The sequence below is a fragment of the Gambusia affinis genome, linkage group LG09 (assembly GCF_019740435.1).
Source record: "Gambusia affinis linkage group LG09, SWU_Gaff_1.0, whole genome shotgun sequence".
Lineage (NCBI taxonomy): Eukaryota > Metazoa > Chordata > Actinopteri > Cyprinodontiformes > Poeciliidae > Gambusia > Gambusia affinis.
The window spans coordinates 187,370-243,144 of record NC_057876.1 but is presented as its reverse complement, the minus strand read 5'-3'; the positions used below and the strand labels follow the sequence as shown (position 1 = coordinate 243,144).

The following is a 55,775-nucleotide window of genomic DNA, read 5'->3' as shown; positions in this document are numbered from 1 at the left end:
ATGATATGATGTGGAAAGATGGACTTTTAATTAAATTGAAAAAAATGGGAATTAATGGATCAATGTTTTATTGGATAAAAGATTTTTTACAAGATAGATCAATACAAGTAAGAATAGGACAACAATTGAACAGAAAAGTTTTTTGTTGAGAATGGTACACCTCAGGGAAGTATAGTGAGTCCTTTGTTTTTTTCTATTATGATTAATTATATTTTTGACAATTTGGGGAGTGGAATGGGGTTTTCTTTATTTGCTGATGATGGAGCAATATGGAAGAGGGGGAAAAATTTAAAGTTCATTGTTAAAAAGATACAAGAAGCAATTAGTATTATAGAAGACTGGTCATTTAAATGGGGATTTAAAATTTCTATAGACAAAACAAAGACTTTATTTTTTACAAGGAAGAAAGTAACTGAAAATTTAAAACTGCAAATAATCATGAATAAGAAAGGGTAAGGGAATTTAAGTTTTTGGGTTTATGGTTGGATGAAAAACTTACTTGGAAAAATTATATTCAAAAAGTAATGAATAAGTGTAAGAGAGTTTTAAATGTAATGAGGTGTTTGGTGGGAAGTGAATGGGGTGCTGAGAGGAAGGCATTGAAATCAATATATACTGGGTTAATAAGGTCTGTATTTGATTATGGAAGTATTGTATTTGGATCAGCATCAGAAACAATATTAAAAAAATTAGAATGTATTCCGTATCAAGCCTTGAGGTTATGTACAGGAGCAGTTAGAACAACTCCAACTTCAGCTTTGCTAATAGAAATAGGAGAGATGCCACTTAATCTCAGAAGATTACAGTTAAAGACCAATTATTGGTGTAATTTAAAGGGCCATGATGGAAATCATCCATGTCAAGAAATTTTTAAATCTAGTTGGGAAAAAGAAAAGAAGAAATTAAATTCTTTTGGATGGGAGATAGAAAATATTATAAAAGATTTTGGTTTATCTGATATAAATATTAGTCAAACAGTTCCTCTTTCGCCAGTTTATCCATCTCTATTTCATAATAATGTTGTTGATTTGACTTTGTTGGAGAAAAGGAAAGGAGAAAACATTTCAGATCCATATTTGGTTCAATAATATTTAGATAATAAGTACTATGGATATGTCCAAGTTTTTACAGATGCATTTAAAAACTCAAGTAGCAATAATGGGGTATCTTTCATTGTTCCAGAATTCAGAGTTAAAAATGTAAAAGAATTACTGATGGAGTATCAATTTATACCGGAGAGATGATGGGAATTATTTTAGCTTCAGGATGGATTGAGGAAGTTCGTCCATTAAGAAGCATAGTATGCTCTGATTCAAGTTCTTCATTATGTTCATTGAAAAATAATCACACTATTAGTAGACCAGATCTTTTATTAGAAATTCAGTTATTAACTTATAGAATTCAAGCAATGGGTTTATTAGTTATATTTTCATGGATACTGTCACATATAGGAATAAGAGGGAATGAGTTGGCTGATAAATATGCAAAACAAGCTTCAAAATATAGTGATATTGATATATTAGTTCCATTAAGTAAAGAAGAAATCAAATCTATAATTAAACAAAAGGTTAAGGAAAGATGGCAGAGACAGTGGGAGGAAGATAGAACTGGTAGATGGCTGTACAGTATTCAAAGAAAAGTTGGTGAAATGAGGAGAACAGGACGAAATAGAAAAGAGGAAACAGTTATATCTAGGTTGCGTTTTGGACATACAAGGTTAAACAGTAATTTATTTAAAATAGGAAAACATCGAACTGGAAGTTGTGATTTTTGTTGTCAAGAAGAGACGGTAAAACATGTTTTGTTGTTCTGTACAAAATATTCTGTTGAGAGAAGGAAATTAGTTAGTCGGTTACAAGAAAATAAATTACAGTTAAATTTACAAGATATTTTGGGAAAAATTTTTACTTCTGAGGATATAAGTTATTTAATTAATTACCTTAAGAAAACAAAATTGATAGAAAAGATATAAGTTTTTTTGTTTTGTTTTGTTTTGTTTTGAGGGGGGTGTATATAGTTAGCGTCCCGATCCACACTCCATTCCAGTAGATGGCGGTAATGCACATCTAAAAGTTGCTTGCTAACCGCCATAAAAAAAAGAAGAAGAAGAAGAAGACGAACCGGAGTAAAGAAATGGAGGAATGGCAAAAAATATGGAATGAAGATAAGAAAGGAAGAAGATTATATGAAGTGCAAAAGTCAGTTCGAATTCGAAGCATTAATGAAAGAAACAGAAGAGAAGAAATAATAATTAGTAGATTAAGAATAGGTCATACCTACTTAAAGGACATGCTTTATTTAATAGGGAGGAAAAATAGTGATAAATGTGAGAGATGTGGAGAAAAAGAAAATGTAGAACACATACTGATGAACTGTAAATCATATGAACTTGAAAGGGAAGAATTAAAGAGAATAGTTAGAAGTATAGGCCATGAATGGAATCTTAAAGGTATATTAGGAAATGAAGGAAACATAACAGATATTCATAAATTAAGGAAAGCATTGTTTATCTATCTTAAGAATACAAAATTAAAAAATAGAATCTAATAGATGTGAAGTAACGCTGCTACACACTCATGTACAGTAGGTGGCGGTATGCACCTTAAAGTTGCTTGTGATCCGCCATAATAGAAAAGAAGAAGAAGAAGAAGAACCGGATATACAGTCTTTTGCGGACGGGAAAGAAGGGCCACCAACAGAAACAGAAGAAGCTGTACTGGTAGGTTTGTTAAGTTCTACGGGTTTGTTTTTCAGTTTTGCTGGCGTTCCCAGACGCTTTCAGAGACTGGAGCTGGAACTTGCCATCAGAATTTTCTGGGAGACCCAGCTTAAGAGCGAGTTTAGAACGTAAGGCTCTATCTGTTCAGCAATAACTCTTCTGTTTGATAATGTTTTTAAGCATTACTTTGTTGTTGTTGCAAAAACGGCATTTTAGAACTGAATTCTTAATGATTTGCTAAATACTTCTCGGCGTTTACGTTTGAGCTGATTCAGATTGAAAGGAGGTAGTGACTGTTGGGCCTTATTTCAGAAAACGAGGTTGGTCGAAAACTCAACGCAAGTTCAGGGGCAAAGTATGTGTATATGCTAGACATTCGTGTTCAGAAAGCCAGGAGCCGTTATCCTTAATCAAGTTGCTTTTGCAACATATCCTTAACTCTGCTCAGTTGCAGAGTTGTTTGTACTAACTCTAAGCGTTTCCTACTTTTTAGCTGAGGCCTGGCATAAGGCAGGTGTCAGAGAAGGTGTTTCTTTGTCTGGAGGGACCTGCAGATGGTTGAGAGCAAATATTCTGTAGAAATATCCGGCAGGAGTGAGGATTAATACCCTTTTACCTGCATTGGTTGTGGCCAGATTGTTGTGTGTCACGAAAATGTTTAAGAAAATAAGAATAAAAAAAGTCTAGTTGGCATAAGAAGTCTGACAGAATTTGTACATGCTTTACATGTACAATTGTACAGATGCTTTGCATTTTGTTGTATGAGTCTAGAAAATAAAATTCTTAAGTTCATTTTTAACTTCATTACATAATGGACAATATAGTAATTGGGTTTTTAGGGCTATTGGTACAAAAGAACATGTATTCTCAAATTTAGCCATGAGTGCAGTAGTCAGGTTAGAAACCAATTCATGTAAAAACAAACAAACAAAAAAAATCCACAAGAGCCTTATGAAGGTCTTGCTTCATGTCCAACAAAATAGTAATCTTCATACATCTACTACATTTCTAGCAATTGCTGTAAGGCAATAAAGTGACTATATTGATGATAAAGATTGGACTTAAAATACTGTTTGGCAATGTGTGGCCCCTATCAGATAGCATGAAGTGGTAAGCTAATTATTTTGTTCTTTATTATGCATGCACTTGTTTTCTCTTTCCCTTTTGGTTACTTGTTTTCCTTGGTTTTAAAACCAAAAAAAAAACAAAAACTTTTTTTTTCTTCTTCTGGCATATCGCTGGCTCTTTATCATATTTTAGCATTTTCTTCCCATATACATTTACACACACTGAGAAAAGTGTTTAGGTTGGAGTAGACGTACTGACATATGTAACTGTTCAACCAACATCGTCTCCTCGCAGAAAAATGAGAAATACAAACTTTTTTCTGTTTTTGTAGATCTGAGGTTCATTTATGTGAAAAGGCACTTAAGAGCACAGGGACAAGTGCTCATTTCAGTGTGCGCAAAGTGGTGACACTGAAGCCATGGGACCAAGGAAGAAGACTTCTAAACTTCAGTCCTCAGTAGGCAGTATTGTGGAGGAACACGCCCTGACATCCTTTGAACGCAAGGACTACATCAATGAGCTGTCCCATGAAGTTCTCTGTCATATTTTCAGGTACACAGCAGAGATTATTTTTCTTTTTAGAATTTCTTGACACTTTTGTTGACTGCCATTTGACTGACTGTCAAAAACTGATGTTTCTGTTTTTACTCGTCAATTTTTAAATGATAATTATGACATAGGCTATCCAGTTGCATTTAATTTCTACTGAGTTTCATTAATATTCAACAAGTTCAACAGAGAATCCAGGACTTTATTCATCTGTTTTAAATGTGAGCAGATCGCACATCAAGTAGATGAACCTTTTATCTTTAATGACAAAAAACACTGACTGGGGCCCAATAATAACAACATCTGAACATCTGCCCGCCATGCTTTCCTTGCCCTCCCACCCCATCTCCGCCAGGCTAAGTGTAGCCTATTTTTGTTTTTAGGAAAATAATAACTTGTGTGTATATATATATATATATATATATATATATATATATACACATACATATGGGCTGCACAGTGGTGCAGTTGGTAGAGCTGTTGCCTTGCAGCAAGAAGGTCCTGGGTTCGATTCCCGGCCCGGGGTCTTTCTGCATGGAGTTTGCATGTTCTCCCTGTGCATGGTGGGTTCTCTCCGGGTTCTCCGGCTTCCTCCCACAGTCCAAAAACATGACTGTCAGGTTAATTGGTTTCTCTAAATTCTCCCTAGGTGTGTGTGTGTGTGTGTGTGTGTGTGTGAATGGTTGTGTGTCCTGTGTGTCTCTGTGTTGCCTTGCGGCAGACTGGCGACCTGTCCAGGGTGACCCCACCTCTCACCCGGAACGTAGCTGGAGATAGGCACCAGCAACCCTCCCGACCTCATTAAGGGACAAGGGTGAACAGAAAATGGATGGATGGATGTATATGAATATATATATTTCTCTGTTGTTGATTTATTCTTAAAAGATAGGTCTATGCACATTGCCTCGCAGTGCTGCATCTGCTTGATCTCAGTTTACCTCAGTGCAGATTGCGCATATCTCCTTTCAGTCAAACTGGACAGGCTGACATGTATAGATATTTACATTAACCCCATGTGAGGAATTTATGTCTCTTTGGAGAACTCTATATCAAGATAAGAGCTTAAAACGAACCATGTTAGATCTAGTTGCGCAGCTCTATGTGAAACGCAGGAATAACTTGAAGTCGTGTTTTCAGAGGTGAGCGTTGAGCATGTGGTGAGTGATTTATAATTGTGAACAAAACAATTATGTGTTGCGTTTACATCTCAGCACGTTGCCCAGCGTGTGGCTCTGTATCTGTTGTGTTCCCGGTTGGCCGGTGTGTTGGTGATTAACGAACCACCGCTAACCTCATCATGCAGGTTTCTCCCGGTGAGGAGCTTTTGTTCTCACCTCACCTCATGTTGGTTTTATATTATTTTATTATTATTTTTAGTATTATTTATTTCGGTCACATGATACACCAAACTGTCTCAAATTCTTTGCCCACTTAGTCAGCCAGAGTTAATGCGCATGGTGTGGAGATCTGAAAAACTTGTCCTTTAAAGCTTGGACAACCAAAACAGTTTCTGTGACTCTTTTTAAAAACTCCACAAACACTAAATGGAAGAGCTACTAAAGCCATATTAGCAGCGTTAAATAAAATCTCCCTTTTGTTGCACATCTTTGCGTGCAGTACAGCGGATTTAACTCATTGTGCAGGGCTGGTCCAAGGCTGTATGAGGCCTAGAACAGAATTACACTTTTGCTGCTAAAACTTCAGCACCTCTAACAGTTTCTGTGTTAGATTTAGTAAAATCTGGAAGAAGGGAGAGTTGCTTAACTTGGTAGCCTAAAAGCAATAAGTTGTAATTGCAATTTACTAATTTGTGTTTGTGAACAAATGGAGCTCAAACTCAAAGATTAGGGTCATGCGAGAGTGAAAATTGGAGTTATGAAAATGTAAAATGTTTTGAAAATGTTTTTTTTTTTTTTTTAAAGGCTCCCCAGATGGGGAGAAGAGCGAACATTCAGTGACAGCTGAGTTCAGTGACAGTTGATTGAGTAGCGGAAAATAAATTTAATCAATCACTCAATTTTTATTTGTATAGCACATTTCAGCAGCAAGGCATTTCAAAGTGCTTTACATCAAATCAAACACAGAAACACAATGCAACATAGAATCAATAATCAAAACACAACAATGAGTAAAGTTCCATCAGTTAATTAGTAATTGATTACGTTTCAGATACACTCCTAAACAGGTTGGTTTTTAGTTGAGTTTCTATCCATAAAAGGTTTACCTGTTATACTCCTACTGTGTTATATGGAACAAAATACCTATTGCTATTTTTATTTCCACTCACGCTCACAATCACTGCAAATCAAATTAAATGTTCGAAACTGAGAAAGAGCTCAGTTGTTTCTGTGGATCATTCTACAAAGGAGAATCACAGTATCTGGACACCCACAAGTCTTACACTCATGGCATCAGATTGTTGCTGTGGTAAAAAACAATCAAACTATGAATATTGTTTTTTGAACTTTTACAAAGTAAACTTGCCAGCTACTTAAAATCTTAAATTTAAATGTTAAGCAATTGAAAATATTTTAATTTATGTATGCTGAAACCATTAAATTAAATTTAGCAGCATTGATAATCTCAATAAATTAATGTGACATTTATATTTATGATATGTTAAAATATCAGCATTTGTGTCACTGAAGCTCTGGGGCCTTATGGAGCTCTTGACGTAATTTGGATTAAACAGAAATGCAAATAATTGATATTCATTTTAATTGTATTCTTTGATTTGTTGTTTTTAGGAACAGTTAAATACTGTTTCACTGACGGTGCCGGATTCATTTTTGAGGTGGGGGAGAGGGGCTAGGGGTGTTTCGTCACCTCTGTTATACACTTTGAATGTCAGGTGCACGCACTTGTTCAATTGATATGATGGCGCCTGTCAATCAATTCAGTGGGTTTGTCGCAATTTGCCCCAAAGTAAATAGTAAACACCCCTTACCTGGAGGACAATGTTTTTGGTTCTACTATGCACTGCAGTCTGGCTAGATGTGATGATTGTTTGCTATTAAATGCACTGCATTTAATAGTGAAAATGGAAAATAATTGGTGGAAAATAATCTGAAAAAAATGTTAAAAGTTGTCAGTAGGGAACTTGCGGAAGCCAGCTTTACACAGAGCATTTAGATGGCAGAATGGACTTTATTCCATTTTCAAAACTGGAGTCTAAAAAAATGTTAAAGAGGGATAAATGCCTGCAGCCGAATACAGAGATCGACGGTATTAAAAGATCATGTTTGTATGAAGGTTTTGTCATCATTACATCATTGGTGTGAACGTATCAGTAGCGGGTGTTGTGATTTTAAAAAGTCACCGCGACGGACCAAAACCATGTGAGCACACGAACAGGAAGTCAACCAAACACAAGTAATTAGACTTTACTTATTTTATTCTTTTTAGCGCTAAAAAGAGAGACTCTTCCCCTCACAGGCTAATTTATTGTGACGTGAATACACTGGGATTAAACAGCATCTGATCAAAAACGGACGATCCATTCCTTATATCTAAGACACGCCTATTGCTCGTCTGATCAGCTACATCAGCTAACCAATGCCTGCCTAGAAGTCACCTGATATTATGGCGTCAGTTTAAGTTTCACTTTTACAGAAAGCCTTTTGTTTGAAAGTGAAACATGCAAGGTCAAGTTTCATTCCTCTAAAAAGCTCTCTGTGCATAAATGAAACATACTATGTGTGAAAAACAGCTGTGTGTGCATGAGTATATGTGCAACCCTGGATAAGCGTCCCAACACGGGTGAAACAGTTGTCCAACCAGGAGACCCATCAACTCTTCAGTTCGCCAAACCACACACACACACACACAAAGCTCATAAACTGGCGACCCGCCAGAACCGTGCACAAGGTGAAAAGCTCTGGCAGGATCCAAACAAACGCTCTTAGAACTACAGGAGGATTCAAACTTCCCTCATTAATTTTTAGCTTCCAAAAAAGTGCCAAGCCGCCAAATTTACAAACGTAAATTGACCAATAACATTTAGGCTTGGCGTGCGCACCTCCTCAGAAGGTGTGAATATAAAATGTGTGTGTGTGTGTGGGCATGTGTGTATGTATGTATGTGTGCATGTAGAATTGCAAATATATAAAGAACATTGTCTTTATTTTAGGTACCTTCCCATGAAGGATATCATGTGTATGGAGTGTTTGTCTAGAAAGCTTCGAGAAGCTGTAAGTCTGTACCTGAGAGTAATCAAAATAGTGGATCTTTGTGCTGGTCGCTGGTGGGAGTACATGCCTTCAGGTAAGAGCCCTTTTGACGAAACATTCATTTTCATTCATAACAAATAATTTAAGCCATTTTAAATTCTCCAGCTTTGTAGATTTTCTCAATTACCCATGTCAAGCTACAAGGTGGTAACAAAAATAACTCAAAGAATAACCTGAATTATTATTTTCAAGTGAAAATGGCAAAAATATTTTCAAGTTATTGAAAGTATTCAATAACTTGCTATGTAATAACTGCTGTCGCATAGGAGTTATTTGTTTTGTAATATAGCAAATAACTTTTGTCACAGGATTAAACTCAGCGCATCAAATTTAAAACCATTATTTTCTGAAGTTATTTAACTCATTTACATGGGTTATATTTCAGCTGAATGCATTTTGCTTTGAGTTATAACAATTTATTGTGCTCAGTGTGGATGATGCTCCCATCGGTTGTATATTTCTTTTTCACATTTTGTGTTAGATGGTAAAGGTGCCCAAGTGTGTGGGGATTGTTTTAGGTGAGCGGGAAAATGCACAAACTGTGATGTCTTTGCTGAAATTGCAATAGAAGATGTTTTTTCTTTAAAAAAAGAAAAAAAAAGTGTTCGTCTCGTGTATTGTCTAGAGCCAAAATCAAATATTGTGATTTGTTGCTCTGCCTTATTGCAAGAAATCTAAAGGTTCACTGGAACGTGTTGTAGTGCTTTAATGAGCCATCATACTCTTCATAAACAATTCACTAGTTGATTATGTTTAATGCTTAGGTTTTACAGATAGAAGCTTTTTGATTCTTTTGAAGAAGATGCCTGACTTGGAACAGCTATATGGTCTCCACCCTCGGTACCTGGAAAGGAGACGTGTCAGAGGTTATGAAGCTTTCAGTATTCCTGGAGTACTGGAGGCACTACAAGCATGTCCTAATCTACTGGTAAGTGTGGGCAATGTATCTTACCTCAGTTTACTTCATAAACATTCACCTTGGTGATTTATTTTTATGGGTTTGTTGCTTGACCTTGTGACTTTAAAATAAAAAAAGAGCGCTTGTCGCTGCTCTGGCAATTCTTGCAATTACAAAAGGCTATTGCAGCGATTTCACTGTTGGGCCTACAGACCTAATTAAAATGAACAGTGATCTCACTATACTATTTACTTTGAGAAGCAGCACAAGACCAGCATTCGCTTCACTCCAGCAGGGGAAATTCCTTCAAGCCTCTGGAGTAGTTCAGCGGCTTCAAACGCTAGTCAGCTCAGAGATGACACTCGCATGAGAATTTCTTTTAGTTAAAGGTAAAAGTGAGGTAATTCTTTTTTTTCAGCTTCCTCACTTACAGAAGGAGCTGGATGGGACAAAAAAGAACAAAAGTGTTCTGCTTTCACTGGGGAAACTGTCTAAGCAGCTGAAGCAGGAATTTGATTTAACTAAGGTATACAAAGTGCAACAGTGAGTGAGGGCTTTGATATGTGTGACAAATGTTATCACTCCATGTTAGACAGTGACCAACAAATATAATAAGCTGGCAGAGACTTTCATATACACAATATCGCCATAGTCTAGAATGCTGATAAAATGGCAGAAACAAGATGTTTTCTGGCATTTTTTCTGAGAAATAACTCTTAATTCAAAAAAATAAACCTATTTCATCTTAAGTTTTTGTAAAGAAAAGTTTTGTTGTGGGGCTTAAAAGTTCCATTTTCACCTATGTTGATGCAAAGATATTTATACAATGTTATGAAATCAATGGACATTCATGGAATTCCCTAAAAGATACTAGAAACTGCAAGGAAATTGAAATGTTGAAAGATGTAGGTGCTGCATTATTGTTATAAAGCAACCAGTAATCCATAATTCTCTAAATAATCCAGCCACTCTAACTGTTTTGAAAATTCTGCTCTCCAAACAGCTTCTGCTCATGTGCTCAAATTTTACTCTTTGTACATGTTATATATATGAAAACATAGGAATCTACAATCCAGAAAATGTAACACTCATTGATGTGGGACCTGGGGTTTTCTGGGAAATCAATGCCAGTGTCACCAAATTGGGAATAGGGTGCTACATATTGTGAGAGAGGAAAAAATTAGCGACATACAGCTTTGATCCGACATGTTTTTGTAACGTCATTTCCTAAATGATGCCATATGGCTTATATGAGTTTCTCTTGAGACGTTTCTGGGGTTCCTGATACAGTTATTCTGATACCTGTTCAAGTTTTTCCATAAAATTTAGTCTGTTCCAGTACACTAAATCAGCATTTCACTGAAAGAGCTCAAATTATAAACTTCTAAAATTATACATATTTTTACATAGTCACATCTCCTAAGTAAATTGTGATACACGGCATGATTATTCACTGATCCTTTCTGATTCCTAGGGTGTAAGTATCGTATCCTTATTTTCTGAGTTAGAAGGCATAGTTTGCAACCTAGTAAATAATTTTTAGGGTGTCAATTTTATCAATGTTTTTGACACAGTATTATGCCTTCGATATACTGTAATATTCTGAAAAATATTGAGTAGGACATGAACATTCCCCAATTTGTTTAGATAAAAATGATAGATTAATGATATACAAAGCCTTTGCGTTTCTTGAGGTATCAACAGGCGTCCAGGGTTATCGGTGGCTGCTTTAAAGCTATTTATTGATCTGGCTGGACTGGTGTCTTCCCCTCCTGCAGCTCTCCAACATATGTGCCAGTATATGTATAGTCTTTGTGAGGACACTGCCTCTAGAACATGCTGTCTTTTAAGGTAAAAGTTAATCTAATCAATGCTACTATCTTCAAAAAGCGGTTTGAAACTCTCCTTATGATTAATGGAAGTGAAGCACTGCTTAAATAATGTTGGTGCCTGATTCAAAAAAAAAACAAAAACAACAGCCATTTTATGACTCACCGATACTGCTGCTATTTCAATAACAGGACAGCATTGATTTATTTTAATAGAGTTGTTTCATAGACTTCATTTTGTAGGGTTTTGTAAGCATGATACCTGGGCATGGAGCAGACGGGTGAGATTTTTACAATGGCGTGCTGTTATTGTAGGTCAACATGTTAGTTATTGCTATCATGAGTATTTTAGCTAGGTTTAACCTTTTACCATTTTTTTAGCCTTTTCTTGGATTTTTTCCCACATTGTATATAATATGTTACAGTAGGTCAACATGCTAGTGCTAGCCTAGATGATATCAGCAGTATTTTTGTTAGCTTTAACTATTTAGTTCATTTTACCTTATAAATTGCTGTAACTCCACAGCAATTTATTGTTTAATTAGTTTTGAAAGCAGTGTTCTGCACCAATGTCAATCTGAGTGGGACTTTTGCATTGACTGAAAGTTTTCTCTCCTCTTTAATATGTTTTTTTTTTTTAATCTGTTTAGGTTTCTTCTGCTGATTCTGCCCATTTTGTACATTTCTGCAAGTCTTCTGCAGTTTACCGTACTTCAAATGCTCTGGCAATTTTCACCCAAAAATGTAGTTAGATTTTTTTTTTTTTTGAAAGGCATTTTTCTGTGGAAATCCAAATTTAGTATTTTTATTTAAATTCCAGAAATATATTTTATTATATGGCAAGGATTCTCAAATCCAGGATTTGAGGAGAACCTTGAGAACTTCATTGTATACTGAGCAGGAAATTTAGCCATTTAATTCAGGTGTGTGACCAAGGACACAGGCCCTCAAGGCCTGGATATGAGGATTCTTGTTATATAGTAACAGTAGTATTTGGTCCTACTCCCTAATTTGCCTGCTGTGGGACAATAAAGCATATTTCTGTTTTATTCCATTAATTCACTATTGCCTTATGTGTTTATTTAAACAGAATGACACAATAAAGTGTTTTGGTAATTGTCCTTCTTTCTGTTTTTAACCTGTCTAAAGAACTACGTGTTGCACCTAACTGTATGAAAAGTGCTATAAATAACCATTGATTATTATTTTGTTTTAGGGTCTTGAGACTTCCCATCTAGAGCTAGTGGAAGCCATTTGGAACTACATGCCTCAAGTTCACATTCTAGGAAAGTTTCGCAACCGAAATGGGGCTTTTCCAATTCCTGCTGAAAATAAACTTACCATCCCTGTAACTGCAAAACTCCAGACACTACACCTTGTGGGTGAGTGGGATACAATACCCAAAAGAGAAAATATGAATTTGATACATTAGTGGTGCAGTTGGTAGCACTGTTACCTTGCAGCATGCATGATTTGTCTCAGATTACTCCGCCCACAGTCCAGGACTTGACTGACAGGGTCTCGCTAATGTTGATGATGTTTTTTTTTTTTTGTCTGTCTCTGAAATTAATACGTGATTCTATTTTTTCACAAGACATTTTCAGCTCCCATTTTAAAATGCTACAGCTGCATTTAATTCAAATGATTTTGCAGGTGTGAATGTTCCAGAGATTCCATGTGTGTCTATGCTACGACACCTGTACCTGAAGTGGGTCCGTCTCACCAAGCCACAACCATTTAAGGACTTTTTGTGTGTGAACCTGAGATCTTTTGTGATGAGGAATTGTGCAGGACCAACCAATTCCCTGAAATATGTTCCACTGGTTACGGGCTTGGCATCAGCCCGGAACTTGGAGCAACTGGAGCTAGTGAGGGTTCCTTTCCTGGGAGGCCTTATCCAACATGTGGTGGAGGATAGCTGGAGGTCAGGTAAGACATTCTAATAGTCATATGATTGTCTATTGTACAGATAGGCATTCAATTCCCATTCAATTAATGACATTCTAAATTGATCCATGTTAAAGGTACAGTATTTGGCGCTGTTTCTGAGTGAACTCGCATTGAATGTCTTAAAAGTGCAGCATGTGACTAAAACAACAAAAAAAGAGATTTTACATATGCATTTACATTTGCTATGTCCTAGCATAAGGCAGATAATCTCTGAAAAAAATTGATCTCTCTCTCTTTAGTACAGAAACTTTTTATTTAACCACATTATTCCTGCATCTTCATCCTTTTTCTTTGCTTTTGTTCTTTCTGCTGTTGTGGGAAATATCTTTTCAGTTTCTTCTGTCCTGAAATTCTGGTCAGGGCGCTTTCCATCCCTGCAACAGGCATGTTCGCCAGGGCCAGTTTCCCCATTTTAGTCGGGTACTTTGTTTTTAACAAGTTCTTAAAAATTGGCTGAGAAATTAGATGTTCTCCTCTGCCTCCTCCCTGTGTTTTGCAGAATGACTCAGCTCAGTCAAAAACAACCAATCAGAACCAGCATTAGTCATCTGAAAAAATGTCACTTTGACACAACAAAAAGTAGTCTTTATGCAGCTTATACAACAGTGTAAATTTATTCTTCAGGTAAAATAACTCTATATACAGCCATTAATGTCTAAAGCACCGCCAACAAAAGTGAGTACATCCCTAAAAGACTACTCCTCTAAATGTCCTGCTTGTCATTTTTCCTCCAAAATGTCAAGTGACTAGTTGGTCTTACTAGGTCTTATGTGTGCATATGGAGCAGTTGTGTTAAATTTTGTAGTACAGCTCTCACACTCTCTCATACTTGTCACTGAAAGTTCCAACATGGCGCCTCATGGCAAAGAACTCTCTGAGGATCTTAAAAGAAGAATTGTTGCGCTACATGAAGACAGCCAAGGCTACAAGATGATTGATAACAAACTGGAACTGAGTTGCAGCTTTCTAAAAGAGGAGGGTCAAACTTCGTGTTGGTCGTCCAAAGAAGCTGAGTGCATGTGCTCAGCATCACATCCAAATGCTGTTTTTGAAAGACAGGCGCAGAAATGCTGTCAGCATTGCTGCAAAGATTGAAGAGGTGTGAGGTCAGCTTATCGGTACTCAGACCAAATGCCACACACTACATCAAATTAGTATGCATGGCTGTCACCCTAGAACACAAGTGTCAAACTCCAGTCCTGGAGGGCCGGTATCCTGCAACATTTAGATGTGCCTCTGCTGCACCACACCTGAATAGAATAATTAGGTCATTAGCAAGTCTCTGGAGAACTGATCTACAAAAGGAGGAGGTAATCAAGCCATTTCATTCCAGTGTTTTATATCTGTGGCACATCCAAAAACTGCAGGACACCAGCACTTGAGAACTGGAGTTTGACATCCCTACCCTAGAAGGAAGCCTCTTCTGAAGTCTGTACTCAAAAAAGCCCTCAAACAGTTTGCTGAAGATATGTCAACAAAGGACATGGATTATTGGAACCAGGTCCTATGGTCTGATGAGACCAAGATTAGTTGTTTTTTTTTGGTTCAGATGGTCTCCAGCATGTGTGGCAGCTGTCAGGTGAGAAGTACAAAGATAAGTGTGTGATGCCTACAATCAAGTATGGTGGTGAGAATGCCATGGTCTGGGGCTGCATGAGTGCAGCAGGTGTTAGGGAATTATACTTCATTAACTCCAATATGTACTGTGAATGACTGGAGCAGGGCCTGACCCCCTCCCTCTGGAAACTGGATCACAGGGCAGCGTTCTAGCATGATTACCACCCCAAACATACCTCTGAGATGACCACTGCTTTACAGAAGAGGCTGAAGGTGATGGACTAAGAAAGCACATCTCCAGACCTAAACCCAAAAGAACATCCTTGGGACGTCCTCAAGAGGAAGATGGAGGAGCGCCAAGTCTTGAATATCTGCCAGCTCCATGATGTCATCATGGAGGACTGAAAAGCATTCAGTAACATCCTGTAAAGCTCTGGTAAACTCCAAGCCCAGGAGAGTTAAGGTAGTTTTGGTATATAATGGTGGCCACACAATATATTGACACTTAAGGAACTTTCACTAAGGGGTGTCCTCACTTTTGATGCTGGTAGTTTAGACATTAATGGCTGTATATAGTGTTATTTTGAGGGAAGAATAAATTTACACTGTTATACAAACTGCATACAGGCTGCTTTTCAATGTGTCAAAGTGTCATTTTGTCGGTGTTGTCACATGAAAAGATATACTTGAATATCTGCAGAAATGTGAGGGGTGTACTCACTTTTGTGACACACTGCATATATATTTTACAATGCATTAAATATATATACAGTATATACAGTGCATAAAATGTTTATCCAGTGCACAAAATAACAATAATATTAAAAATAATAGTTATTATTATTTTGTGAAGAATCAACAAGACACAATTTTATTTTATTTTAACAAATAAAAAAGTGCAAAGTGGGGTGTCCAATATTATTTGGCCCCCTTGCATTAATACTTTGTAGCACCACCTTTTGCTGTAATTACAGCTGCAAGTCGCTTGGTGTATGCTTCTATTAGTTTTGCACATCAAGAGCCTGAAATTCTTGCCCATTTTTCCAACTCGAGCTCAGTGAGGTTGGATGGAGAACACTTGTGAACAGCAGTTTTCAGCTCTTTCCACAGATTCTTGATTGGATTCAGGTTTGGACTTTGACTTGGCCATTCTAACACCTGGATACGTTTATTTGTGAACCATTCCATTGTAGATTTTGCTTTATGTTTGGGATCATTGTCTTGTTGGAAGGTAAATCTCCGTCCCAGTCTCAGGTCTTTTGTAGACTCCAACAGGTTTTCTTCCTGAATGGTTCTGTATTTGACTCCATCCGTCTTCCCATCAATTTTAACCATCTTCCCTGTCCCTGCTGAAGAAAAGCAGGCCCAAAACATGATGCTGCCACCGCTGTGTTTGACAGTGGGGGATGGTGTGTTCAGGGTGATGAGCTATGTTGCTTTTATGGTAAACATATTGTTTTGCATTTTGGCCAAAAAGTTTGATTTTGGTTTCATCTGACCAGAGCTCCTTCTTCCACATGTTTGGTGTGTGTCTCCCAGGTGGCTTGTGGCAAACTTCAAATGATCTTTTTTATGGATATCTTTCAGAAATGTCTTTCTTCTTGCCACTTTTCCATGAAGACCAGATTTGTGCAGTGTACGACTGATTGTTTTCCTATGGACAGACTCTCCCACCTCAACTGTAGATGTCTGCAGTTCATCCAGAGTGATCATGGGCTTCTTGGCTGCATCTCTGATCAGTCTTCTCCTTGTGTGAGATGAATGTTTAGAGCAGGGGTGCTCAATACGTCGATCGGTTGATCGCGGGAAGGTTTTGAGTCGATCTCGGCAGTAGGTGACAAACTGAACGCCGCCAGGACACTGAGACTAGCACGTCCTCTTCTGACGCTCTTATCAAAATATTAACTAAGATCCTCAACATTTGTTGCTTCATTAAAGACTAATAATAAAAGAACAATCAACAAAATGTGTTAAAATTAATAATTAGTAATTATTATTTCAACAAGGTGTTGTGCAATTCGGTGCGTTTCGGTTCCATTAACCCCAAAAAAGGCAACTCAGACTGATTGACTTCTAGAGCAGGAGTTTAAATTAGCTACTCAACCATCACTGTGTTCATGAGAGGATTATTAATAATTGAGAAATAAATATCAAGCCTGGAAACTTGATATCGTAAGAGACTGAATGATGATGCCATTGCTAAGAAGAATAGCAGAGCAGATTTAGTTTCTTTGGAGAGAAAAACAGACACAGAACATAAAGTTAAAAGCAGTAAAAATAAAACTAGAAAATTCCTGAAGAAATTTAACTGGGGCCTGCCAAAGTGTGCCCGTCGGTTTGGACCCAGCGTTCTGATGCTAACAATTTGCATCAATGCTAAAGAAAGCTGCAATGTAATCAATACAATCAATAGAATCACAATAATGTTAAGTAAACTGGACATGCACCATTCAGTATGATAAAGTAAGTGTATTAGCTAAAATGAGCAAATATGCTAATGTTAGCGTGAATGCTCTCTGTAGCATGTGGGATATTATTAGAATGTTCTCTGTAATTTACTTAATTCCTTCAGAATACTAAACATGGCAGATAAGTAAGAAAAATAGGTAATAGCTTATTTAAGCTAAAAGGCTAATGCTAATGAACTGCCTTGCTGTGCAAGGCAGTTCCCTAACCTGGGATAAACAGATAATGCAGAATGATATCACTGCACCGCCTCCGGTGGTGCACTGTCCAGAGGGGCATTTTGAGGCTTTTATTTTGAAATTTGCAGTAAGCTTCATATTAAATGCCCACACTAATCCAATGTGTAAGAGTGCTTTGGATAAACCAGTCACATAAAGCCAAAAGAGCAATTACATGATGTAAAATTCCCAAGGCTTTTATTTTGAAATTTTGTTAAGCTTCATTTGAAAGGGTCAAAGTCATCCCATGTGTAACAGTCATTGGATTAAATCAGTCATATAACGCTCAAAAAGCAATGACCTGATGTAAAAATTTTCAAGGGCTTTTATTTTGAAATTTTCAGTAAGCTTCATTTCAAAGGGCCAAACTCATCCCATGTGTAACAGTGACAGGGTTAAATTAGTTATATACAGCCCATAGCAGCAAGTTTTTCTAAAGGCCAGCTCAGTCCTCCTCTGTTTTAACTGAACTAGTAGTTCGAACTACAGTGATGCGTATTTGTAGTCCTCAGCAAATCTCCCTGCTCTGGGTTCCGTTGCCATGGTAAATAATCCTCTCTGCCAGCTGTGAGTGAGACATCCAGGGGAGACAATTCTCTGTTTGAGCCAGCCAGTTTGACTAAAAAAGCATTGCAAAAACTGTTTCCGTTCGGGAACCGTAATACATATTCGAAAACCGTTTGAAGCATATGAGAGGGCTATTGTCGTCTCACATAGTCCCGCCATTCATATCTACCTCACTCACAGTATTAACAGCAATGAGATAAAAAAAGTGTGTGCCAAGGTCTGAAATTTTTCAGAAATACATGGAAGTGAATCAGTGAGATCTGTCTGCTACCCTGGCGCATGACTTTGCTCTGAAGCACCTGGAGAGAAAACTGTAAGCGCTAGATAATTTTTGAAAACATTTGACCGGAGCAGGCACGCGTATCAATGTCATGACCAAGTTTGATACCAATCATGCAATATTTGTGAGCGTGAGGCGAGTTAAAAAATGATTTGGGGTCAAAATGTCGCTCTGACTCTCACTCTAGCGGAGCGGCCTTCACACTCTGATTTTTCCAAAAATCAAAAACTTTGGGTCGCTTAGAAAGAAGTTGTGGACAAACCATAATACATATTGACGTGCTGTCTTCACTTTAAAAGAGATCACGGACGTATCTACAAAATGAAGTTTGAATGGCGTTTCTACATAAAGTTATGACGACACAGAAAATCCTCAAAAATAGGGTATTTTCAGGATTTACTGGTTGCCTCGTCCCCTTGACGACGAGAGATGCACCTGGTGAGCTCGTTAGTGATTTTGGGGTCGTTTTTTGCTTTTTACGTCGCCATGGTAACTCCAAAGCCCACCAAAAGTAATAGCTCCCTCCCGGAACGAGCCGCGTTTGATACCAATTTTGTGGGTGGGCTCGTAGCGTTACGAGCCGCATTAACTGTAACGGAAGAATAATAAATAATACGTATTAAAGAAACATTCTATTGGGTGTAGAACAATAGGTGCCTGCCATGCAATGCATGGAGGCAGTGACTGACTTGCTTCGCAAGTCAGTCACTGCTCTCCTTATGCATTGCTATGGGCAGGCCCCAATTAAATAGCAACAAAGTGAAGAAGAGTAGTCCTTATGTCCTCTAGCATTCAAAACGTATGGCGGCATAATGCAGAGATAGCATATGACTGTCTGACCATAGTTAAGAATAAATACAGAAATAAATAACCATGTAACTAAATTTACAAAAAGTACAGTTATTAAATCACTGTGTAACTGTTGTCAGTATTTAAATTATACTGTGAGACATGAATGTGTACATCTTATAATTAGCTTCTTTATTTAATAACCTATCTAATAACTACCTGATTTATTCATTGTGTTATGATTTTCAGTTTTATTTATTAGTAACTTATTTTTTAATGAATTTATGTGTATCTTTTAATATTTTTGTATTTTAAACTTTCTTCCATTCATTTGTTATTTTTTACACAATTTATTTCTTCATCAAGTATAAAATGGTCACGTTGTCTTTAAGTCCTTTTATGTTTTTACTTAGGAGGATTTAGAAACCTTCACACCATTGTGTTTGGAGCTTGCAAGAATGCCTTGGAAGTGGACTTGGGCTACCTCATTATCACTGCTGCCCGCAGGTACTCTGCCGTTTATGCTAATACTTTTAACTCATTCATTCAGCTAATCATTATAGAGTTTAATTCTCAGAGAGAATATCTGTTGAACTGTTATGTTGCTATGCTTTTGTTTAGATCAACAGCCTCACATACATTGTCATACTCTGGCGAACTTCGCATGTTCTGTGAGCTGTGCAGAATTTGTGTGCGCTTTTGAGGATTGAAATTTTATTCTCAAGAGTACTGATTTTCTACATTTCTCCTGACAAATTCCTACATTTCCTACAAATCTCTTGGGGACAGATATTTCATGTGCAGTACCATGCAGCAACACAAATGTAAACAATGGAGGGAGAAGAGAGATGCACATGTTGGCTGGAAATAAAAGTACTATAATGAGTTTATGTCAGCTAAGGATGATGGTATCAAGGTTTGTTGTATCCTCTCTGCTGGCAACTTTTCTCCAGCAGACTTTTAAAGTAGTTACACACTTGAAAATAGGAAAGACATAAAATCAAGAGCAATTTTCAGTGTGTTTCTCATTCAGCAGTTTAATGCAATTAGGCAGAGTGCTAAAAGCCCCCTGGTGAGATATATTGATTTCTGGGAAGATGGTGGTTCAGGCAGGCAGCTTCCTTTAAGCAGTAATGCACTAATTCCTATATACACTTTGGACCTTTGTTTTTGAGCACCAAAAACATTACTAATATTGCCTATAAATCGGTCAAAACAAAAATCCAGCAAGGTAATTGTGTCCCAGAATGAGGTTATCAGCAACCTAATTGTGGAAGCCATTAACAAGCTGACAAACGAGATGGATGACTTGAGTGTGCAGCTACGTAACATGATAATGGTGGCTAACATCTCTAAGCTAGCCAAAATGAATGCAGCTCATATAAATCACCATAAAAGTAAACTATCCGGCCTGGAAAAAGATGTGGCTGTGCTCATTAATGAAAGTGGGGCGCTGAAGGAAAGATTGTTGGAACCACAATGCTTTAAACGTAGTTGGAATTTGAAAATCAAGGGCTTAAAGAAAATTAATAAAGTAGATACCTGCAAAGAGGTTGTTGATATTTTATCCAAGATCGCACCGCACTGGGCCTCATCAATTAGCAATGCAGTGGATACCACACATTGTTTGTGGAAACAAAAAGGAAGACACCGACAAACACTGATTCAGTTCAGCATGAGGCACCACTGGAATGCCTTCTGGAAACTCACCAAGGATTCCAAGACATGCAAGGAGTTGGGCAACCACTTCAAACAAAATTTCTGCAAATTGGACCTGGAGAAAAGAGCTGCAGTCTGGCCCAGAATGGAGCAAGTCAGGAGCGAGGGCAAGAATGTCTACTAACAAGGGCACATCAGCTACATCAGCGGAGTTTGGGTATTCCCTGATTGACTGAAGAACCAATAATAGTGTCTAGTAATCACACACTACAGTTAGAGCAGTAAAAGGAGTTAGCTTATGGTTCAAAATGAATTATATTCCTTTATCTATTTCTAAAATGCCTTTTGATTAAAGAGGCTAAATAAATAAACAAATTTAAATAGGCAAACTCAAAGTTCACATATTTGCTAAACTTTTTTGATAAATTCGTCCTAATCATGTTCTTTGGTTAGAGGTCAATTGCTCTGTTCTGAATTCAGTTGGAGGGAGTTAGTGTTTCATTCTTATTAACAAGCACGTATGGTTCAGTTACCTTCTCTGTATTATTTATTATGGCGCTTCCCTTTTATAGCTGTTTTTCTTTCTAAGTTTAATTGTAATACTAGGGTTTTAAATCAAATTAATTGATTCAGTGTTTCATTTTTAATAGGAAAATGTCTATAATAAAATGTAATACATGGTCATAATATGCCCTTTTACTCAAAATGGCTGCCTCCCTGTATATTTTAGGACATGTATTCAAGATTTTTTTTTTTTCTTCCTTATATAGCCATATACCAAGCTTCAGATCTCTATGATATACGGTTTGGCCTGTCTCAGATAGGTGCCCTAGAGCAATGTTTCTCGACTCTTAGCCTCAAAGCACACTTTCCTGCATATTTGAGGTGTTACCTTGCTGCAGCCCAGCTGATTTTATTTGATGGATGATTAACATAACATATGTAGGGCAGTGTGCCTTGAGGACCAGGGTTGGGAAACACTGCTCTAGAGCAATTTGACCACGGCCATTTTTGGATGCTATTGAAATCCAAACATTTCTGTGAAATGACAATTTTCTGTGACATTTGGTAAGTTTTTGAATATGTTAAGGCCTCCAAAAAGCCACATAAAGTGTTGGAAAAAGAAAAAAAAACAACAAAAAAACATGGCAAATACAATAGGCCTTCACAGCACTATTGCTGCTTGGGCCTCATAATAGTCCTCAACATTTTAGATCGTTGATTTACTGAGTATATTATTTGAAGATTTTAATAAATTTATGTTTAATTCTATCCCATTTGTATTTTACAGGCTTCATGAACTGCGAATCCAGCCTTCACTTACTAAAGATGGAGTTTTCTCAGCTCTCAAAATGGCCGAACTTGAGTTCCCCCAGTTTGAGACGCTCCATTTGGGATATGTGGATGATTTTCTTCTGCAATGTTTGTATTTCTTATAAAGCTTAGAAAAGAATGTGGTTAAGTCAGCATGCCTTGTTTTGTGGTGGCTGCATTCAACCTGTTTTTGTTTCATTGTTTACTCTGGTTGGTTTGACTGATTAGTTATTTGAGGAGTCAGAAACACTCCTGGTGATATTGCTGTTAACACTTACATGGACCATATCTTCTCCCACTCTGATTCGTTTGTAGACGTCTAAACATACTTCTACATAACTTTTATCCAGTAAAAAGGCCATTAATGTGTATTGTTGGCACAAATACACACTAATGTTCACATTTTTCAAATTCAAATACACTTTATTGATTCAAAGTGAAATTAAATGTTACTATAAGCCACTGAGTGGAAACTAAAGTTCTTTGAATGCACTAATAAAAAATATAGAGGAGGTTTTTATATACACTTCTTAGTCATTTTAATTTCAGCTCTCAGGCACCAACAAAGAAGACATTTTCCTAGATTGGTGCAAAGTAGTAAATTAGTTGGCTAGTTTGTTGTTGTTTTTCCTCACTTTTTAACATGAGTAAATATCTTTAAGTTTTGAAGTCTCATTTTCATGACCAACCTGTTTTGATGGCAACTGTATAATTAGTGTATGTGCCATAAAATCAAAATGTACTCATGAAAATCTTTTATATATAATAAACTGGATGAAAACAGGTAAATGTTCTGCTGTTTTGCTAATGCAGGTAAGATGAGTCACTTGGAGCTGGTGAAATATGGCCTAGCTGATGTCATTGAGAATCCTGGCATCATCACGGATATCGGTATCAAGGTGGTAAATGAGGTGTTCACTAATATTAAATATCTGCTTATCTACAACTGTCCTCACCTTCATAACCCTCATCAGTGGATCACAGGTGAACCTCTTGTTTTTATTGCTGACATGTTTAAGTCTTCTATTTAGTCTCTATGTGGAATTGCAGATGTGTCTTCTGCTACTTTCATCTTCAGATCACTCCAGATGGAGCCGTCTTGTTGACCTTACTTTGGTTCGTTGTCATGCCATCAGGTTGGAATCTTTCTGCCACTTCGTAGAGTTACTTCCCTGTTTGGAGTTCATCTGCTTGGACCAAATGTTCAGAGAGCCACCTAAGGTATTTTAGACTTTCTCCCTCACATCATCCATTTCTTTAAGCATTGTGGTTTTCTAGTTATGTAAAAAAGAAAAGTAAGCAAATTACAAAAATTTTGAGGGTGAGGAATGCCCGTATTAGAGACGGCAAAATTTTCGTTCATGTTTGTTATCAATATATCCGATATTAAAGTCACCTGCCAGTTTTTTGTCTTATTGCTTCCATGCTGTCAATTTCATGTTACTATACACCGGTGGTTCTCAATACGGGGTGTACTGATGACAGTTTTTTTCAGACAAAGTACGAGTATTTCAGTTTAGGTACTTGCTGATATCGATACCAGGGTTTATCGGAGAAAACTTGCTAAGTCTGATGGTTGGGGAGCCATGGCAGTCCAGGGTTTTCCCTGGTGTATTATAAGCCTGGCAGCCTGCCATACTTCACTAGCCCCCATCCAGGCTAAGCATTGCTTGTTTTTGTTTATAGAAAAAATATAATAATAATAATAATAATAAAAAAACAATAAAAATATTTTAAAAATCGCTTAATATCCTTAAAAGCCAGAATACAAGCATCTCTGAGTATTTCACTAGCGGAGCAGATTTATTCCTAAAAGAGTGGTTTATAGTTGATGCATTTAAAGGCAGGAGAGCGGACCAATCACACCAGTGGTGCCTCTGCTCATTGCCTCCCGCGCTGCCACTGTTTGATCGCTGAAGATTACCTCAGCGTGAATTGCCTGCCTCCTTTCACTCAAACTGGTCATAGGAGTCTAAAACCCACCTCTGGTTGCGCAGCTCTGTGTGATTTGCAAGAATAACTTTCAGAGGTGCGCTTTGAGGGAGTGTTGACAATGATTTGTCTTTGTGAACAAAGAATAAAATGCAGTGTTTACATCTCAACACGCTGCCCAGTTTGTGCCTCTGTCTTCCCTGTAAAGTTTATGTATGTGTTCCCAGTTGGCCGGTGTGTTATTGATTCTGCCCAAGGCCTCATGCAGCCTTGGGCCGGCACTGCACTGCGCACAGATCTGTACTCTTTAACTATCAAATTATGGGCTAGAATATTTTTTCATACACTGGTTTGTGAATAAAAACATAGGTCTGTTGTTGACGTTAGAAAAACTGTTTCTATATATATTTTTGGAATTGCAATATTGGGAAAAATCCCTCCTCGCCCCTAAACACAAAAATGCTTCGGCTGCAGAGAAAACATTTGACTTTAATTTAATTAGGCTGCTAAATGCCCGGTTTGCTTCATATCTGTCGGTCCTCCCAACAGATATAAAGAATGTCTGTCTTTATATCCTGATGTAAAGACAGACAGCCAGAATACAAGCTGTCTTGTATTCTGAAAAGCACCATGACTTGCGGTGCAACTGTCACTGCGAGTCATGACACACCTATAGCCTCGGTACCACCTGCTGACTGTTTGCTATGCTGCTCCTTAACATCACTACCAGGCGGGTTAAAGCAGCTGCAGGCGGGATCTGGGCTGGAGGTTCGCGGCTGTAAATAGAAGTTATTGCAGAACCTCAAGTGTTAAAGGAAGATTCGGCCCAGAGCATTTAGAGTTCACAAAATAAACGTCAGTGAAAATACTGTAGTAATAATTAGAAGCGCAGCATAAACCCAAACATGCCACAATTAAATGAAATAAGATATCCCCAAAGCATTGGCGGACTGACACAGGGGCCACTGGGAGATTCAAGGTAGATTGCAGAGATGCTCATCGCAGCAGCTGTTCATGCAAGGCTGGCCATAGGTAATATGGGGCATGTATAAAATGATTGATAACAGAGGAACAGCATTGATTAGGTGCCCCTCCCCTCCTGCCAGCCGCTCTCCCTCCCATATAGGTAGCTTGGGGAGCGTCTTTTCAAGAACGTTTTTTTTATTATTATTTGAATTGTAGGAATGCACTTGACAACAGGGAGCTAAAGATGGAGCAGCAGAAAAAAACTCCAGGTCACAAAATAGAAAAAGGAAGCGGGGGAGGGATAAAAATGTTGGAGAGATGAAGAACAGCTTTTCAAAGTGGTTGAAAGACAGTAGGTAATTAATATTAGTGTATCAACAAGAGAGTTGTAAATATTCAGGTTAGCTAGCCTAAAATGTGTCGTCGTCTCTACCCCGTATTGAACCAATACGGGACGCGATTTATTCCGTATTGCTATAAATGTCTGATAGACACACCTATCACACACATCTCAACAATAAGTGTAATAATAATGACTAAAACAAAACACGAGAAATATTAAGGTTAGCTAAATTACCGTTGTGGGACCTAAATAGGACCCTCCCCCCAGGCCCCACGAACTGACGCTGTTGTCACGGTTGCCTAGAGACGGACACTATGCAGCCGAGCTGCTATCAACTCACATCTTTTTAAAATATCCACCCGATACTACACCGTCTTTGGAAGCAAAACCTCTGGCAAAAATACAGACGTGAGTGGGAAGACGCACATTCCAGGCTAAACACCTACGGTGAAGTTTAATAGGGGCATTAAAAAAATATGTCAGACATTGAGTGGCGCCCAGTGGGTTGTTTGATATCAGACAGAATGGATCAGGAGAGGAACTGCAGAACCTAAAGAACCAGATATCAGTCTCTTCATCCCTTAGTCATTTCCTGAGACCGAAAAATAGAATGAATGGCAATTTATAGAACAAATCATACAAATGGATTAATAAATATTGTGAAGAGAAAGTGTTTTTTTTTTCAACATTATTATAATCGTTTGTTAAGATTGTGTAGGGAAAACGTTGATATCTTTTACAAATACAGTGTCTTGTGGTTAATATTATTTCACAATTTTATTAACAAAAGGGTTCAGACCTGCAGCCCATATACGGTTCTAGACACAGGCTAACAGAAGTGGCTCTTTTATATATTAAATGATGAATTATTGCCCTGTTTTTTTGTTTCATTCTTTTTTTAATTGCCCAGTAGGCAGCAATTTATTCACATGTATATTAATGTATTATTATTGATACTTTAATTAAAGATAAGTTGTACAAGTTTATGTGATAGGCAGGGGAGGAGGGGCTGCTGATGACATGTTTGCAATACACCTCAGAAAGTAGTGATCTATAAAGCAGTCTGCAGCCAAGTTGTCGTAGATGTTAAATAGATATTGTTAGGGCTTAATTAGTAAATTGGCAGCAAATGTGCTTATTTCATAACTTCATAACCAGCGACCTTCTTTCTGGTCTGTTTTACACCTACAGTCTCAGATCAACACAGCCCTCCTGTTTCTGCTGTTTCTGTTGCTGAAATAGCAACAGAAACTTTATATCTGTTGGGGAAAATATAGCCTACATCTGCTTTGCATTTCCTCACAGGATGGCAATGATTAATTCTTAATTAGTATGGGTTGTTGTATGGTATTTTAAGATCTTGTTCAATGTGCCCTTTTTTAACTTTGAGCCTCTGCTCCTCCAAAAGTCTCTGCATGGCCCTGGTAAAAACCCTCCAAAGAAATCTCTCGATCTGAACGAGCTTGTGATGCCTTTAGGAGTAAAAGCAGGGTTGGGATGCAGCACAACTGAGCTGCCATTGGCTCGTCTTCTGAGAGAAGAGGGAGCAACAGAGAGAGCGGATAAATTGCTCACTCTCTTTGCAGACGTACGGGCCAACAACAGAGCAGTTTTAAAAAACAGGATCTTAAGAGGAGCCTGAGCTAAAGGCTCAAATGGAGCTTCAACCAGAGCGCCCAGGACCAGGCTCAAGTGCCACGGAGGAGCAAGTGGGCGTGACACAGGTCTGCCTCTGCGCACACCTCTTTGTTGAAGACCATTCTTTCACCAAAACCCTCATGGCAGGAGGAAATAGCTGCATCATAAGTTTTAATGGTGCTGAAAACTAAATTTATGTCCATCAGCTGCTGGAGAAATGACAGCACACAGCCTAAAGGAAATGAAATGGGCTCCATGCTCTCTCCGGCGCACCAGCGTTGAAAGGATGACCATTTCAAAGCATATAATGCTGTGGTAGAAGCAGCTCATGCGCCCTGAATGGTGCGCACCACATTCTGAGGGAGACCAAGCCTCTCTAGGCACTCCTGTTCAGCCGCCAGACCAAGAGACGTTGACCTATCTCGGGGTGGCTCCTGATCACGCCCTTGACCTGGAGGAGTGGATCCTCCCTCCATGGCAGCTGCCATGGTGGACCTGACACCAGCTGCTGCTGACTGGGAAACCACACCGCGTTCTTGTGCTCGGGTGCCACCAGAATTACCAACAGCTGTTCCTCCTGAACTTGATCCTGGAATCAATGGAACTGGTGGAAACGCATAAAGGAGCAGTTTTGGTCACGGGCTGTGAGTGAAGGCGTCCACCACTAATGGTGGGTCCTTCTGTGGGCTCAGTGAGAACCCCAGCTGGCACCACGCGTTCTCCCGCGTGACGAACAGGTCTACTGCCTCTCTGCCGAATCTGCTCCATATTTGAGCGACCAACTTGGGATGGAGACTCCAGTCCCCGCGGTGAGGACCACCCCTGGACATGATGTCCGCTCCTCTGTTCAAGATGCCGGGGATGTACACTGCTCTGATCGAGAGCGGCTTTAGGCGTGCCCAGCACAGCAGCTGTCTTGTGTTTGTTTAGCAGCTGTTTAAATGTTTAACAATGCACGCCTCTCTGGCAATTTATGTAGGCTGTTGTCCATGTGGATCATAACATGCTGACCCATTTGCAGAGGAGCAAAGTGTTGAGTCACCTTCAGCACTCACCCTGCCGCTAGCCTTGAAAGAGGCTAGCCTCCGCCTCCTCTCCTCCAGTAGGAGGCGAGCACAGGATTGGCAAGAGGGCTGAGGCGTCAGGGCGAAGTCGGCATGCTGGGGGCTCAGGCATCCCTCGCAGATCCAGTGCCAGTCAAAGGACATGATACACCCCGTCTGACAAGACGGGCACAAACAGTGCTCTTAAAACAGTGCTATCTTATGCTGAAGAAAAAGAGGGACCCATTTGTCTGGCCTGCCTGTTATTTATACAGACCGGGGAGGGACCCACCCAGTAGATGGGCATGGACTAAGCTTTTTTCAGTGCTGTGCTGCTAACGAGCAAAAACCCACTAGCAATAGCCTTTAAGGGCAAAGCCTATACAAAATAGAACTTTGGAAGACTTGGAGTTTGAATATGACTTGCTTGAGGAATGATCAAGTAAAGGGCCAAGGTAGCAGTTAAAGTATCAGCTGAATGAGCTGGCTTCTTCTTAGATCAGGAAGTGAGAAGAAAATTTGAGATCGATTGCCCGTTCACAATGGAGACCACATACATGTCACATATATTTGGAAGTGTGAACGGCCACAGCAAAAAAAAATCAGATTTGACATAAAATTGGAATTGGCTGTAGAGTGAACTCAGCCTTTAACTCAGGGGCCCCTCTTGCTGATAAAAACAGCTGCACTAACAGCTTCTGTGTTAGATTTAGTAAAATATGGGAGAGGGGGAGTAGTTTAATTGGCCAGCCTAAAAAGAAATCAGTGATGATTGTAGTTTACTGAAATATATTTGTGAACAAACAGAGCTCAAACGCAAAGATTAAACTCATAGCATCAGATTGAATTGAATATAATCTAATTATAAATATTGTTCTTTAAACTTTTACAATGCAAACTTGCCAGATCCTTAAAATCTTATATTTAAATGTTAAACAATTTAAAATATTTTAAGTATGCTGAAGCAATTAATTTATAAACAGCTTTGATAATCTCAATAAACAAATGTTACATATGTATATCTGTATTCTGTATTAAAATATTAGAATTTATAGGCCCCTGAAGTCCTGGGGGCCTGATGGAGCAGCTGACTTGATTTGGATTAAACAGAAATTAAGTCAGCTGATCATTTTAATTGTATTTTTCGATTTGTTGTTTTTAAGATTATTGTAGGTTTAAATAGCATTTCACTGGCAATGTTTTCCTGTAAAATATGATTATCCAGTAATATTTTTACTCTTCCTGTGTACTTTACATATTTTAATACAAAAACACGGACCTTGGCTCCCCTACCACCGGGCTTATCGAGTTTTCTGGAGGAAACCTTGGATTCAGCATCATGTTCCATTTCATCAGACTCATTTTAATCTCTGAGTCAAAGTGTAAAAGGAAGACAACTAGTAGAAAAGCTTGTGACTTTCTAATGTCTAATGATAAACGTCACCAAGGTCACATTCATATGGACAATATGAATGTGATGAGTGGTAGTCTGACATGACAGTGAAATTGTGATGCAACTTGGTGCTTGTGTGTGGAAGTTATCCCACCTTGATGTTTTATCGCAAACGGTTAGATTTTGAGGACTGGCCATGCCCTTTTAGCTGCATGATGCAACTAAAAGTTCATAACTTTAGATCTTCAATGCTGCAAGACTGAGTGATTGGGAAGTCTGCATGTCAAAAGCTTTAGAAGACGTTTGCTCAGATCCAGTGTTGCACTCACGAAACAGAAAGGAGTCCTTCAGTTTTGGCAACTTTATTTGCCCCACGCTGTGTGTATTTTCTTCCAGAATTGTTCTACTCAGAAGCAGCCGGGCACAAACGGACAGAAAACCGCTACAAGGTTTCTCCTTTTTCAGAGTATGTTGCAACTGACCAATTGACACACTTCTGCTACCCAACAAAAGAGTGACAAAGCACACAGCTCAGATTTTGTATTGCTTCTGTGGCTGAATAAAACTAACTGGGCAAATAAAGTGTGTTAAAAATGAAGAGAATGTTTTATTCATAAATAAAAAAAAATAGGAATAATTTAAATAAAATACTTCTAGGATGCAACACCAGCACACGCAGAAGAGACAATGTTTTTGTCTCAGTCATACGCTTCATCATTTTAAGGGTGTTTTCAGACCCTTTACTCCAGTATATTTAGTTCCACTGGGGACCAGAATTGCAACATTTGTTACATTTTTAACTGGTATAGTTTACTTTCACACTGCACTGTGTTAAATCATCCAAACTAATTTAAAAACCTGATCCCCCCCTCACCTGTGCAGCACTGCACCAAGAACTACAGAAGGAATTGACAAAACCTTTGAAGACCAGTGCAACTTTCTTCTTCTTCACAAAATGTAAACAAAAATGGAGCTAATCAGACTTTAGCTGTATATTAATGGAGTATTTCTCCATTGATGTATATCAATGGATGAATTGATATGTATATACATACCAATATGCATATACATATCAATATATGTGATCATATATTGATCACATATCACACTGTGATCACATATCACATATTGATATGTGATCATAATGATGGATGGATTGATGGACATCAATTCATCCATCATTGCTGTGCATCACTGGAGGTAGTGATGTGCTCCTGCTGGCACCATCACTACAAGTCATGTCCTCAAAACCATAATGTTCAGATACAGGAGTCTGTCTTGTAGTAGCCTTATTTCTTATCTGATTTCTGTAAAATAAGGCTTTAATTAAAGTTGAGAAAATTGCTGATGTTTTTATATGTAAAATATGTATTCTCCCTGAATATAAATTTGTAAACATATTGGTTTCTGTCAGTTCTGTCAAGATGCAAGAGAGGACTAAGCAAATTTCTCTTTTATATTGGTCAATAATTACATTTTGCATAATCGTCACTATTAAAATTAGTGCAATCCAGTCTGCTTGAATTCTCTCTATATTCAAACCACTCCAGAGTTCATTTCAACCAAACGGTGACCAAAGTTTTTAAGGCGGACCAGAGTTCACCTTTTTGGTCCGCATTAGAGTTCGATTGTTCATTGTGACCTCCCCAAATAAACCGGACCTTCTAAATAAACAAGCTAGAGTTTGTTTCAACTCAAGCGGGCTATACAGGGCTGGAGTGAACTGCACCCTAAGTGTCGATTTTGTGTCTGAAAGGGCTGCGCCAGAGTGGGCCTGAGTGCAGGAACTGGTATTGGTGTGTCATCTGCACTTGTGAGCAACCAGAATGCCAGCAATGACAATAATCAGCACCATCACCCCAATGAGGCCAATATGCCTCCAGCTCCTCCACCTGTCAACAATATCAATAACAACCAAAGGCAGCAGGAACATGATGGTAAGTCCTACAAAAACATAACTTAAGCATTCATCTCTTCTGTAATCTTTTTGACAGACTTGGTACTTTTTTCTTTTTCTTTTTTTTTTTTTTTTTGTGTGCACATATGCGATTCTAAAAAAATATCCTCTTTGTTTTATATTTTCTTCAATTTCTGAAATTAAGATTTTATTTATTTTATGAAGCTTGTAAGTAGAAACTATACAACTGACTGGAGATTTGCTTGGCTTTTTTTAAATGAATAAAGTAGTATAAGCAGGCACAGCCAATATAGATATACAATATAACCACTTGAAAACAGTTAACGTTTAGACATTCTTAACCTGCAACAGAAAGCACTTGTGCTGTTTTTCCACTGTATTTTCTGGGGATCAGAGTTATGGGGCTTTTAATAAGACTATGCCCATATTTAAAAGTAAAATAGTTTAAATCACTTTGAAGTACTGTTGATATTTTAACAAAGTGTCCCATCTGAACGTCAACACAGCACAGAACCTCCTCTTATGGAGATTCCTCCTAATTGTGTTTTATAAGATGTCTTATTTGCCACCTCACAGGTGTGGCAAATAAGACGTAAGAGGTTTGGGGTGATTGAATGCTACAGGCAGCCATGTGGAAATCACCTTATGTCTTTTTTTTTTTTTTTTTTTTACCAGTATCTATGATATTTACATTCAGCTTGGCATTGTCTCAGGGCAATAATTAATCTAAGTGCAGAGAGAGGTTCTATACACTATTGTTTAACATAATTTTTTTGGTTGGGTGTCTGTTTTTTTTTTTTCTATAATGTTTTATTGCACACTTAGTTCTGCATATAATATTCTGTGCATATAATCAGGCAAAAATTCAAGGCTGTAGTTTTTTTCTGTACATGTGCGCTCTGAATTAACAGGTTTACCATAATTTTGGTACAAGTAGCTTGTGCCCTAAGTAACTAACTATTCTGCCTACCTAGCTTACTTTTTTACTTGTTTTTCACAAATCTGTCTAAATCTGGGTTTGTGGACACTTGTCACTCAACAAGATAATCCATCCACATGACAGGTGTGGCAAATCACCATGCTGATTAAACCGCACCATTATTTCACAGATGTGTCTGTCTGGCTACAATAAAAAGCCACTACAAAATGTGCAGTTTTACTATACTGGTGGAGTCTGAAAACCAGTCAGTATCTGGTGTGACCACCATTTGCCTGATGCACTGCAACAAGACAGATGCTTGCATGCAGTTACTTGATCATATTGTCTATTGTGGCCTGTGGAATGTTGGTCCACTCCACTTCAGTGGTTGTCTGCATGTGCTGGACATTGTTAGAACCAGAAACATGTTGTCATATAAGCTGTTCCAGAGCATCCCAAATATGCTCATGGATACATGACGTCACCCACTGGACAGGCGATGTCCTGTCAATTGGACGCTCCCTCGTTACTTGTGACATTTTTGACATTGTGCTGTGTGATCAAACTGCACATTTTTTTGTTGTCAGCCTAAGACACATTTGATACTGCCTAATTAGCACACCTGTACATCTAGTACTAAGAAGAAATATATTTTGCAGATGATATTAATGAGGCACTTATCACTTATTTATGTTTTTGATATATTTCTTCAATATTATTTTTCATGTCAGTGTTAATGTCATGAGGTTGTTCAGTGACTCCATGACACTTTCAATCTGACTCATTAGGATTTTTTTTTTCAAAATATTTTTATTTGAATTTTCTGCTATATAGACATATAAGAAAATAACATAAAAAAAAAAAAATAATTTAAAAATTAACACAAGGCCATCCCTCCCCCCACCCCAAAAACAAAATTAATAAAAATAATAATAATAATTAATAATAATAATAATAAAGAAAAACGCACAAAACCCCAGGGTTCACTATTTATACAAAAAGAAAGGAACGATTAAGTTTACATGTCACATTGTTCGATAAAATATAGGAAGGGGGACCAAATATCATAAAAGTCTTCAAGTTTTTCTTTTGTTATACAAGTCAGTTTTTCCATTGCCAGGTTGTTGCTCAGTAGTTTGATCCATTCATTTATCTTTGGTCTTTCTGGGTTCCTCCATTTCAGAGCAATCAAATGTTTAGCCTGCAAAAGGCAAAAATTCACAAGCTTCTTTCTCTTTATAGGCATTTTAAATCCATCTGGAAAAATGTGCAGTAGGCAAAGTTTACTGTCCATTGAAACATCCTGTTCAATCAAACAAGAGGAACTCATTAGGATTTTTGAACCAGCTTTGTTCTTTGTAATTTCTGTCCAGTAAAACTATTGATCTATAAATCAATAGACTGGTCTATATAAAGATATAATACATGTTTCTGTCTCTTATTTGTATGGCATTAAAAGGATCTGGAACTTTTGTTTTTCCACTGAAAGCTCTGGTTTGCACCGTTATGCTATGTGGGTGAAATTTTATGGATGATACTCTGATGTCCCGTTCTCTTGAAGACAGCACAGAGCTGCACCACCAGACACTGTCAGAAACACTGAAGAGAAGAAGAGTTATGATTAATGTAGTTGCAGTTCTATCCATGTTTTAATGTTGCAGAGCAACATTTTTTTGCAAATAGATCAAAGTTTAAACTGGCATTGTTGTACATCTTTTATCTGGTTATTTGTGCAAGATTTAGCAACCAACATCAGAAAATTGTACAGAACAAGAATTTTTTCCCCACTATGATCAGCTGCTGAGAGGTCTACTAATTTTAACATTGCATTTTTTGTAGACTCCTGTAAAAATAATTTCTATTCACATGGCTTTTTTGTTCTCTAGGAAATTAATCTAGATGATAAATACAGAAACAACCATAAAAATCAAAACATCAACAATAGTGATAGTAATACAGTATTAACAATAAAACAATATTCTGTACAAGTAGCTTACAATTTCTTTGATGGGCGGCGGTGAGGAATCTGGATAATGGATAGGGGGCGGTGGCCCAAAAAGAAACCCTGAGAAACACTGCTCTAAATAAACCCCCGCTATTTCTGTCTCACCCACAAAGCAGTGGACTTAAGGAATAATATTTGTATGTATTTTTCTCCAAGAGCCGCTAGAAATAAATGGATTGCAGGAAGAAGATGAAGAAGAAGTGGACGAGGTTGCATATGAGGAAGAGAAAATGGAGATAGAGCCTCATATAGACATAAAAGAAGCAGAAGATGGAATAGGGATAGAAAATATGGCAGGCCCCATTTGTCAAGCTGGAACATCACAACCTCCTGATGAGGAACAAGCAGGTTTTGAACAATTCTTTTCTTTGGATATGTAAACTATGATATTGTGCTTAAATATTCTCCTATTTTTGTTGTTCAGAAAAGTTTAACTAATTTATTCTTTTTTTAATGATATTTTTTCCCTTCTACCTCTAGGTCCCAGTGGTGTGAACCATCGGTGTAGAACCGCTAGTGCTGTTGCTCCTAAGCTTCCATCGGCTGTCTCAGACTCTGATAGTGATGAAGAGGAAGGCCTCGTTTCCAGGCTAATACCACCTACCTGTTTGCAGGAGCCAGTATCCTGTGCAAAAGGTGCGAGCTCAATTTGGGACACACATCTAAGAGCTCTCTTACCCTGTAGATTTAAATAAACACTTGAGTCTTGCTCTTTTCTGTTGGGCCAACTTTTAGTGTAATCTTTGATTAGGTTCTCCAAAGTAAAGATTCAAAATTTTTTAATTTTTTTAAATTGAGGCATCGCTTTCTTTGATTGTTTTTGGGGCTGTGTAGCTGAAGGAGGCAAAGAGCACAGCACCTCCGCATCGTCAGCTATCAATATTAGAACCTTATCCAATTTTCCTTTACAGCAAATTTGGAATCAATTTACAACAATCACACTGGACCAACTAAGAAAATGCATGAGCACCACATCCGTATTTTCATAAGTTACCAAAACAGACTACATTTGCCCAAATAGTAGCTGCAATTATGAATATATTGGCATATTTATACATATCTGCTGTCAATATGTATCATATACATGCAAAACAAGAGAATTTAATTTTGAAACCGATGGAGCTAAATTGGGGCTGACAAAATCTGGTTCCATTGATTCATAATTTCTCTTGTAATATGGCAGACAGTGGTGGATTACCAGGCTATGTGAGCCCATTTCTTCAGACTGCTCAAGTATCAATTTGTCAATGTCATATATTCATCACATATTTCTTTCCACTTTATTTCTGTTAATCACAATGATTTTCTACTTAGTTATTGAAAACATGACATTTAAAGTAGAATATTATGAGAACAATAAAAAAAATGTCTAAAAACAGAAATATGAGCTTAATGAAAAGTGTATTTCATACCTGCTAAGATTTTCTTTTTGAAAGGTACTTTTAACAAAACTCATCATTGCATATGAATGTATGCAACACCACACAGCCTTTATCGCATGATCTTGCATTTCCTGAGTGGAGGGGCATGCGGTGTACTAGTATGAATGAAAGGTGGCATGCCAGATTGGCAACGAGTTCAGTGTGTCAGCTTAACCCATCTTTGCTGACCACTTAATTGAAATCTTTCCTACTCACAGTATCAGCATCCACAACGTATCTTTGGGGACGTTTGGATAACATGAGTTACAACAGTTAAGTTTCTCTTTGGATAATTTATTTTTAAATTTAATTAAAAGCACTACACTTGGAACATACCCTTCTTAGTTTTTTCAGATACACCAGCCACATATAAAATGACTGTTTTTCTGCCTCTTTTTCTCTCTTCTGTCATTGGACTTAGTTGATTGTTGTTGTTTTTATTTAATTTAACATATTTTAAATTGTCTGCTGTGTTGTTAAATTGAAAAGCCAATAAAGTTAAAAGAACAAATCTTTTGGTATTGAAAGCATGTTGGCATAGCAGCAGTGACAAATGTTAGGCTATTTTTTCCTCGTCTTTTTGGGATCTGTTGTTCGACCTGTGGCTTTAGATTTTAAGTCAGAACTCTGTAGTCTGTGAAGTTCACTCTCAGAATCACGTTTAACTTGGGTTTACTCATGTTATCGAACTTTGTTTGATTACATATCCTGGTCATTAAATGGACACTGCCTTATTCATTTGCTTCCCAGCACAGGCCAACCACATGAGGGAGTGGGACTACTTCATAGCTCATAGAACCGATAAAGAGGGAGAGTGTATATTTTTATGGACATACATTTTCTTTGGCAGTTTTTTCCACTTCTCAGCACATGAGGCGTTACTTTTGATTTCCCAGCATGTTCTCCAAGGTCTGGAATATCTTTTACTTTTTCAGTGATAATTTACTGTGGTCACTGGAACTTGAAAACATTTGGATTAACCAACTGGTAACCTGAGTCAGATAGGTCCCGCAGAACACATTCATCACAGCTGCTCTTCTCATTTCACAACTGGCTTTTGGAACTTATCCAGGTATGGTTTAGTGACTTTGACAAATCCCAGGGATGGTGTTTAATTTGGGCTAGGCCAGTGTTTCTCAATTCCAGTCCTCAGGCCCCCCTGCCCTGCATGTTTTAGGTGTTTCCTTCTGCCACACACCTGGATTGAATCTTTGGATGACTAACAGGCTCCTGCAGTACTTGGTGGCTGCAGAAGATGTCATGCAATCATTTGAACCAGCTGTTCTGGTGTAGAGGCACATCTAAAACGTGCAGAGCAGGGGGACCTGAGGACTGGAATTGAGAAGCACTGGGCTAAGGTAACCTTTAAATGCTTACCATAAATTTGCAAACCATACACTAAAACTGTTTTACTACTATTGAAAAATAAAATAATTATAAGAAGAAGAATATATATTGATCACCAACAAAAGAACTAAATATAGATGAGAGGGCCAACAAATTTGCTTCTGTATGAGGGAGCAAAGTGATGTGCCAACTAAAGAGAAAAGGTCTCAAGGTCTCCATAAATTTGCAGCTTCAGATTTTAAAGAACTTCTCTAACCCAGTGGTCATGAGACGGGGGGATGCTTCGTTTCCACTAAAGTAGAATAAGTCTACGAGCCAAAAGGGTAGTGAAGGCTAGAACCTGTTACAGAGAACGTGAAAAGCACCCATTTGGAGGGATGCCAAAAATAGCTGACAATGGATTGGGAACGATTGTTTGATTAAATGCTTGAGTAAGTGTTTTTAAAATGTTACCCCAAAACCCGCTTTATAATTTGGACAACCCTAAAACATGTGAGTATGGTTAGCTGGCGACTGTCTACACCTATTTGTAAGCGTCACTGACTGATGAGTAAATTTTTGCTAATTTTGCGTTTGTACAATGCACTTTATAGAATATATTGCACTGGATTAAGGTATATCAGGCACAAATTGAGGATTTATGAATTCAATTCTTGGCAGTCTCCCACTGTCCCTCCTCCACATCTGCACCGAGCTTCTCGTCCCACACTGTTTTAATAAAAGGTTTTTCAGAAATCTGTTGCACATTTTAAATTTCTATTTTCACATACATCTATCTTTCTACTCTTAACAAACTAAATTTGTGTACATGTATACTTCTTTTTATTCAGGTAAAGGAAAGACTCCTCTACGACGATGCAAAAGCGTTCCTGTCTCTGATCAGGGAAAGGTTCAGGTGACACAGCGCACCTGTGAGAAGAGCTGTCAGGTGACCAGTGAACAGATCAAGGCAGACATAAAGGCTGCTACAGAGAACTGCAGGAGATCTGGAAATAAAGAAAAGACCTCTGAGATTGTTGGGAGCACTGTGAGACAAAGAGCTGACAGTGGGCAAGTTCAAATCACTGGGGCAGCATCAAGCAGCAGAACAAGACCCATAACTGGATCTTTGAGCAGGGTCGAAGCTGATACAGCTCCCTCCGGACATGTGGATGGATTTGGGAGGATAACTAACCAGAACACCTGCAGACCAACCACTTACAGATCTACTTCATGCAGTAGGACTGAATGTGCCAAGTCTGACATGCAGACTGAGGACAGTTTCACAAGTGAGAAAGGGGAGAGTGCTGGACCTGTCGGTGTGGGATGCATGACATCAGGCTGTTCTTCTTCTGGGACATCAGCACAGCAGGAAAGACACGGAGGCAGACAGCCAACCAATGCTGGGATACCGTCTGTTATTTGCTCCCAGCATAATGAGGACGGTCAGGACTTTGTTCCAAGGCGGCCTTTAACAAGATCTTGCACCCACACATCTTTGGAGTCTTTGGAACCTACATCAGGTCATACTAAGTTTAAAATTTATGACTTCAGTGGAGCTCTTCTAGTTAGAGTTTTCCCCCACCAAACTGATTACATAGTATAACAGAGGATAGTACTGGAGTGTGGTTCTGTAGAAAAATCGGTTTGACTTGAGTCCTCGGCACGGCGGTCGCGGGTTCGATTCCCTGACCCGGCCGGCATTTGCCGCATGTCTTCCCTCCTCTCCTTCCCCCTTTCCTGTCAGCCTGCTGTCATATAAGGGACACTAGAGCCCACAAAAAGACCCCCTGGTGGGGGGAAAAATATATATATTTTGTGACTACATCCACAGTTACAAGTGCTTTTTTTTTTTTGCTAAAATATCCAAATAAGTCCTTCATTAATATCTATCAATAGTCTGATTTAGCATTTTAGTAGTTTTGTTTAAGCAAATAAAAAGGATTAAAGAAACTGGTTAAAAGAGGGAATTAGAAGAAATCCTTGGTGTATTAAATTGAAAAACATTCCAAAACATTCCCTCTAAGATCTATGACATGCAATGCAAACTGAATTGCAAAGAACACATTTTTTCCTGAATTTGGTGTCTTTATTCTCAGTTAGTGGTGAACCTTTGGCTAAAGTATATACTATGTTTCCCTTTTGTAGATCTTTCAAAAGCCAGGCCTCGAGTAGCAGTGAGGAGGAAACGGATGGCTGACAAATCAACCAGCACCTCTGACCCAGTCACTGAGGACGATCATATACAAGTGAATACATACAAAGGAAACTTGACTAATTTGCTGTTTTTAGTTGAATAATGTATCATTATGGGGTATAGGTGAGAACTCAAATGGTCTACCCATTTGAGTTAATAGACCTATTATTTAACTAATTCACATTGAACAATGCCTAATGTACACCTGATGGAAATTTAATAAGCAAAAAGTTTAGACATTGGTTATTAATTTGAATGTAGTATATTAATCATTTTTATGTTGTTTTGTTCTCAAAGCATTCCATTATGTAACAGACTTTTGAATATCCCACTCATTTGGGCTAGGATGTGTTATTGTAGGTTTCCTTTTGTTTTTGAGCAGCTTATTTTTTTATATTACTCTAATTAGAGTTTCTAGTTAGAGTATAATGTGTATTTGAGGAATAATTAGCATAGTCCTTGATGGATATGAATTGTATTTGTTTTTGACATACTTTTTACTTGGATAGGTTTTGTCTCTGAAGAGTAAGAATCTGGTGGGCATCACTCTGACCAACTGTGGAATCACGGACCTGGTCCTCAAAGACTGTCCCAAAATGATGTTCATTCATGGTAATTAAGAGAAAGTGTTAACACTGATGTTTATGTCTCAAATTGATCATCATTTGGCAATCTTAAATAAATATGTAATTAGTCTTAACTCTTAGTAACAAATTACTTACCTTTTTATCAATGTAAAATTCCATTTTCTCAACTGGTTCAGTGTTCCACAACCAGGACGAAAACCACACTGCTCTTAATCAATCCAAGGTTCAACTATCCGACGGACCCTCCTCTCCACAACCCCTGAAACAGACCTTTTACTGTGAGCCCTCTGAGTTGGAATACACTCTACCATTTTGAATAAGAGAACACTACTCTGCTGTTTTTTAGTTTGTTTATTTTTATTCTGATGCTGCTGTGATATTTTCAGAACAGGAAATATTCAGATTCAGACTCTTTATTTTCATTCAACATAACATCAGCTGTGTGCTGCAGACAAAATAATGATGCATACTAGACCACAAAGAGATACCAACTAAATAAACTATAAAAGACTATGAAAGAAAAATAAAGGAATAATACAGGATTAAATAGAATAAGAACCAGATCAAAAAAGGGGAGGTTGTATAAATATAAGTGCAAACTTTGCAATTTATGCAAGAAATGTATCAGGAATAATATGTACAAAACGATCAAAAACAGATAAAATAATATTATAGTCTTGGATTATTTGGAGTGATTCAAAAATCTGATGACAGTTGGGTAGAACTTGTTTGCATGTCAGGCCGCACTATCTTCTGCCTGAGGGTAGGAGAAAGAACAGTTCATAAGAGGGATACTTGGCGATACTTGTTGCCCTCAACAGGTAGCGTTGCTAGGTCCCCAATGGGTGGCAGCGTGACCCCAATAATTTTTTTCAGCTGACCTCACCACTCTCCCCGCTGCCTTCCTCCTGCTGTCATGCCACAGAGAGATACTGCTGCTAAGCACACTCAGTGGTGTCTCTGCAAAGCTCAAAAAAGCAGAGTTTGCATAATATCTCCCCTGTCCTTTTAGGAGAGAAGCAGAATTTTAAATTCTATTCTGGTTTTTAGAGGAAGTAAATGAAAGGAAGCTAAAGTAGAAGAGAAGAAATATTACCTCTTTTACTGTAGCATTTTGGATCAGCTGAAGGCTTTTAACTGCATTTTATAGACTTTCTGATTGTATATGTAGTGTCATCCAGATGAAGTGATTGACTAAGCTGTATCTCAGAGTCGGACAAAAAAGCACTGTTGTAAGTTTATACACTTTATTGAATGATTTGTCAAACTCCTCAGTGGCCTCTTAGAGATGTTCATGGCAACAACCAAGGCAACAACGCTCTGCAGCAGGCAGTCTGAGCAGCCCTTAGCCACCATTAGCTTCTCTGTTTTCTTGCTTTCTAAGCATTACAGTCAGTCTCACAAAGTCATTGAAGCACTTTTGGCTTCTATGACTTTCACCAATAGCCAGAGCAGAGCAGACCCATTCTACTGTGTACACATTGAAAATAAATCACACATATATAAAGCTGAGTAACCCTATAACTGTTTGACCCAAGAGGCCAGTAGTGAGACGGTTTTTGGTAGGGGTGTACCGATTTATCGGCCAGCCTTAACTTTGGCATGATTGGCCTATTTTTACATGTGAAGCCAATCTTAGCCACTCATGTTATCAATGTCGGCAAAGGTCTAAAAATCAACTACTGTGCTTTTCTTTTCTCCTGTGAGAGAGGTTTGAATGATAAACCGGTCAACCAGGTCATGTCTGCACATTTACAGTTAACAATACTCACCCTGTTGCCAATTCAGCAACTTTCTTGATATATTAAGCAACATTTCAGACCAAAAACTAGTATCAGCCTAAATCGGAATCGGTAAGTTAGTCTTTGTAAAAGATCGTATTCGGCGATTGGCCAGAAAACTGCAATTGGTGCACACCTAGTTTTACGTAGAATATCTATCCATCCATCTTACACACTTACCACTATAGTGGGGCCACAGAGGTGCTGGTGCTGGGGCCCATCTCTAGTAGTTAACGGGCGAGAGGCAGGGCACAACCTGAACAGATTGCCAGTCCTTTGCAGTTAAGCAAAATAATGCCAAACTAAAAGAATTACATGAAAATGTCATAATTTGTGCAAAAACATAAAGGTAAACAACCTATTCACACAGTTTATCAGCAATAAAAAGCGAGTTGATTTGGGGGTAAGTTTTACTTTAAAAACCATTTATTGCAGTCTAGGAAGGCCTTTGTGAATTGCAAATTACAGAGAGGTATTTTGTACCCCTCACCTAATTTGTAAATTATTTTACATCTCTGTGTGAAAAATGGGGATCTTTTTTTTAATTATGAAAATGCTTGAATGTCTGTTTATTAACCGCATAATGCAGTCTTTGTATCTTTGATAAACCTTTTCATGTTTAAATTTGTATAGAAATTAGTTCATTGATGTCTTTGTATCTACATATGAACTCTCTCTTGTGCTTTCCTCTTTTTTGCAGCCACTAGATGTCGTGTTTTGAAGCAGTTGAAAATAGAAAGGGCACCCATAGTCAATAGATTTGACTTTGCTCAATGTAAGAAGCTTGACATGGACCAGGTTCTGGATCAGATACTAAGAATGCCACCTGAGAGAAACCGTATTATCTACATGCGTCCTATGCAGCAGGTTGGTGATAAATTATCTCCAATTCTTTGAAGACTTAAATTACATATGCATATGATTAGTCTCCATTTCTAGGACAACTGCACATCTCTGTTAATTAATAATCTTTAATAGAGATCATTAATATACAGGCTAAATTGTAAAGGATCTAACACAGATTTTTGTGGGGTCCCCATTTGTCACACCAAATTACTGGCCGTAAATTACAAATCTACACACATTTGTCAATAGGAGACACTTACAAACGTTTATGCATTCATATACTGCATACAGTGGTAATATTTGCAGACCTATACGGCTCCCAAAGAGCTGCCTCTTTCCACTTCCAAAAGGCTCTTAACTTAGAGCCAAAAGGCTAAAATACAATGCTCATATGTAGCATCGTATTCTAGCTTAACTTGACAGATATGAGTGTTTTATATGTTAATAAATCCTTTAATGGTTTTATGAAAAGCCTTATAATTGCCTAATTTTATGTATTTTCATATTTTCTTTTGTGTAATATTCTAATCAAACTTTTAATTTTTATTTAACACAAGAATGAATGAACAAAACACTTCAAACACAGAACCATAATAACAATAATATATCATGTAACATTTAATTTACAGCCTAATGCTGCTTCATTTACACTTGTCAGTCATACTTATGGGTTTTTGTTATGCACTGTCCTTCTCACCATTGTCTGAGAGAATGAACAAATTTTCCACCCTACTGCTGTCTGTCACCCTTTCTTTTTCTCCAGTACTCCTCATGGGATTGGCCACAAGGCCGCCATTTTGCCATTCAAAACAGTGCTCCTGCTCACAGCTGGCGGAAAAAATAAATCGATTTTTTTTTTTAGGGAGCCACCACTCACTTGATTGGGCTGTGCTTATCTGACTCTCTATAAAACATTAACTCTTAGAATCTATGCTTTTGTGCAGGACCAGTCTGTAAACTGGTTCTTTAAAGGGCTAACTTAAACTATGCTAAAACTAACTACACTATGCTGGAACAACCAAGCTGATCGCAGCACTTGGGAAAATGAGTTTCACAGCTCTTAGAAAAAAGCTGGTCTTTATGTACTTCTATCATACAAAAAGATAGCAGCGATACAAAGACTTTGGGCCTGAGTGGGTAGGATCAGCACGTAGCGTATATTGAGTAGTTGACCCCTCACAATCCGCTGGGGAATTTTCACCATCCAGGCTACATCCTTTCTGTCCTGGGCTGTGCAGTTGCCTTACCACGCAGTCATATTGACAGAGGATGCTCTCAATCACGGCTCTGTAGACATTCATGAGCATCAGGGCAAGAAGAGTCTTTGTTGGGCCTTTCTCGTCAGAACAGAGTTAAGTGACCAGGTCAGGTTCGTGATGATGGTGATGCCCAGCAATTTGACATTGTCCACCCAGTCCACCACTTCCATTTAGGTGTACTGACCTCCTGAACCTTCTGTAGTCCAATATGACTTCCTTGGTTTTGTTCAGTGAACACCTCTGGAATATGTCCTGCATTATTGTTTCAGACCCTCTACAGTCTGAAAACTTTAAAGAACTCTGTTTGAGGAGTGGGTAGGTGCACAGTCATGGGTGAATAGTGTAAAAAGAAATGGACTAAGCGGCGTAAAGGGCAACTGTCTGCCTATATTCAGTACCAGGGTGACCTATTTTTATGTAAACTTCTGAATTCAAACCAATAAAGATTTTGTTTTCTAATTATTTTTTTTGAATGATTATCTGAACAAAAAGCAGTTAATGTGGTTGTTGTGCCTTTCTCTTTCCTCTTGACAGATTGACTCGATAGCACTGGAGCGTCAGCTATTCCAGGGACCATATCCCTATCATATTGCTGTTGTGCATGAATTCAGCAATCCACCAAATATACACAACAAAGTCCGCATTCGGAGCTGGATGGACACAATAGCTAATATCTGCCAGTAAGCATTTGAGAGCGAGAGAGAGATTTTTACACCGTAGTCCTCTTGTGAAATCATACACTGAAAACTTACTGAATACTCCTCCAAGCAAAAAACTTTCCTTTTATGTGATCAATGTTGAAGCTCTGTTTTCTTATGGTAATGAGCTGCTTTTAACTTCCGTGAAAACAGCTCTACTTGTACTACTGACAGAGCAAACTAAAGTAAGTAATAAGTTACTGTAGTCATAAGTTATTCTAGTAACCTATTACTAAAGTAACTTAGTAATAAGTTATTGAAGTAATGTATTACTTTAGTAACCTATTAATTTATTACTTTATTAATATTACTTTAGTAATAAGTTAGAAATAGTAACTTATTACTTATTTCCATGATGTGTGTTATCTTGCATTTTCTATTATTCATTTGCAAATATTAGGCTAAATTTGAATTCAACTGGACTGCTGACTGAACTATTAATTGTGTTTTTTATTTGTCTTTTTCTCAGAGAGTTAATAAAGTATGAATTTTTCCCAGAAACCACAAGAAAAGATGATGTGAATATGTATCCCAAATACCCATGGGGTCGGGACATCTACACACTGGAGGGTAATTTCATGAAGCCAACATTTAAGACTTGACAATTTCACATTTTCATCATTCAGATGAAATAATTGTGACACTCCGAAAGAGCACAATGTGAGATTGGGAATCTAACCTCAAATCTGAAACTGTTATATGACAAAAACAAACAAAAACCAAGTTTAAGACTTGAAATATTCAGTAAGCGACTTCCATTTCTTGGCTGTGAGGTGGTTTGGTCCCACCCTTTTTTCAGTCAAATTGTAATCAAGACATTTCTGAAGTCATTAGTGTAACTAACATTTTGTGTAACCTCATCAGGTTTTAGCTCTTTGCCCTTCTAAGTCAGACACCAATTGTATTAAATTTGAAGAAAATGGGGAAGTTCACACTGAAATTCTTGCATAATATTTTTCAGGAATTGTTGATGGAGCGCCCTACAGCATGATAACAGATTTTCCCTGGCTAAGGACACTGAGAGCAGCTGATCCCAACAGCTATGCCCGCTGTGACTTTGAGGATGATGAAAGCAGTAAGTATAGTCGGTAATAACTGAATGACCAATGTTCAGTTATGTCATGACCTGCTTAAAGTACCCAAACCACAGTTTTTAATCTGAAATTAAAGTTGTTTATTTATTTATTGTTTTACAATGAACCAACATTTACATGTTTACATCTTCATCTTGATTTGATCAAATACATAAATTGCTAAATTTCAGGCCTGCAGCACATGATGAAAACTTAGGATATACAGGGTTGGACAATGAAACTGAAACACCTCTCATTTTAGTGAGAGGTGTTTCAGATTGGACCAGCCTGGTGGCCAATCTTCATTAATTGCACATTGAACCAATAAGAGCAGAGTGTGAAGGTCCAATTAGCAGGGTAAGAGCACAGTTTTGCTCAAAATATTGCAATGCACACAACATCATGGGTGACATACCAGAGTTCAAAAGAGGACAAATTGTTGGTGCACGTCTTGCTGGCGCATCTGTGACCAAGACAGCAAGTCTTTGTGATTACCCACGGTATCCAGGGTAATGTCATCATACCACCAAGAAGGACGAACCACATCCAACAGGATTAACTGTGGACGCAAGAGGAAGCTGTCTGAAAGGGATGTTCGGGTGCTAACCCGGATTGTATCCAAAAAACATAAAACCACGGCTGCCCAAATCACGGCAGAATTAAATGTGCACCTCAACTCTCCTGTTTCCACCAAAACTGTCCGTCTGGAGCTCCACAGGGTCAATATACACGGCCGGGCTGCTATAGCCAAACCTTTGGTCACTCGTGCCAATGCCAAACATCGGTTTCAATGGTGCAAGGAACGCAAATCTTGGGCTGTGGACAATGTGAAACATGTATTGTTCTCTGATGAGTCCACCTTTACTGTTTTCCCCACATCCGGGAGAGTTATGGTGTGAAGAAGCCCCAAAGAAGCGTACCACCTAGACTGTTGCATGCTCAGAGTGAAGCATGGGGGTGGATCAGTGATGGTTTGTGCTGCCATATCATGGCATTCCCTTGGCCCCATACTTGTGCTACTGCCAAGGACTACCGAACCATTCTGGAGGACCATGTGCATCCAATGGTTCAAACATTGTATGCTGAAGGAGGTGCCGTGTATCAGGATGACAATGCACCAATACACACAGCAAGACTGGTGAAAAATTGGTTTGATGAACATGAAAGTGAAATTGAACATCTCCCATGGCCTGCACAGTCACCAGATCTAAAGACTAAACACTTTTGGGTGTTTCAGAGGAGCGAGTCAGAAAACATTTTTTAAAACCAGCATCACGTCGTGACCTGGCCACTATTCTGCAAGAAGAATGGTTTAAAATCCCTCTGACCACTGTGGAGAGCTTGTATACGTCATTCCCAAGACAAATTGACGCTGTATTGGCCGCAAAAGGAGGCCCTACACCACACCAATAAGTTATTGTGGTCTAAAACCAGGCGTTTCAGTTTCATTGTCCAACCCCTGTATATCCTAATTTAAACAACCAAACTAGTTTAGAGACATTCTGTAAAACTGCTGATTTTAAAAAGGTGTATGTTATCTTGTCTATACAATTTTAGCATATCATAAATAGTCTAACTATTTATGATATGCTAAAATACTACTTAGTATTTAAGAAACAAAGTAGTCAAAGGATCTCCAGCTTTTAAGAGAAATGTATACCATTAAAAGTAATTGCTTAGTACTTGTCAGTTTTACCACTATGTGCAGTTGCCTTAAACGAAATGTTTCACTATGAAACCCCTTGTAATTTTTTTTCCCTGTTCTGTTAGCCACCATCTATGCTCCGCGGCGTAAAGGGCAGCTGTCTGCTGACATCTGCATGGAAACCATTGGTGAGGAGATCTCGGAGTGCAGGCAGAGCAAGAAAGGAGTGTTCCAAAGAGTGGTAGTTCTCTTCCTTCATCACTGTGATATGCCCGGAGAGCCTGTGGATGATGACTATATCTAGATGTAGAAGAATTCTCAACTTCAGGGTTCTGACCTAAAGATGTTTCAAATGGAATTATAACTTTGGAAAACTGGTCTGGCCTTTGTCTCTCAGCATAAAATTGAATAAGATGGCTGAATGACTTTGTTACTGTTATGTAAAAAAAAAAAAAGATACGCCAGCCAGCAGATGTTATGGGGGAACAGTAGCTTGTGTTGAACAACTGAAGTACTGAACCTACAACGTTGTTTACATCCAGATAAAATTTAAGGTTAAAACTGTATGGTTTCAATTCTGATTATTTTTCATAGTTGCTCTGATCTTGCTTCCTACTTGAAAATTAGCCTTTCATTTATTATTTTTTGTTCATCTTTGGAGTTTATTTTTTTCTCCCTCTTTATGATTTGGATATTTTAAAATGCTGAGGCCTTGATTCAAAGTTGTATTGCATCATGGGGAAGTTGGAGACCTCGGTATAAATTTACTTTGTATATTTGTTTGTTTGTGTATGTTTGGACATTCAACTGAACCAAATGTAAGTACTAAGGTAGTTCTTGTTTACAGAAAATGGCAGGTTACATTGGTGAATCAACCCTATTCTCACTGGAATCCTTAATTTGGCTTTAGAACAATACAGATTTTTTTTTTTGATTTTTTTTTTTTTAAGGTTTCTAGACTTTTTCAGGTTTTCTATTGAATCTGACTTTTGACTCATTTTCCATTGGATGTTTTTACTCTCAAATTGTTAGTTATTTATTAATAGAATACACTTAATTTCAAGATATGAACCTGAGTTGATTCCCCCACCCCCAGGACTCAAGATTTTTTATTCTCATTGCTGTGCACATTATGACAGATTGAGATTTAATGGTCTTTTGAAATAAATCATGTTAAAAGCCATATAAACTGTTTTTCCTGGACATATATTTTTGCATGTTTTTTGTAAACATTGAATCAAAAATGTTTGCAGCATAAATATTAATCTGAATTGAAGAGCTAGCTAACTTTAATGTATGTATATATGTATGTGGGTATGGAAAGTATTCCATAAATTTTTCACTCTTTGTTTTGTTGCAGTAATTTGTTAAAATCAAAAAAGGTTAATGTTATTTCTCATTAATGTACTCAACATCCCATCTGAATAGAAATATACTCGTACACTATATTGCACATTGTAATGATTCACTAGAGGGACCCAGAAATTCAGCCACGACACAGGAGTGAGCAGGAAACTCTGATATTTATTAAAAGGCAGCTTAAACCGGGCACAGGATCGTCAGCTGAAGCACTGAGGAGGGGGGGGGCGAAAAGGAGAGATGATGACCGGAGAAATGGCAACAAAGGGATCTGTTAGTGTGTATGAGAAGGGAAACACTAACCTGGCTTGGCGATCAGTTAATGTGGGGATTGGCTGAGGAACAAGGAGGAGAGCAGATGCTGCGCTGACGCAGAGCTCGGGAGGAAATGCCTGGGGAGGGAAGCGCTGATGCAGGGCAGCGTACTAAGTTTGTGAGGCAGCAGAAGAACCAAATCCAGATCCAAATCCTTAGTCAGACGGGCCGAGGGCATACACGATCGGGGCAGAGAGCAGAATCCGTGGGAGTGGGCGAGAAAGGTGTAACTGAAACAGGCGTGGGTCGAGATCCAGAAGGGCGATCAGTAACAGTTCGACAAGGGCGAGGCCAAAGGGACAGGTCCGAGGAACAAGGCGTGGTTGTAATTATGAGGGCGACGTAGAGGTGCTGGAAAACTACTTGCTGAAAGCGTTCGATAATCTGGCAGTGTGGTTGTGACTGATAGGAGTTTAAGAAGGGAGACAATAGGAAGAAACACAGGTGCGAGGAATAACGGAAATGAGGGGCGTGACTTGGATTGGCTGAACAAGAAACACAGGGTACAATGTCAACATCACAGCACATAGTATTGGCTCACCTGTCTTGACTCGCATATGATCTTAAGTTCCATCCCATTCTTAATCAATAGGGTTCAATATGATGTTTGTCCACCTTTTGCAGCTAGAACAGCTTCAACTATTCTACGAAGGCTGTCCACAAGGTTTAGGAGTGTTTATGGGGATTTTTGACCATTTTTCCAGAAGCTCATTTGTGGTGTTGGATGAGAAAGCCTCAGTCTCTACTCTAATTCATCCCAAAGGTGTTCTATCAAGTTGAGATCAAGACCCAACCTGTTAGGCAAGTCAAGTTCATCCATACCAGACTCTGCCATCCACGTCTTTATGGACCTTGCTTTGTGGTCCATAGAGTTGGCCCCTTGGAAGAGGAAGGAAGCAGCTCCAAACCTCTGCATAGAAAGCCTTGGTCCTTTGACCTTTTCTCTTTGCAAAATACATCTTTGTCCTGGTGCACTGCCTTTATCTGTTCTGATCAAATGATAACAGAGATTATAGAGATTTAAACTACAGAAATGTACGTGTTTCTTTAAGCATCATCTTTGCAGCAAAGTTACACAATAGATTAGTTCCGAGTCTGACAGAAAACAGAAGCAAGTGGTTTTTGGCAGCTTCCTGCACCAGAAGTCGCTTTACACTTCATCCTCATTCCGCTAACACTCCACTTTGGTCTTCCTGCTTTGATTAAATGGACTGTAGCCAGACAGAGTCATACCCTGTCTTATTTTTAAACCCAGTAGACAGTGTTCCAGTTAATAACTTTAAACAGAGAAAAACTGTACACATCCCCCTGTCAGCCTGCATAATCTCTCTAACAAGCTACAACTTATACTACACCTTCAGATAATTTCTGGCCCTGACTATTCCTGTTTAAAATGCATAGGTCATGATATACACAGGATGGGAGGATGTAGGCAGGCAAGAGGAGAATCTTGTCATTAATGCAATTGTGGTGTTGGGAATTAAGCCTTATATAAATATATATACACACATATATATGTGTGTGTGTGTGTGTGTGTCAATTTGTAACCCAGTTTTTCTCCAAGAGGTGAGTAGACTGAGATTATCAACCATTTAACATAATTAGCTCAGCTTCAGACTACAGTTTGCCACCATTTCTCTAGCATTCTATGAACGAACAAAAAATATTATCAACACATTAATATATTTAACTTCTACACTTCAGTCAGCAGCAGTTCTAACCCACATCCCTCCTGACCTGCCTCTCCTAAGTGAAATTAAAGCTGCAAACATTTATAAAAAAATATATCTTTTTACATATTTGTTAAAACTGTCTTGTTGTGACAGTATGGTATAGAAATAATCTGTAAGAAATGTATTTAATCTGCTTTCTCTTAGCACTATCTGGAAACAACCAATCAAGAGGCAGGAGAGTTTTAGTGCTGTCAATCACAATCTCATGTGGCTGCTCTCCCCCTCCCCTTGCTCTGTGCTATGCTGCAGCTAGCAATAACGATAAGTTTTCTCCACCATTAGCTCATTTAATAGTGAGTGGATGAGGTTGGTTGACAGCACTAAACCCTCCTGGTTCTGATTGGTTGTTTTGGTCAGAATGTTGCATCACTTTAACCAGTAATAGTATTTCAGGTGGAGGAGATTGATTATTTTCACAGATTATCTGTCTCGTAACAAACTGGCATGACATGGTGCCAGTTTTAACAAATATGGAGAAAACATAATTTTTATTAAAGTTATATACTGCAGCTTGAATAAAATGCAACAACATAGCATTTTTTGAGAAGTCTGGATTGCTTCATCTGTATTTTGCATGTTGCCTTTGTTCCTTGTGGGGAGACATAAGCTAAAACTAATAGAAAAAAAATAAGCAACCTACTTGCAAACTGTATGTGGACTGTTTCAAGTAAAATTCACGAGCAGTAAATATTGTGTTGGTATTAGTACTGAACCGAAGAAATCAAGGCTGCTGCAAGCCTTTAAAATTGTGAAGCTTTTGATGAGTCAGATAGACTCAAGAAATTGTAACAGCAGCTGGGTGGGGTGCGGGGGGTATTTTCTGTCATGGGGCCCAAGATTCCTGGCGGTACCACAGCAATCACTTACTGATAATCGGTAAATAAACATTAAGCCTAAATCCATACTACTGCAAAAGACTGAATCTTCTGTTCTATGTGTGGGATATATTCCAGGTTTTCTATGGCAACTGACAATTGTGTGTAGCTTGGCCAACACAGAGGGCGAAAAAGAAGTGGTTTTGAGTTGTACTTCAATGGTTTATTTAGAGCATAGCACTAAATAAACAATACCTACATTTGCAAATTTAATTGACTTAACAGAATTATTCTACTGTGGCAGCGCGGCCATGGATGACATGTAAAAGAATAGTGTTTTTGCCCTCCAGGGTTTCCCCCAGAAAACTTCCTATCCCAGGTGGTCGGGGCGGTAGACAGGCAGACACTGAGTTTCTGTATTAAAAGATGTAAAGTTGACAGGAAATTTAAAAATAGTAATGGGTAATTATATGTTCACATAGCCAGTGAAATGCCCTTTACATTCACAACTAGTTTTACTCTAGTAAAACTAGTTGTGAATGTAAAGGTCATATTTTAACCCAGACCACAGATATAAAAATGTAACATTTAATTTATATAAGCTGAAACCATTAAATCAACCACTTAGCAGCATTGATGATCTCAATAAATAAAAGTTGTTTAACATTTAAATGTAATATTTTAAGGAGCTGACAAGTTTACTATGTAAAAGTTCAAAGAACAATATTCATAGTTAGATTGTTTTGTTACCATAGCTACAGTTTGATGGTTCTCAGTAAACTACAATTATCACTGATTATTTTTTAGGTTGACCAAGTAAACTACTCCCCCTCTCCCATATTTCACTAAATTTAACACAAAAACTGTTAGAGGTGCTGATGGTTTTAGCAGCAAGAGGGGCCCCTAAATCAAATTCGGCTGAAGGTTTTATACAGCCTTGGACTGTTAGTTAAATCCATGCAAAGATGGGAAATTTAATTTAATGCTGGTAATGTGACTTTACTTCCATTTCATGTCGTAGTTTTCAATAAGCCTCACAGAAACTGTTATGGTTGCTCAGGCTTTATGGGAAGAAATTTTCAGATCTCTGCACACACTAACTCTGGCTAACAAAGTGAAGAAAGCATTTGATGTGGTTTGATGCATAATGTAATATAAAATAATAATAAAATAAAACCAGGGTGATGCGTGAGTACGAGGCGAGCACAAAAACTCCTCATTGTGTTGAACCTGCATGATGAGTGGTCAGAGCTGGTTCGTTAGCCACTAACGCACCGGCCAAATGGGAGCAAATAGAACTTTACAGGAATGCTGGGTAGCGCGTTGAGATATAATTCTTTGTTCACAGATACAAATCATTCTCACCACTGCCTCAACGTGCATATTTGAAAGTGCGACCACAATTTATTCTTGCGGTTCACATAGTCCGCTCTCTCGGTTTTAAATGCGTCAACTGTGACCACCGTGGCTGCCGCTGGTAGTCGGAGGACCCAGTGGTGCCAGTCAGTGTATGACTGGCACCACTGGGTCTGCGCCAGAAAAGCTGTAGCTACAGTAGAGCAGCTTACTGCCATCACTGTGTGAATGGAATATATAGATAGTCAAATTACTTACTGTGCAAATGTTGCACTACAATACACTACAATAATACTATATTCAAATAAAGAAACAATTTTCACATACTATGATCTTTGATATTTGGAAAAAGCACTTTTAGCTCATCTTAGTGAAAGCACCACATTATTCCTCCGATCACAATTGTGACCAATCATAACACCCTTTTTCATACATTTTTCCACAATTTTAAAAAATTATTTACCCTTGATTAGTTCAAAGGGCTATCAATGACATCTGATCTTAATATTTTCATGTCTAGGAAAATTTGGCATTAAATGGGTAAAAAAATAAAAATTAAGCGATTTAAAAAAAAAATGTTTTTTTACTATTGTTATTTTTATTACTATTATTATTTTCCTAAAAACAAAAACAAGCAACACTTAGCCTAGTGGGGGGGAGGTTGTATAGATGTGTGCTCTTTAATAATAAAATCATCAAAAAAACATGCAGGGGGTCTGTATTTGTAAATCTGATTATGATTAAGTCGGTGCCTCACCAGCTATGAACCTGTTTCCAAGATAAAGGGAATCCCTGAGTAAAGATCATTTTTAGTCTTCATCAGTTTTTATCAATATTTTTGACACAAGTTTGTGCAACCATGAAGGTTGAATGGAACAGGAATGTTCCTCTGCTTGTCCCAATAAAAACGGTGTGTCAGTGACATCCAAAGCTTTTATGGTTCCTGAGATACAGAGAGTTGTTTGGGCCTCTCATAGTGTCTGCCTCTCATGCACGTGATTCACACACACAGAAGCATCATTCTATTTACCAGCCTTGTTAGGACAGTGGGTGTTTTACAAGCATTTGCTGCCTTTAAAGGTAATGGCCATAACCTATTTTAAGATATTTATTTAAACAGCTTTTCTGCTGTTTAAAACCTAGGAAAAAGTAATTAGTTTTTAGAACTTTGTATACAGGCTGTTGAAGCATTTTTATGTACTAAAATTAGCATTGTAAGATATCATGCTGGAGAAAAACAACATGATGAATTAATTAATCATGTTAATGATTAAATAAAATGATATTTTAACTAATTTGAGTTACTACATGTAGTATGTTTTGGTAGTCAACATGCTACCAGTATAGCCTGTGAGCTATTTTTTGATTACTATATTTTACATGGTTTGTTTTCACACACTGCATTAGGGTGACCAGACGTCCTCTTGGTGGGGGGGTTGGATGGGGTTGGTGGGGGTTATGAAGTACACTTTGTTCTGCTGTTTCTGCAGTTGACTTCAAATTCTTCTGCAATTTTGACCAAAGACATTCACTTTCTCTCCCTGGAGGTCCACGAGGTACTGCATGTAAATGACCGTTTATTTACCGTGACATGAGCTCAACGTGTGATGCTACAGCTACCAAAGGATAATAATGGAAAACTGGCTTAAAAACAGGTTACTGAAAAGAAAAGCTGCAGATACCGGTGGAAAGACAACAACTCCTGGAATATATGATCAGAGGAAGCTTCCCACTCTGTTATATCTGCTGAGTGTTGATGCATCGTTCACTAGCGATTGGATTTCTTTCAGCGGTTAGTGGTAGGAATTGCTCTAGTTAGTCTGAACTGTTCATTATTTTTTATGACTTTTATACTCTGCTTTCAGATCAACAGCTATTGTTATTTTTATTTAATTAAAAAATATATAAAATAAATAAATACAATTGACAAAAATTGGTGAATTATTTTTCTATTTAATGGTGGAGAAATGGATTTTTGTTTCTGCTAAAGCAACTTAAGTCTATTTTTCTTTAAACGGGCTTCTAAATCACGAATAGCCCTAAACATTATTAATGCACATAATGCTTTGTAGTAAAGAACAACTTCTTTTTTATTTCCATGTGTTTGACATCATTGGAAAGCTTAGACACTTTCAGAATCTGTAAATAACTCAAAATGCCAAAGCAGACCCGTTTAGTGGCTTTGTCATGGCCAGTCACATTTACCAAACAGCACCACTCTTCTCATTAGGATGACCAAAGAAAACAGTACATGGTTAAGACATTAATATTTTCATTTCAGTTTGCATCATATGTTAAGATGCGGAGGCAATTTCAGGTTATGTTTGGAGGTTTTGTTAAATGGGTTTAGTGGTCACCACCTGAAAATGTTTGAGAAACACTGTCCTTACAGCATTCAGGGTGAATGCTGTAAAAATCAAGCCGGTTAGCGGGTTGCTAACATGTAAACAAATGGCAGTTATGGGTTGCAGTGGAAGTCGCCCCCATAAATCACGCATTGCCTGATAGGGGCTAGAAATAAGGTGCATATGGCAGCCCTGCTACTGAAAAACAACCAGGGTGATTTAAAACACTAAATGTTACATTGTTACGGCTTCAACATAAGACCTTCTCCTGTCTATTGGACAAGGGTTTATTTGGTTACATTCCAGTTCTTTTTCAGTGGACTGTTATTTAAACTGCTTTGACAATGTTTTAATGGTTTATTAAATGTTATTGAAAGTGTTCGGTTGAGTCGCATTATTTTTGGCACAAATTTTGTTATATTTGTTTGCTCAGCATTAAAGATGGAGTAGAATAAAATTAGAAAGTATATTTAGTATATTTGAACATTTGTTTTTGGTTTGTTTCTGCACAGTGGTGTAGTTGGTAGAGTTGCAGCAAGAAGGTCCTGGGTTCGATTCCCGGCCCGGGGTCTTTCTGCATGGAGTTTGCATGTTCTCCCTGTGCATGGTGGGTTCTCTCCGGGTTCTCCGGCTTCCTCCCACAGTCCAAAAACATGACTGTCAGGTTAATTGGTCTCTCTAAATTCTCCCTAGTTGTGAGAGTGTGTGTGAATGGTTGTGTGTCTCTGTGTTGCCCTGCGACAGACTGGTGACCTGTCCAGGGTGACCCC

General features: G+C 38.1%; 1 protein-coding gene across 5 annotated transcripts; it reads left to right on the top strand.

The window, feature by feature from the left end:
* Window positions 1–2,626: 2,626 nt before the first annotated feature.
* On the top strand, window positions 2,627–48,430 carry fbxo38 (F-box protein 38). 5 transcript variants are annotated; one of them, XM_044126786.1, is made up of 22 exons: window positions 2,627–2,719; window positions 4,119–4,339; window positions 8,466–8,599; window positions 9,330–9,493; window positions 12,509–12,674; window positions 12,946–13,221; window positions 19,533–19,626; window positions 22,070–22,200; window positions 22,906–23,076; window positions 23,171–23,313; window positions 31,164–31,344; window positions 34,406–34,597; window positions 34,730–34,885; window positions 37,848–38,519; window positions 39,145–39,245; window positions 39,703–39,805; window positions 39,957–40,058; window positions 42,262–42,428; window positions 44,201–44,346; window positions 44,834–44,934; window positions 45,326–45,439; window positions 47,208–48,430. In XM_044126786.1, exons 2-22 carry the CDS (start codon window positions 4,206–4,208, stop codon window positions 47,384–47,386), a joined length of 3,627 nt encoding a protein of 1,208 aa, XP_043982721.1. In that variant the 5' UTR covers window positions 2,627–2,719; window positions 4,119–4,205; the 3' UTR covers window positions 47,387–48,430. The 5 variants fall into 5 exon arrangements, with proteins under 5 accessions (XP_043982721.1, XP_043982724.1, XP_043982725.1 ...); XM_044126788.1 differs by lacking the exon at window positions 2,627–2,719 and adding an exon at window positions 2,726–2,847; XM_044126789.1 differs by lacking the exon at window positions 39,957–40,058.
* Window positions 48,431–55,775: the final 7,345 nt, after the last annotated feature.

Bases quoted from the DNA above. Each gene is read 5' to 3' on its own strand.
- fbxo38 (XM_044126786.1), top strand. From the start codon at position 4,206: ATGGGACCAAGGAAGAAGACTTCTAAACTTCAGTCCTCAGTAGGCAGT. The intron at 13,222-19,532 runs GTAAGACATTCT...GTTTTTACTTAG, and splicing joins GGAGGATAGCTGGAGGTCAG to GAGGATTTAGAAACCTTCAC. The intron at 19,627-22,069 runs GTACTCTGCCGT...TGTATTTTACAG, and splicing joins ATTATCACTGCTGCCCGCAG to GCTTCATGAACTGCGAATCC.